The sequence below is a fragment of the Diadema antillarum genome, unplaced genomic scaffold (assembly GCF_040938485.1).
Source record: "Diadema antillarum isolate AM-2024a unplaced genomic scaffold, OU_Dant_1.0 seq00000698_RagTag, whole genome shotgun sequence".
NCBI lineage: Eukaryota > Metazoa > Echinodermata > Echinoidea > Diadematoida > Diadematidae > Diadema > Diadema antillarum.
Window position 1 is genome coordinate 570294 of NW_027271603.1, and position 66621 is coordinate 636914.

Sequence of the window (66621 nt, forward strand, 5' to 3'; positions counted from 1 at the left end):
CTTATCTGCAAACTACAAAGACAAGATTCCTGAATTTCGCTTAAGCACTGCATTTTTCGGCTTCGGTGTGCTCATATCAGGTTGATGTTCGGTTCACAACTTTCACAACAACAACAAATTCCACTGGAACGTTACACTTAGCATTTTCCAGAAATACAACAAGAATGTCAACCTTAAAGGGTAGCCTATGATAATTCCTGTTTGCCCGGTATGTTGTTCAACGTTCTTTATTGTATCAATAAACAATGTAATATGAAAGCCTAGGTTGCCTCCTGGAATAAACAGGAGGCACAAGGCAAGGCAAAGGACACTACAGAAAAACATGTAAATACATCTTACATAATAAAAAAGCACACTCAACAGGTACAGTTACATGGTCACAAACAGATTGACAAAAAAAAATACATCTATACACAAACAAATTAAAATATACAATATTTGATTTCAAAACATACCTTTCTATCATAATAGAACTTTATCTCATTCTATTTTTTATCTCATTCTATTTTTTCCTCTCTTTGCCTTTTACTATAGATCGTTCTCTTTACCTTTCTCTCCCTCCCTCCCCCCCTCCCTACCTTCCCCTCCTATCTTTCTTATAACTTTCTTTTACTCCATTACCCATATATATATACATATACATATACATATATATATATATACATATATATATATATATATATATCTGCAAATTCTGTATTTGTCATGGGATGTCACGTGGTCAAGAGAGCAAATTTATACAGTGTTCACTTACCTATGACATCGAGCTACTCTTTTTGTCAAGCAGATGACGACAACAAACAACAACGACGACAAAGAGAAACCACTGCGGTCAAGTGATGACACACCTCGACATCAGGGCAGCAGCATGGAAGACATCAAACGTGCCGTGGATGTTGAAGTCCCAAACTATCGCGATGAGACGCCGAGTCGGAAGGAGAAATTCTGCAAGCTACGTAAGTTCGCTTATAATCTTATAAGTTACTTGATAATAATAATGGTAATAACAATAATATTATACATTTAGTATAGCGCATTTTCCATAAACGTTCATGTTTAAATGCGATTTACCATTGGATTATTAACACTAAAACACATCTATGTCAGCAAAGTTTAATTCACATAATCTTAGTGCTGTACATTATCCGCATGGTTCCCAGATATCAGATATCCTTTATAAATTCTGATTATGCAATTATTCTTTGATTTCATTATATTGTACGATTTTAAGTTAAGAATTAAATTGTGTTACTTTCTTTCATTATCTGTTTTTTCCTTTGATTATATCATATTGTTATGCGCAGTTGAGGATATATGCTTCATAGAAACTGCGCAATATAAATTCACAATTGATAATATTCTTAATGAAACAAGTTAGTTTTTAGATGTTTTTGAAGATGATGAGAGACTGCTGGTTGCGGAGAGTTTGGGGTAGTTGATTCCACAGTTTGGGAACCGCAGATGAAAATGCTTCATCACCTAGTGTGGTAAGCATCTTGGCAATGGGATGATTTAGTGTGATACGCTGTGAGGAGTGGAGGTTGTACCGGGATGGATGACGGATGGTTATGAGTTGGATGTATAGCATTGTTAATAGTGGCGCCCAACTGGCCTAGGTTTCCCTAGCATATCACAATACCGTGAGGTTTGTTCTGTCTTAGATTGTTTATAAAGATGTAGTTAAAATATCAATGCCAATTTGTCTACTTGTTATCTTCTGGGCATTTTCGAAAGGCCAGCATATCCTTGTATTCAAACTTCAAAAAGACATCTTTCCCTTCGGCAGCAAGCCATTCCATCAATCTGTGTTGATACAAGTATCAACACTTGAGAAAGATTGAGAAAGGGCGGCGAGACGCTCGAAAATTTGTGTGAAGAAATAAACCGTTGGTGAATACAGCATGAACTTTGTTGCAGCTTTGTTACTTATATATAATATATATATATATATATATATATATATATATATATATATATAACATATATATATATATATACATATATGTAATATATGTAAATATATATATATATATATATATATATATATATATATATATATAAATGAATAGCCGTGACGAAGGAAGAAGACTGGTAGCGGACGTTGCAGTAATTCAATTATTGCCTTTTATTGCTGCCAAGCTTTCGACCCTTTAACAGGTTTTTGTGTATAATATTATATATAATGAAGAAACAAAGGTAATGCATTTTTGGCCAATAAAGCATGAGTTTATTCGTGGAGCCAATACGTGAAATCTCAACTTGAAACACATAATAAAGTACAATAGTAATATCAAGGAGGTTCTAGAGAATGGAGTCACAACCGTCTTATTTCCTTTACTAGATGTTCAAAGCCGCCGCTCAAAAATATTTGATGCATGTACCAAACAGGATCTGCCGCGCAGATACGAAGACAATTGACTCCTGTCTCATCACATAGTCACCAGCCACTTCCAAAGGAAGATATGTCTTTGTGATGGTAATTACTTTTCGCTATCCCTTATTGTAAAAGGTAGGTGGTACAGACACGAGGATGCGCGAATAGAAATTGAGCAAAAAATGCTGAAATAAAGATGAAAATTACTCGACTGGGCATACCCGGGCACTAATTTGATATATCTATCAATAAAGAATTATACTTGAAAATTATTCCATATTAGTTTCATTTGTGGAAATTAAACGGGAAAGTGATAAAACCAGCTTTCCAGGATGGTACAGTTTTAAACATTTTCACAGGATACAGCTCTGATTTACACTTTTGCGCAAATTTCTGGACGGAATTGACTTTTGTTTTACATGCTTTATCATCAAGTGAAATTTCATTTCATTTAATAGATAAATAAGCAAAATATGGCCAACATTATGATAACGTTCAAAATTAATCTTCAGATTGCTCAGCAAGACGGTGGCGTCGAACATCGATCATCAAAGGCACAAGTACACCTGTTGAATTCTTTTGTACATCAATAGTATATATATATATAACACAGTGCTTATATAGCGCATATCACTACCGTGGTGTCTCTATGCGCTTTAAGGAGAGGGATGAAGTAGAAAGAAGAAATGCAGTGTACAATATGTGTACAATAAATGCAGAACCAAACTCATTCATAATACTTTTTGAACAGAAATGTCTTGAGAGCAATTTTAAACTTTAACACTGTGGGAGCTTCTTTTATATAACACGGAACAGCGTTCCACAGTGTGGGAGCAGCATGGGCAAAAGATCGCTCACCATAAAACTTTGTTGTGATAATAGGACATTGGAGAGAATTTTTCTGAGTTGATCTTAAATTACGAGAGGGAGCGTACCTGACCAAGAACTTACTGAGATATTCTGGTGAATCTGACAACTGTTTGAATAATTACAGCCAGTTGGAACTCATGTATAAAACCTCCTTGGTAATATAAGTAGATTTTTTACGGGATTTTTGTGTGCTCTTATATTCCTTTACAGCGGCCTTGAAAATGATGTTCTCAACACGTTACATCATTGCCTACCTGGCCTTTTGCATGTTTACCTGCGGCTTCATGTCAAGGGTCACCATAAGCATTGCCATGACTGCAATGGTTAACGACAGTGCTCTTAATGTAGAGTTACACCACAGGGACACCAATGCATCTTCCCAACTCTGTTCGGAGTACAACTCCAGCTCATCTCCTGTGAGACAGGTGAGAATCTCTCCTTGGTCTTTTTAACACAGAGAAAGTTTTTATCACCCCTAAATATTATAACAACGCTAAGTGCAACATCGGCCTTAAGTGTAATAACTGTATATAACTCTAGATGTGCAATATTCTTAAAACAATGGAGCCAACCCCACATAGATTCAACTCTAAATGTAATGTTGCCCGTAATTTCAACGACTTTTATTATAAATATACATGTATAAATATCAATCCTAAATGTCATAACTTTTTAAACCTAAATGTAATAGCTTTTAACCCTTGATGTAATATCAACCCTAAATGTAACTAGACTTAGAAATTTGCCAAGATAACATATAAGGCGATCCCATCAATCCGTGGAATTAGGTCATTAGTTGAGGAAAAAGCCTATATGAAAAGCTGAAAGAAATCGACCTAGGATAAGTGAGCTGTTGCTGTTTATTGAAATAATATCATATAGCATTCGAAAAGTAGACTTAGAATTTGTCAGGACTGAGATCAGGGATGATTTGGCCATTTGAGTTTTGGAGACATTCATCATATTTTACAAAAGTAAAAGCCTAATCAGCGCCAGAAATCAAATCCGGTTTGTTGCGGCGAAGCTACAAGTTCTGCCGAAACACAATCAAAAAGCTCCTTGATACAAATTTCCATTTCAACCAAATAATATGTAAACTTGATTAATCAAATCCAATCAAATTATTCGATGAAAAACCAAAGGGCGCAAAGTCCAAAGTATCACCTACAAAATATGAAATGTTAGGAGAAAATTGTCAAACCAAAAGTGAGGTATTGTTTAATAAACAAAAGTAATCATTTGGGGAAAAAATGACAGCCGTAGGGACAACACGTAAAATCGAAATATTTAACATGGTCAACTTTCATCGATATTTTTATATTGATGACGTCATCAAATTGAAATACCATGTTATTCACTCAAAATGAAGTTTAGTAATTAAGTTACAATGTACTGAAATCAGGGGGAAATTGTTGTAGGATAAAAGAGATACGCTGAAATTGATTTTTAGATTTCATGATGTCATTGTGAAATTGCGTACTTTTATTTATTTTTTTTTATATCAAGGAATTTAATAATTTCAAATTGTTTTTCCAGTCTTGGTAACTCATCAAATCACACATACAGCTCATCAGCACTATTATGTGTAAACAAAACGTGGAGGTTATTGTATATCCTAACTAGCTGCAACAGATTTAATAAAAATAGTGCCATTCTTTCGCTTATTTCTCCGGTAATATCGTCATCGACGCATTTTAATTACAATTTTGGAAAGTTGGATAGAGATGAAATTTGGTGAACATATTGTTTTCAATAAATGTTGTACATCGATTCCATGCAAAATATCAAAATCATTTCTGCTTTACGAATGTGTACAGGGGAAATGACGCTCATGTAATATTTTGAATTGCTCACAGAGTGCAAAACATTATGCAAAATGAAATCTAGCTCATTTGGATTTTTTTTAAATTATTTTGACACGCGCGTACGTGCACGTAAGCGCTTCAGGGCAAGTTTTGGTATTGTAATCATAGGTAATTACATAGAATATTTACATTATAATTTTCACTACAAATGACTTTAGATGGAGAAATACATACACAGTAATGTCATGTCATGAAATAATGATGTCATAATGACGTCTCTGTTAACTGATCACGTTAAAAAATAAGGTTTGCCATCTGTGGAACATGAAACACAGGTGACGTAATTTTGAAGTCATTAGACAATCTGGAAAGAACACAGTGTCCACGTAGTCGACTATATGTGAAAACGTGAAAAATCTAACAGCGTGTAGATGATTTTACATAGTTATATTATGTTTCACATTGTGAATGAGGATTCACAACGTGTTCACAATGTTAAAACGCTTGATTATAACAATGTGAAGAAATTTCACAATTCGTTCACAATTGGTTCACGATGTGTCCACACTGTGTTTCACACTGTGTTTCACGTTGTGTTTCACACTGAGTGACACTGTGTTCTTTCCAGCAGGGAAGATTTGTACAGAAAGTAATAATCCAAAATAATCATACAAAAACATAAGGTGATCTGTGTCAGACATGCATAACTAAGATCGTGTCTGATCAAGACGTTATTATATTATGAAATGATCCCTTTGATACGGTAATGTGTGTATTGTTTCTAAAGATACAGACATACATATTCATTCTTTTTCTTACATTTGACCCGAGTAATTTAGTGTTGTGTTGTGGCTACAGGTACGTAGAATGATCACATGCCACACACAGTGAAAATTTTGAATTGTAGTTTATTAGAGAAGCCTCTTTGGTAAGTCCTCTCATTCCGAGGATCTTCTGATACGAGAGAGAGAGGTTATCAATAGGGTAATACTTAGTCAATGTTAGTTGTTGTTGGAAAAGGCGGGACTAATTTGAGAGGGTTTTAATTGTACTTCACATCAATTTCAAGTAATTAGTGGGGTTATTTTGACAGGGTCAGATAGGATATTTGGAGTTTACTCAACCTGAACCTTGTTGCATAAAAATTGAAATCAAACATAGGTCAGAATATCAAACATAAGTCTCTGAATAATCTATTCTAGCTGGCTGATTATAGTAGAACACATCAGTGAAAGTTTGAGGAAAATCGGACAATCGATGCAAAAGCAATTAATCTTTAAAGTTTCGGTGTTGTAATGACTGGATAAGGAGACTACTAGATTTCATGACGTCACATGTGGACAAAAATATGAAGAAAATATATAGAGAATTCAAAAAAAAAACTTTTTTAATGAAAATTACACATTCCATTAACTTGATACTGCCATTTTATGTTAAGGGTATATCGTAATTATTTCCCTTGCTTTCTGAAAGCTGTTAGTGAAGTGTTCTATATCATTACGCTAGAAAAGTGAAAGCATGTTGAATTTTCTTTACATTTTCTTTAAATCGTTGTCGACACAATGATGTCATAAACTCAAGTAGTCTCCTTCTGCAGTGATTCCAACACCAAAACTTTTAGACTTCATAACTTTTGCATCAATTGTCCAATTTTCCTCAAACTTTCACAGATGGTGTTCCACTGATGTTGCTGCTTTCACTCAATCCACATTGCTCTTTGGGTTTTGGTTCCTTTAAGAAATGATACGGATCAATTACCGTGTGGAGGTGGGGAGGTAGATATGGATAAAGGTTTATGACAGAGGTCAATGGTCATGCGGTAATTATCGTGAAATGGAATGGGTAGTAAATGTTTGGGATATCATTACACAACGACAGGATCTAAATTACACTTAGTGTTAAAAGTGTCTTGTTTGGGGTCAATATTATATTAAGAATGATTACCTTTGATATTGTATCAAGTGTTAAAAGCTATAACACTCAGGGTCAATGTTACATTTGTGGTTAAAGGTTATTATAATCTGTGGTTGTCCCCGGTTATTATAATACTACGGGTTAAAACTAATTACATGTATCGGGTCGATATTAAAGGTTTAAAAGTTATTACATGTAGGGTCGATATTATAGGGTTAAAGTTAGTACAATCAGGGTCGATATTACATTTAGGGTTACATTTAGTTTCGATATTACATTATAGATTAAAAGTTATAGTTATAGGGTTAAGAGTTACAACACTTAAAAGTCGTCATTGTATAAAGGGTTAAATGTTATTTTATCTAAAGTTGATGCTGTATTTAGGGTCAATATTATGTTAAATTGTTTAAAATTTAAATTTATGAGATTTATTGCCGATATTACACTTATGCTCAATCAAAAGGTAATATGAATAGGGTAAATGTTATCACGTTTAGGTTTAAAAGTTGTACATTCTACGTCCATTTACATTAAGGATCGAATCTTATTTCAGTTATAGGTCAAAGAAACTTCGAAATAATGGATCTTATTTCATTTTCGGACTTACGAACCTTCGAAATAATGCCACAAAATTAATATTCAGATTAACAAACCCCTTTTTCTTTTCCAGAGTTACGAACACACTGGAACGAGGAAAAAGTGTGTTATTCATAGGCCCCTGTTACAATCCATTGTAACTTGGAATTTGCGTGTTTCCAAATAATAAGCCTTATTTCATTTCCAATTATGACTGTTCGAAATAACGGACATCATCCAATATTGTACTTAAGGTTGATATTACATCGAGGGATAAAAGTTGATTACATTGAGGATAGATAATATCTATCATTAGATCTAGCATTAACATCAAATACAAGTGTAATACAAAGGTCCAACTGATAGGTCTGTGGCATTCTGTCTTGCTACTTGATTGTAACACGGGCCAATGAATAACACAGTCTTTCCTTGTTCCAGCTTTATCTTTAAAGAGCTCGAGTACATAAGTTCATTGTTTATACCAGTAAAGTTACATAGGTTCTATGTTATTATTTTTCCATTTGTGTGTTTGCTTGTATGTTTGCTTGTTTGTTTGTTTGTCCATTCCCAGCAGGATGGTCCATTCTCTTGGACGATAGAAACACAAGAACTTATCCTGGCGTCCTACTTCTATGGCTTCCTAGTACTTCAGGTCCCTGTCGGCTACTTTGCTAATAGATACAGCAGAGCTAGTGTTTGGTTCTTCGGTCTAAGTCTTGGTGTGACTGGTGTGTGTAACGTGTTGGTACCAGTGGCGGCCCATGCAGGCGTGGCATGGCTATGTATAAACCAGGTGGTTCCTGGTCTGGTAGAGGTATTCTATTTTCCTCATATAGTTTCGAATTCAATTTTTTAGTTTGTATGTACAGTATGTACGTATATACACATGTATGTATGTATGTATGTATGTGTATGTATGTATATAATATGTGTGTAGGTATGTAGGTAAGGTGTATGTATGTACATACATTATGTGTGTATGTATGTGCATACATTATGTGTGTATGTATGTAAAGTACGTATGTGTGCATGTATATTGTGTATACAGGCCTCGACGTAAGCGATGGCCCGGTGTGTCTAGGGGCCACTAAAAAAAATTATGTTTATCTACCAGAACCGCCATTTATTCATCAAACTTCCAAAAAGGTTATCTTTTGTTGGCGCGATCGAGCATTTGAGATTGACAATGAATTGTTAAGTTTCCTTTTATTTCGGACCATAAGAATTTCAAAATGAAAATTTCAGTGGCCGGAACGGACCATTAGAGAAAGAGGTTAGTGTCGAATCTTATATATACATATATATATATATATATATATATATATGTACTTTCTTATAAAGCGCTGTATCTAGTTACAAACTACTCAAAGCGCTTGCTGCTCTCCCTTAAGGAAATAGAAAAGGTACAAAGAAATAATACATTACAATACAGTGCAATACCATACAAGGCAATACTATACAATGACAACGCCTAACAACAACAAAAAAACTAATCATGTGATTGAGCAAAAAGATATGCCTTGACATGTCGCTGAAAAGTATCTAAGCTGTGTATGTTGCGAACATTATCCGGAGGTTTATTCCAAAGTGAAGGAGCCATATGGAGGAAGGCGCGATCCCCGTAGGTTGTCCGAGTTTTGGGAGCATGTAGCACAGTCGAAGGCGAAGAACGTATACCGTACGCTGACTGCTTCACTGTGACCAAGTCCTGAAGATACTTCGGAGCCATGCTATGTAATGCCTTGAAAACAAGGGTAAGAATCTTGTACTTAATCCTCTTCTTGACTGGAAGCCAGTGGTATTGTCTTAGTATTGGGGTGATGTGGACATTCTTCCTCACACGAGCTAGAACATGGGCGGCACTGTTCTGTACCCTTTGGAGGCGAGAGATAGAAGAGTTAGGCAGACCAGCTAATACTGCATTACAATAGTCAATGCACGATGATACTAGGGCTTGAATAACCTTGACTGCATCAGATTCAGACGAGAATCTGCGAATTCTTACAATGTTCCTCAGATGGTAGTTGGCACTCTTACAAGCACTTGTGATGTGGTCATTCATATTCAATCTGTTGTCTAAGATCACTCAAAGGTCACGAACCGATTCCAAGAGCGACAGATTCTGGCCGTTCAGGGAAATATGTTCCATCTCAAACACAGAGTGTTGGTGTCGGGAACCAATCAGGATCACATCAGTTTTGTCATTATTAAGTTTCAGGAAATTGCCACTCATCCAATCCTGCATTGCCGCCAAGCAATCCTGAATTTGCCGACAACAGACCTGATCGGTTATTCCTGGCTTGAAGGCAACATAGAGCTGCGTGTCGTAAGCATAGAGATGATAGCTCAGGCCAACATGTCTTGCTATGTCACCAAGAGGAGAAGTATACATGGTAAAAGAGGATATGTCCCAGCACGGAGCCCTGCGGGACACTACATTCGATGTAGCATTGCTTTGATGAAGAATCCAATAAAGTAACTACCCTGTACTTGGGATCTCAAAGTCAGGTAAGAGCGGAACCATTTGAGCACGTTTCCAGAGATTCCAAAACGACATTCTCATCAGCAGCAACTCGTGGTCCACAGTATCGAACGCCGCGGATAGATCTAAGAGGACAAGAAGTACCATCTGTTTCTTGTCGAGGGCTAAGAGGATATCATTTGTCACTTGACAAGGGTAGTTTTCACACTGTGCCCTGGTTGATATGCGGACTACAGGTTCTCGAACAGATCATTTCCCTTGAGATACTTGCACAGGAAATTTGCAACAACTTTCTCAAGAACTTTGGAGACAAACGGTCTACAGTTGTCGAGAGAGTTAGGATAAAGAGTAGTCTTCTTAAGCAGGGGCGTGACATGAGCACGCTTGAAGATGTCTGGGACAATGCCAGCTTCAAGGGAAGAGTTAATGATCTTGATGATGTCTGCAAATCTATCCGCTTTCACCATCCACGTTGGAACAGGATCAAGGGCACACGACTTGCAGGGTGAGCTTTTGATGATTTTGGAAACCTCGACTGATGATAGGAGTTGGAAGGAGAGCCATGTAGAGGAAGGAGGGTGGGGAGTTTAATGAGCTATTCCACTGGCAGAAAAGTTGGATAGCATATTGCGGATGGTGTATATCTTCTCATGAAAGAAGTCACTAAATATGTTGGCAAGATCTGCTTCACTATCATAGATGGTAGGTAACTTTTTTTATTTTGACCTTCCTAGGAGCTCATTAACCTGACGAAACAAAAGCTTTTGATCACCATCACAGTCCTTTATCTTCTCCTTGATAATATGATCTTTCTTGGCTGCAGATGCCATATAAATGAAGATATTTCGTTGCTTTGCAAACTCTTTGCAATCCACAGTGAGTCCTGATTTACGCCAGCGTCTTTCTGCCCTCCTTACATGCTGTTTCTTTGCCGCAAGCCATCTGTGTACCACGGCACTGGCTCACGTTCAGGTACACGTACAGTTTTCATTAGGGCATGCTTGTCCAAAGTACATTCGATTTTGGCATCATAACAGTCAGCAAAATCATTAGCATCAGCTTTGTCCCAAAAATCCTGCTGATTCAGAGCTGTTTCAATATCGTCGAGGAAGGAAGGAATGTCAACTGAGCGCAGTTTACGAAATTTCTTGTCACATTTTTTGTGAGAAGACTCCCCAAGTCTACAGCAGAAATGAACAGCTGCATGATCAGAGATAAACGATCCGATCGAAACATCCTTTGGATCCAGGAACTCATAACAACACTTGATTATAATGATATCGGGGATATGACCTGCCATGTGAGTTGACTGATTTACAAGCTGAATACAGTTGCAGTCATTCAAAAAGTTGGCGAACTAGGCAGCTTCCGGATTGTCAAGATTATCCATGTAGTCCCCCATAATGATAAAATTATCCTGTCTAGTGACAAGATCTTCCAGAAAAGGGGTGAACTCAGTTAAGAACTGATGCCTGGAGAGTCCATTCTGCGTAGAGGGTGGAGGTCTACAGACTGCGACCAGAAGCGTTGACAAACTAGCAGCCCTAAGATCGAACTCGGCGCATTCAAAGCTTTCACATTTTTGAGGGGTCGCAGCTTGATGCTTATGTGACTTTTAGCTACAATACCAAGACCACCACCACGACCATTTCTGGGCACTGAGATGAAGCTGTAGCCATCAGGGTCTGGGAGCAACTGGCGAGGGGTGACTTCATCTCCATCCGTCAGGCAGGTTTCAGTAATTACTAAGACATCATTGTCATGATCGATGAGAAATGAGAGAATGAGAGCAGCTTTGTTGCAAACTGAACGTGCATTTAGAACAGCACATTTTGCAATGGCAGGAGGCTGAGCATTCACTGATCTACCCCTATTTATATCTTTTGGAGGTATGTTTTCTCCACTTGTTGATGCTGCATGTCCCTGTTTTCGTCTCCCACCCCTTACACCTCGATGTCTCCTAATCCGCTTCCAACCCCCCCCCCTTTTTTTTTTTTTTTTTTTTTTTTGGAGTGAAGACAGGGGAAGTGCCTGAACATCAAACGTGAAATGATCTCCATCCTTATTCAGTAAACGAGATATTCGGCTTGGGTCCGGATCGAGACACAGAAGGAAGTCACGATCATGTACAATATGGCTTCCCATCGATGTGGGGTAACTTGCAGTTATAACAAAGAGATGTAGAGTTATGAATAAGATATCAATGGATGTCGCTGTAATTGCATTAAACCGTTTCGCGCCTTAGTCCTTTGTCAGACGGTGCAAACACAATGTTATGAAAAAGCATGAATTTCATTTCATTTATACATTCATCTGTGATATTAATGTAAGACTAGCCTTCACTGGCTGAAACGTAGTAAATCACAATAGTCTTGCTGTGACTCGATCTATGGCTGCAGAGATACCATGTTTTCCTGGATATCACCATATCATAGTGTATGAATATCATATTCCTCCTTCCAAAGGGCTGCAGGTACCCGGTCTATTACGCCATCATGGCCAGATGGGCTCCTCCTGAAGAAAGAAGTCGCCTGATATCGATCGGACTCTCAGGTTTGTTACTGAAGCATTCTGATTTTGTGTGATCCGTAAAGCAACGAGCTGGGTTCTATATTTTCATTTAAACGAAAATTACGGTCACTTTCATAATCATCATATTTTCAGTAAGTGTTCCTCACCTTTTGGGGGATAATCTGAAACATTGTGTGTTTAAAATTTGACTCTTCATAAATTTCTGAGTTTGTCTTCTTGCGAAAAAATAGTAGACAGTGGTAAATATATCCGAATTTATAATCAGTTGAGTTCGTGAAGTGTTATGTAAATGAATAAATAACCTTCTTTTTTGTTTGTTTGTTTGTTGTTTTTTCAGGAATCCCATTGGGGCAGATAATCGGCCTACCTATCGCTGGGCTGTGGACAAGCTCAGAGGAAGCAGGCGGCTGGCCTTCTGCTTTTTACTTCACAGGTTCAGGGCGAATTCTTCTTTTGTTTGATAAACATCAGGATTACTTACCCAGTGCAGTTACAAAGAAAATTGGCTTCTCTCTCTCCCTCTCTCTCTTTCTCTCTCTCTCTCTCTCTCTCTCTCTCTCATTATTCCCGAAGTCTGTGTTTCTTACTACAATTTACTATACATGTGATGAATTATATTTCAAGAGATAATCACCATACAGGTATACGATGCAAAGGATTTTCGCCACACACTCGAAAGATGATGAACCAACCAAACACGATATACCATCCTACACAATATAAATACTCACACAGACAAACATGCTGTATGCACACAAGACAAAAAACAAAGTGACCTATGTATACAAACATAACATTATTATCCTGCTAACCGTTAGACTGTGTAAAAGATTGACAATCTCACGACACGTCGCGTGGTGTCGTGAGATTGGGGTGCACGTCACGAGACCGACAACCACGAGTTATACACCTCTCGAGTCATACAGCTCAGAAGTCATACAGCCCATGTCGCGAGTTATATTTACAGCTAACGAGTCATGCAGCCCATTAGTTCGACACTATTTAAGCTAACAAGGCCCACGAGACCGACGCAATAAGCCCCTACCACCGTGTTGTATCTATCGAACTCTCGGGCTGTTTTTACCTATCTATAACAGTATCGAACTCATGGGCTTTATTTGCCTAGTGTCAAACTCATGGGCTGTAGGACTCATGGACCTGTTTTCAATGTCGAACTCGTGGGCTGTATGACTCGTGGGTGTCGGTCTAGTGGGATGACCCCATGAGATTGCCATGGGGATGCAAAGAGTACCACCAGTCCATTACAAAATGGTAAATTGAACGGTCGCACTCTGTCTGAAATGTAGCTTAGTTTACAAATGCAACTGATTATTTGCAGTCGTTGATTTGTAACAAATCTGTTTTCTAATCTTCACTATAACAATCCAACACCCTGATTGCTTCCTTTAGCCTGAATCGAGAAAGCATTGCATCATTCTTCTATAATAGAAATACGGCTTGGCTTTAAAAAAAAAGAAGAAAAATTAATAAAGAATACTCACTTAATTTTGTTCGGATTTATCTTTTCTAGATTCACGTGTACGACTTAATCCGAGAAAATGATGTATGTTTGTAATCATGTATGTCGCTTTTTATCATGTCTTTGTGTTATGTGCATCGTTGTCGTGATGCGCCTTTTCTTTATCTGCAATCATTTTGTAATAGAAATTAAATAAATAATGTGATAAGTGGCATAGCACGAATAACTACTGTGGCCATGACAATTAACTTTGGCCCTATATTATTTCACGCAACAACACTTTTGTTCCTTCCGTTTGTAGCGTTATCATAAAATGCTGGTGGCAACTTCGAGATATACCTATGTTTCTCGAAACCGAATCCGTAGGTCCTTGAACGAACATGCACATTTACAACGAGTTAATTGCGATGTTTCATTCTTGCATGCAGGTACACTCTGCATTATGGGGTGTATAGTTTGGCTAAGCCTAGTGTACGACTCGCCCTCCTCGCATCCAAGAATATCGGACACCGAACGTGATTATATCACCAAATCTGTTGGACTTGAGCAAACAGTAAGGCGTATTCGAACCCCCTTAAAGGGGAAATCCAGTCCAAATATAAGTTAATCAGATTAGAAGAGTGAAATATTACGAGTTCAACGGTACAAATTTGATCGAAATCGAACGAAAAATAAGGAAGTTATGACATTTTGAAGTTTCGCTATAGGGGGAAACAGTTTTTGAACAGTCAATATGAATATGTAAATGGCAAAGTGAGCATGTCATTCCCTCACAACTTACCATATAGTTTATACATAAAATTTTGAAATTTCCCGTTTTTCATTCAAACGCAATTCTGCCCTGAGGCTCAAATCCTCCTATATCTAACTGATCACTATTCTGAAGTTATTCAACCAGGAATAACGTCATTTTTCAGACTTCAAGGACAGAAACATTGAATTTTCGTCATTTTTTGTACACGATCAATGGAAAATTGTGAGGGTATGACATGGTTAGCTCACTCATTTGCATATTCATACCCACCGTACTTGAACTGTTTTGGAGAAATTAAAACTTCAAAATTTCATAACTTCCTTATTTTTCATCCGATTTCAGTCAAAATTTTACCATTGAACTCGTAAAATTCTACTCTTTTTTATCAGACTAACTTATATTTGGACTGGATTACCTCTTTAAGAGCCTTCCCCTTCGTAAATCCTCCCCGACCCTTTAATTCCCATACCGCCTGCTCCTCCATCCCCTTCTTTGCCTCGTTCCATGCAATCAGCTCGAAATATCACGGACACAGCATACTCTCCACCCATCCGATTATCATGTCTACAGCTCCCTTTTATTCTTTGCTGTATCAATTGTTTTCTGGCTTTCGCAACACTTCTTTAGATTTCTCTAGCTTACTACATAATCATTATTACTCGCAACTTAACCATTATTTTCATCCTTTGTCTTTTTTTTTCTGTCTGAAATTTTGGTGTCATTGCATTTGTTTGATCTGCACTTTTGGAATAGCTTTGTTTCTTTTTCTTAATTATCAGCACTTATGTAGATGTGCTCTTCAATGATTTTGCCTTGACCACATAAGATACTCCCTAAATATATATTCAAAAGAGCGCTACAAGTGAATTCCCGTACTCTTTTTCTCTGTTGCATAGCAACCCAGTGTGACGCCATGGCGGTCTATCATGACGTCAGTCCCGCTGCTCGCGGTGTGCATAGGAGACTTCGCAGTGTTGTGGATTCTTTACCTGTTTTCTACAAACCTTCCTATTTACTTGAATGACGTGCTCCACTTTGACATATATCAGGTAGGTTAAGGGGACATATTAAACCAAGGGGATGATGTGGTGAGATTCTTAGGCATTTCAAACCGTTGCAAATTAACTATGGAAATGTTCTACAAATTTTACGGGGCGAATTTCAATATTCTCATGACTCTGTCATACTTCCCCGTTTTGTCAATTGTGTCTGGGCAATTCATTTGCATTTATATCTGTCAAATCAGTTGTCATGTTAAAGAGGGAAATCAGAGTGGAATAGACTTCGAGCAGACTAGAGAGAATAATTTGTCATGATGCATTTGTTTGCAATGTGTTATACCTTTGAAATACGCTGCATACGTTAATCACTCGATTCATTTTGTATTTTCTCCTCAGCGATTAGGAAAAAAATTGTCTGCCACCATGGAAGCGGTCAATGACGGCATCTTGTCATGATAATCATGTGCAATAAATTACTGCAAACCAACGTAACGTGATAAAGATACAACATAACCGATCATATAGATCATGTTTATTGTGAATTAATGGACTATTATATGTCTTGAAAAAAAAAATAGATCAAGTGTTGTTTCAGAGATATCTGGGCGTGTGTAGCAGTGGTCAAGAGAAAGGTATAGACTATCTTTTTATAGCTTTGAAACTCCCTTGATATATGATATTCTTGAAAGAGATATCTAATACGGAAATCGTGCTTCCGTTTGTTCTCACATGGGGATGATACCAAGAAACATTTATTTAGATCAAATTTACACTGACAAAAAAAAAATAAGACCAAAACATTTGCTGCGATTATATTATCAATTAAAACTTTGACATCAATGTAATTGTATTCCTCATTAGCTAGTATGATACCGTGGTTGCTTAATAGAAATATCTCTTTGCAACTGATTGACAAAGTGCCTATATCGACGTAAACGGGAGAAATATTTCTACATAAGAATCATGCCAAGTGACGTTTTACGGCCGAAGTAGTGAACACTCGCTGCTGAGTTTGGAGTGATAGTGAGAATAATGGACCATTTTGGTGATGTATTTAACTTCTATGCATGTTTGTTCACAACTAGGTTGCCCTTAACAACAGCATTTCTTGCCTTAGAAACTTGATTGGAGGGAGCAGGTGAATTTAATGGTACGTATAAAGAAACAGCCTTAACTTGCAATTCATGACAGAAACGGTGTATTGGCGAAGCACCAGACTACTGTGCTGAGGAAAGAGGGATGCGATGTATACTCAAGACCAGTGCACGTCACGAGACCGACACCCATGAGCCATACAGCCCAGGAGTCATATACCGTCCATGAGTCATACAGCCCATGAATTCGACACTCAGTAAACAAGGCCCACAAGATTAAGACCGACACACTACGCCCCGTGTTGTAATGTTGAACTCGTGGGCTGTTTTTACCTATACCGAACTCATGAGCCTTTGCCTAATGAGCCATATGACTCGTGGGCTGTATGACTCGTGGACCTTTTATTTTTCAACGTCGAACTCGTGTATGGGCTGTATGACTTGTGGGTATCAGTCGCGTGGGATGACCCCTTCAAGACGACCACTATGGACGAAATATTCAAGAAGAACGTCTTCTTTATCTTCTCTTGATTGCAGACTGGGTTCATCTCAGCCCTGCCTTTTCTCCTCTACTGGTTGATAATGATCGTCGGAGGATATATGGCTGACTTTATCATCAGCCGTTCAATCTTAAACAGAACCGGAGCGAGAAAACTTCTCACTGTCTTGGGTAAGATATACATACATTACTGTAGTGATGACGAACAAAAATGATGGCATCAATTTTAGGATACTAAAATGCTTCACCCAAATGTTTCTGCAAAGGAAGCTTTCATAGTGATTATCATCTGACGAGGTGGTGGGAGGTTTTAAATAGTGAGAATGTACTGGCGAAGCGCAAGATAGCACGCTACATGTCGCCTATCCGTAAAATGCTGCCAACCATTTTCTTCTTACACATTGTCTTCCGCCAAGGTTTCGTCCCATCCACTATCTGCCTGGTGTCCGTTGGCTACGTCGGCTGTGACGTCACATTGGGTGTGGCGCTGCTTACTCTTGGTCTTGGAACCAGTGCTTTCTGTCTGTGCGGTACGTCTATCTGTGGCTTTGACATTGCTCCTAAATACGCGGGCTTCCTCAGCGCCATTATCAACTGTTTCGCTGGCACGACAGGCTTTCTTGTTCCGCTCCTCATAGGCGCATTGACAACCAAGGAGGTTGGTAACCTTGGCGTGGGGATGTATCAGTTATATTGTATTATAATGCTTCAGTAATGTTGAACCTACCAACGGCAGTAATGTCAAAATGCTTTTTGTTACAAATTCGGAAGTCTGCAATGCCTCCGCCATTGGGTCGGCGGAGGTTATGTTTATGGTTCTTTATGTCTGTCTGTCGTTTTGTCTGTTTGTCGGTTTGTGTATAAGATATCTTGAGAAAAAAAGAATCAGTCAAATGTACTCACCTCCGTGATTTATTTTGTGAAAGTCATTATTACGGCAACTCCAGCAGCTTTGCACACACAGATTAATTCATTCTTTTTTCCGTTGCCAGGGAAACGTGCACGGATGGCGGTTAGTCTTCTGGACCACAGCAGGTGTGTCAATGTTTGGTCTCATCGTGTTCAGCATCTTTGGGACAGCCGAAGTCCAGCCATGGGCCCAAGAGCCTGAAGGTTCAGAACAAAACGGAAATAACCGCAACAGTGACGAGACCAAACAGGCTTAACGTCAACTCGAACAGAATATAAATGAACTCGAAAGTGCATGTGCATTCGTCCAAAATGTCTGTTTAGGGTCACTGTGCACGTATTAAAGGACTCTATTAATGAATCACCCAACATCTGTTTTTCTTCAGAACTGCAGAAAGAAATACAATATTCCTCATATTTTGATTAGCATTCAAATGAATGCACTGGCAAAAAAAAAACAAAAAACAAAAAAAAAACGAAACGAAACTCATTTCTAGACTTGCATCGAAAATATCACAAATTTCTAGGCGTTGCATTGATTTTGGTCACCACTGTATGATCATAATATTATGATCATACAATCAATTTTACTCTCAATAAACTGCTCTTTCAACCGAGTTTTGAGCCTGTTTTGTTTTTGCCCTTATCCCAAGCTTCCCCGTGTATCTAGCACAAAGGATATTACGTAAAGTTGAATCGTATTTCTTCATACATTGGTGTTCATTTGTTGATTGTTGGAAATTGTACTTGTATTTTGATAGTAACACAGTGTGTTAATATACACCCGATGTTAGCGATTGAACAGGCAACACCTTTCATACATGAGATTATGTTCCATTGCTTGTTCATTCAAATGTTTTAACATTTGTTTCAATTTTGACGGAAGTGAATTTCAAGGAGTGGTTATGTTGATATCAAATAATGTACTGTGTTGTTGTTTTGTTACGGAGATAATAGTTCATATTAACTCATTGACACCTCAATAATATATTGAATTAATGAACATAGTTATTGCCTTGAAAAATAGTACTCGTTCCGAGAGCGCATTCATAAAGTTTTGACACTAATATGAATGATATAAAAGCAGCCTCTAAACGGCCAAAATGTCATCAAAACATTGTTTCAACGTGTAATAATAATAACAATAATAATAATAATACAGTCTTATTTGCCAAGGGTAGCCTCTTCAGTGTTGCAACTGCTCGACCAGACGGCCCTGCCATTATTTATATATTTGCATGCATATGTTGTTGTTTTGTTTTGTTTTTTTTTACAAACGTCTTATTTTGTGTGCGTGTCAACGGTATGTAAGTTCCGCCGTGTGAACGTCATAGTAAAAACTTATGGATCATTTTCAACTTCATACATTGTGTCAAGTTTTCTTGGCATTGCTCTTGCCAAAAGAAAAGATACATATGCCTATCAATAAAGTCTTCTGAAGTCAGAAGATAATGACAGAGGCAAAAAAACAACAAACAAACAAACCTTTCAAATTTGTTCTCAGTGGAATGACAGTTCAAAGAGAATTTGTTTTTCCCTACATATTACAGCTTAATAATTATTCACAGAGTTCATTTCATTTGCGACAAGTTAAAAAATTGCAATGAAAGTTTCCGCTGCCTTGGGGTGTATGTTTGGGGTCGTCACATGGGCGTGGACACACAAAGACAAAGACGCACAAACACAAGCATACAAACCAAGGAGGTATGAGACAAACATATACTGTACACAAATATACAGCTGCACGTCACGAGGTCAACACCCGTGAATCATACAGCCCACGAGTCAAACAGACCACGAGTTTGACATTGGAAAAAAAAAGTCGGCGAGTCACACAGCCCATGAGTCTGACAGTATGCAAACAAGGCCCATGAATTTGATAATACGCACTAAGCAAATAAGGCCCAAGAGTTCGACACTAACCAAAAAAGATCCACGAGTTCGACCCTAGGTAAAAATGACCCTAAGTTCAGCATTACATCACGGGGCTTAACGTGTCGGTCTCGTGGACCTTGTCTGCTTAGTGTCAGACTCATGGGCATTATTTGCTTAGTGTCGAAGTCATGGACTGTATGACTCGTGGGTGTCGAACTCGTGACGTGCACCTGTATGTCTGTTTATGTGCTCGTTTCATATCTCCTTGGTTTGTGTGTGTCTATGTCTGTGTATCCACGCCCGTGTCTCTCTGTGTTTGACGGAGAAAGAGTTATACGTAGTTATTCGAACGCACATGCGTGTCACTAAAATACTCAAATGAAATGTACATACAACTTGTAGTCGAAAAATTCTGTAAACGAGATCACATAATTTTTGGTTTTCTCTTCACAGAAATCATAGCCATGCAGCAGATGTTGAATGATCATGAACACGTGACTTAAAAAATAAAAGCAAATAAAGCCAACAGTCTTTCTTCACCCGGCACGGGCAGTCAAAATGTTTAAGGTGAATAAGTTGTAGTACGATGACCTGTGAACCTCAGTCGATTGGCTGTCGCAAAGGTGCCAATGTACCACAGTATATGTAGTCTTCTTTTGTTTTGTTTTTGTAATGTGCAATGTCTTATTTGGAAATCAAAACTACGTGTACATAAGTGTAAGGACAACCACGGTTGTTGTTATTGTTTTGTTGTTGTTGTTGCTGTTGTGGTTATCTCAATACATGTACAGTATTGTGAAACAATTTTGCCTCCCTGAACACAACAAACAAGCAGGCCATGATATCGCAAGGCAGAACAGAAAATGGAAATTTATTTGTTAATCTCATAATTCATCGTAAAATACCCTAAACATTCCTCACATTCTCAAATCACTGGTGTGCTCGATTGAATTTGAATCTATTATAACTTGTTTATGAATTTACATTGCAAAACCATATTTTTTATATAGTTTTCCGATATTCCCTAATGTGCTTCTTAAAGTTGGTTGGAAAGACCCAAAGGCCATAGTTATTATGATTGATTGTTTTTTTCCGGGAAAACCATTTTTTAAATACCTTGTATTACTTTGTGTGTGTGTGTGTGTGTGTGTGTGCAGTGTGATTGTTGTACTTTCTTAACGCCGCGTGATAATGACATTTATATCGATAATTGCGTGTAATTAAACACAATGTTTAAATCAGTTTTGACAAATGGATAATTTGGTAGAAGTTCCATCAATTAGATTACCAGTACGAGAGTGCATCATTTTAAATGTTTCACATGCTGTCACTACATAGTGATTAAGTAGCTTTAGATCTGGAGGAAAAGAAAAGTCATATTCTGCGCATGGGCAAGACCACTAATCAAAATCGATCTCGCGGCGTCTGAGTTTTTTATGACGGTTCTGGGCCATTTTAGCATCCGATCAAATCCACGACTCACGGAGCTACTTGATGCCATTATGACATAAAGACTGCTTTACTTTGTATAGGCTGCGTCTTCGCGAAATCTAATGCTACTTTGCAACACGACGCAGGGAAAGAGGAGAACTGTCAACGCAACGTCCACGTCGCAAATCTAAAGCTCTCTATTGTTGGTTGCAACCACGCGTATGCAAATTAAGTGAGGTAATGATGTATCAATTCACAACGTCAGTTTGCGAACAAAAATATAAAATTTATGTTGTTGCTCAATAACTTTGTAACTGCAACCCTTTAATTAATAACAAGTTATAGTGGTGACATCATGTAAGTACTGGCTGCTGGTTAGGATACAAGATTTTTTTTTTCTAAGTACATGTATTTCATTCTTTTTATTTTTTTTTTCTTTTCATTTCAGGTCAAAAGGAAATTCAGTAAATATGCCTGTACCTCAGTGGGTGTTTTGTCATCATTACCTCATGTAATGTGCATGTCAGGTAGTTACGAATTTCACTGTTCTGTGAAAATATATGAAACTTTTTAATTCCTTAATTTCCAAACCTGATGGACATACTGTAAGCTTCACAAAATCATTGCTTACCTCTCCCTTGCTCATGGTCAAACTTTCAGTGTTTTAGTGGTTTTTACATCATTGACATTTTTATTCCCATTGACATCATAATCATCACTTGTTTTAACAAGTGATAATTATGATGTCAATGGGAATAACACCTGTGGTTAGATTTGTTGTGACCAAAACAAAGAAGACATGAAAACATGGAATATATTTATTTTCAATCTCTGACTCACACAGTATTTTAATATTACATATCAACATATTTACAATGCATCTTCTCTTATAATATCATTACTCTATCCAACTGGAGATTGATACTAGAGAACAAAATGAATACTTCCATAAATTGACATAATTTCATTTGCTTTAAGACAGAAATACTCTAGAACTGGCTTTTCATATCATATTAAGCTAAACAAATGTTTTTTCTATACAAATCACACCCTAAGAGGTTCACATTCCATCAAGGCTACTTTTCAAAGAATGAAAAACTTAAATACTTTATACCAACACTGTTGCCTACCAAGCATGATCTGATGTGTTGGTGCTTTTGCCATCTTATTTTCAGAAGTTCATAATGATGTTGGTTCATACAAAAACATGAAAGCCTCTTGAAATTCTTGACTACACGAAAATCACTGGGATGGAAAGAAGGGGAAAAGATAATATTTAATAGCTCATTGAGGACACATCTATATGGACACAAGATATTTCTTGACCTAGAATTCATATTTTAACCCCATTTCATCTTAAGACATCTCATGAAAAGAACTATCAATGTCCCTCTTTCTTTGCATCCTTTCCTTTCAAAACTTCAAAAACAATATCATATGCACTATCTTATATTTACACATCTAGTTAATGACAATACATATAAACAATAAATAATTACCAGGTCAACAATATACATAGAAGTAAACTATACAGTGTGGTGTGTCATGGAAATACCTGTATACATGACAAGCATTTTCAAGAATCTTGAATAGAAAGGTGCAAATTTGTGGAGGTTTTTCCCCATCCCATACAGAAGAGATGTCATTTGCTTATTCTCAATTTCTCCTTCTCCTTTTAAGCCCAATTTACAGACATCTTTTGTCTCACATGCAGTACTGTTTCCTATCAGCATGATTACTCTCTGTTCAGCTTTAAAAAGAACAAAAAAATAAAAATAAAAATATGGCACAGTAGAAGATTGTGGCAAAATTCCAATGTTGGCTGTTTGAATACTAACATACAAGAGGATTAAAAAAGAATTTGTTAAAGACAAAAACAAAAAACTGAATATGTGACAAGCACTGGTATGCCCAAGACTGCCAAAGACCTTCTGCAGAGGTTCACAAAATGTTAGTCCTGATATTTTGTACTGTAAAGATCCAGTAAATGTCTTCAACTTGTAAGTTACTAAGTCTATTCTGTCGATGAAATGACTCTTTCAATGAGGATTTTTTGAACATGAGAATTATCACAGCAGTATTATTGTGAGCACAGTGGCAACATCCAGAAATCTCCCATGGTAGGCATCCTAATATCATGTCGACATTTTGATAGTATTGTATGGGAGCAAACTAAGGTTTTCACTCCACTCACAGCCTAAAAGATCTACACATTTCAAGACATATACCAAAGTATCATGGGTACTGTTAAAGGGTTTCTTTTTTTTACCCAGTTCATAAATTCTTTCTACGACCTCCTATCCATCCACCAACTAACCCTAACATAATCCTTGTCAATGCTAGAAAGGTGGCCAAAGTTGAATTCATACATGGACACACTTCGAGCTGTCTAACCAATTTCTGACTGAGTTTTAAGTACAATACAATAAAGATGAAGACTATACAGGGAAGTTGACAATTTATTCATTTTTCCTGATTGAAAGTTGAAATTCTACAGTCAGATGAATATCTTAGTATACATGTACATGTATATCTAAACATCTGCTGGGTATGGTGCATATTGTTTGCAGTAAAACTAGTAATGGCAACCATCTAATAGCATTCCATGGATTATTTAAAAATCAGAGGCTTCCAGGGTAAAAGCATGCTGCCATCTTGAGTTTTTCCAATTATCTAATTGACATAATTCACAAAAGCAGCAGTCAAACCTTGTCACAGAGTGCTAGCAGACATGCCAGAAAACCATTTAATCCATTCACCTCTATTCACATACATTTCTTGCCTGTTTATTGTTTGGTGAGTGCAGTCATTGTCAGGTGAGTACTGTCTAATGTGACAGAAAGATATGTGCATGCACAAAGCTTGGAATGGACTCCACCACACGTGTCCTTTGGTTGCAAGGGTGTCTTACACTGGTCAGGTGTTTTGTTTGGAACTTCTGTGTTCCTCGTCCTGTACTTGTCAGTTTGTGTCTGTTGATGTCCTGAAGACAAGGGAATTTGGGAAAGATTTCTACGAGACTTGATTTTTGGTTACCAGCACTCACTTCTTACACTGTTCATGAGAGCATTACCCAGGAATAGAGATGACTTTTACCACAAGATAATTTTCTTTCACAAACTGTCTATCGATCGGACATCACTGAACACTATCCCAGCAAGGTGTGATTGCTGCCTTACAATGAGAAATCCTATCACAGTAGTAAAGTCTCATGTATAATGATGATAACCACTGGCTGACTGCACTAAGCCACATTTACATTTCAGACTTTCCATGAACAGCCTGATGTGGGAGTTGTTAGACTACAAAAATATATATATATTCTATGACCTAGCAACAGCATGAAATATGTTACATATCATTTACCACATTTGAGACACAGTAAACTCATCACTTATAACCCGAATCAGCTACTGGTGAATGTTTCTGGGGCAGTCAAAGACAGCTAGGTGCATCCCACCTCATCTACCATCATTCCAAGACTTTGAACAGCGAACCTACAAAAAGGTGATGCTTTGGAGAGACAATGTCAAACTTGAAAGCAAGAGATTATTACGCAGAGGGGTGAAGGTTGAGGTGTGAGGGTTTTTTTTTTTTTTGGTTTTTTTTTTGTCGCCCTCTAGTAATGACATTCTTAAAATCGCAACTGCTGATCTTTAATAATTTTAACAAACATGCTGGTTCCTTTTTCCGACATGTTTGTTACAAAATTATGGATCAACAGTTGCAATCTTACAAAATTTCATTTGTAGAGTTGTAGAGAGAAACAAAATTGAAGAAAACTCCCACCTCAAAGTAAAAGTTGATTGATAAACTGCAAAACATGAGAACTGGACCCAGAGACATGCACAAACAGCATAATGAAAAGTTTATGATTACCTGAACCCAATGAGGTGAATACATTATCCAAAGAGGCTTTATAATGTCTCAGCATTTTGTGTCAATATTTATCACATTCAGTACTGATCAATGTCACTTTCACCAAAAGGAGATAATTTGCATGCAACAAATCTACAGCAAATCTGCCATTTTGTGAGATTTGGTTGTATGATAGTTGGTAATTGTTTAGCAAACAAAGATTTTTCAACAACAAATAATGTTAAATGAACAATGAAATTTCTAACTTTTAAATCAAGAATTATGAATTATCAAGAAATTATTTGCTCTCAATATTGCAATGTATGAACTCACTGAATTGCAAAAAAAAAAGAAAAGAAAAAAAAATGTTCTCAAACAATTGCATGGAAAATATATGCCAATAAATGACAGATATTCTGAAATGTAGTCAACACTTTTAGTCTTAAAGACAATATTGCTAAACAATTTGCCAAATCTGCCTAAATGGCCTTGTAAAAATCTGTTTAAGACACACTGTGATAAATTAACAGCTCCAAGAGTCAATTCTTCAGTATGACTTCACAGCAAGTTAAAGGGAACAAAAAAGAAGGAAACAAATAAGATATCAATCTACTGCCGATGCAGGTACAGTGTAAATTCAATTCCTGCCCAAGCCAAATATAACTCAAACAAAGCGAACAGTCAAAGTTTCATTGATCTTAGCCAAAGCAAAAGAGAATTGTGATTTGATTTTTCTTAGAGGTACTGTATATAAAATCTGTGACACAGTAAAATAGACCACAATCACACATCCTAATTAGGCAATGTAATGATGACATCACCAAACAGTTCACCCTTTGGTGTGCATGCAAAATCTACAATTATTTTTCTTGTCAATAATTTAGCATCTGTAGGCCAGTCCCTTTGACAAATTATAGATAGATCTTTACAGGTCTTCAAAGTCTTTACTCTCCTCATTATCTTTAAAACCAACTTGAACATGAAGAAGACTTGCTTTCTAACCCTTTCTGTGACATCACAACATAACATGTTGTGATGTTATGTTGTTACGATTCATGTTTGCAAAAACTTATCATTGTCCTAGTATACACTACACTGACGAAGGCCAGAGGTGGGTTGAAAATTTTGTGAATAAAAACCTTCGTGTTGGATCTACAAATGGCATATTTGAGACTCATTCTTCTTATAATTATATATACAATATGAGATATGATTCCTTTCTTTCTGGACAAAAAGCAGAAGCTTTGATATTCAAAGGTACTGTATAGGATTTGTGAGGCCAGGACAGGTCTCATTCACACTCGTGCTTGTAACCAATTCACTAACATCCATATGATAAATATACACACTTTTACAATCCATAATTTGTTTCTTTTTGTCTCATTACTATCAAACTTTCACTGTTCCATTTGTTAGATTTTACTCTCGTTTTAAAACCAACTTGAACATGAAGGAGACTTGCTTTTTAACCCTTTCTGTGCCAGGGACTGTGCACAGTGTGTACAAGGCTATGGGGGTTTCTGTGCTTATCAGTGCTCACAGCTTTCAAAGGGTTAATGATTGAAAGAGGGCAGTCAGGTTTTAAAGACTTGGGATGAGAGATTCACATCATGACAGGATACAGAAACTTTGTTTCAGGTTTCTGGGTGTCTGTCACTCCTTGGACAGTCCACTCTACACCAGTGGGTGGAGCTACCCATGTTCACACTACCCCTCAGTCTTGGTTTCTTCTGACATGCATAGCTAGTTGGGTCACTACAGACACACATACATCTTGATCAGATATCTAAAAAGTCTACACTTACTTGCAGGTCGCTAAAATAGCAAAGGCCTACACAGTCGGACATCGACATACAGGTAAATATCGCTACTATGAAAATCTACCTGTGAAAAGCATGCAGGTAAATTGAGAGAAACATAAATTAGAAACAAAAATCCTTTTACAATGCTCACCATATTTTACACTAGGTTATTACTGTTCACAATTCTTTTGCACTCCATGTAGATGATGAAACCACATGCAGCATAGTTCTGACATCATTAATCCCTGAAATCAAATAAGGACTGTACAAAAACAAGAGAGCAAAAAAATATATATCCTTTCTCAGAACAACTTCAAATGTATCTGGAAATTTTCCCTTTGAGTACATCTGTGAAAGTATGGGACTTCCACTTCATTTTATTCCTGGAGTAGCAAACTGGATGAAAACCATACTTTCTCCACATATACCTGAAGGAGTAAAGCAAATGATTAAACTCATAGATGCCAGGATGTGATCATAGATAACTCTGGTGAAAGCTGGCAATAGAGACTGTACAAGAGAAAAGCTTGTGGCTAATAATGACAGTCTACTCATCAACAGAAACCCACAGTCAAGACGAGTGACTCGGTGAAAAGACAGAAAGAAAAAGAAATCATGAGACATGTTACTTCAATATTTCGAAGCTGGCTGCAGCATACAAGTAGCTTTTGACTCATGTTGCCTCACAACTGGTGGTACCTTGTCTTCCACAGTATATACACATCTATTCATTCTTATCACACAGGAAAACTCTGGAAGCATGATTCGCAGTCCAAGGTGATGCTTACCTTTTACCCTGTACATCATAAACTTACATTTTCACATTCAGTTCAACAGATCTGGATAGGGAATAGTATTTCACATGTCATGTCTGGTCAATTGGTATCACAATGAAGTTGACAATGTAAGGGCATAGCTCACTGTAGGAGAAATTGCTGCGGATGCCATAACTGATAATTTGCTGCAACTTGTGCAACTCGGAAGACAAAAAAAAAAAAGGGCTTATGCTCTCGCCAAGAAGGGGACTCCATGGCAACATCACAGACGTCTGCAAATTGGATGACAATCTATTTGTCCAGAAGTGGTGGAGATGTCGCCATGATGTCTTGGAGACATTGTCTCAGTCACAGAGAGGTCTGCAAGACCCCACAAATAAATTTAGTTCCTGCAACTTGGCTGCAACTAGGAGACATACAGTAGCAAAGACGTTGCGGAGACATCTCCACAACCAAGCTGGAGACTGGAAAGAGCCTACAAAAAACTGAACATGTTCAATTCTCTTGCGACTCCCCAGAGACTTGGCTGCATTTCAGGGGATGTCGCGGAGACGTCATGGAGACGTCTCCATAACCACTCCATGACCATTGACCAGGGAGACTCGATTTGCTACTAAGTTGTCAACTAATCTGCAGCCCAATGAGATACACCCACTTTACATGGCACTTGGGAGGTTGAGTGGGGTACATATCATGTATAGCAGGTGTCAAAAGACATCAAACTCATTCATCTTTCATTGTAGAACAGCTGCACCTGCATGTGCAGGTCGTTTCACATGATTATCTTTGGCAAGTGCTATTTAACTTTAGTCATGCATCTTATATTAGCATACCTTCCAAATTATTGACACGGAGAGCAGTGCATTAATCAATTCATGACTTCTTCTGAATGGCTCTTCTCACCATAAACATTCTTACTCATGATTTGAATCATGCTAATCAGGAATAATGAATGCCTAATATATTCCTAACCTAGTTTTGGTTAGATGAATTACTATATATCAGCTGAATTGCATGAATATGTTTGCATATATCAGAGCATGTGTGACTGCACTGCAATACTGAAAGAATGACAAACAAGGTATTTCATCAGCATTTACTCTGTTCATATATAATAACTGAAATAAAGACTGTTGCTAGATCACACCTTCACAGCCATGAACACTAGTAATCAGACTGCCAAGTAGGTTTTGTATAACATCAACACATTAAAAACAAATTAAAGAAATAACGATTTTTTAACTGAGTGACTTCATATTTAGGGACCAGATTAGCAGGGTACAAGAGAAGATTTCATTTCAAACTTGTCAACCAAGATCCTACCATGGTCTGTTAAATGCTGCCCAGAAATTTTAGTTTCAGAAAACATATTGCGTTCTCCATGAAAGCTTTGATCAGATCAGATTTACACTTCTCTACACAAGCACCTGACTAGTGGTGCCAAGCAGTGGTGTAAATTCAGTATTGCTTGTCAGTTGCAGATGTAGATATCTGTGCTAACATGGAAGCCTCCCTCCCACACTAGCTCATCACATCTGCAAAAATATCATATATTGGGTTCATCATTCTTGATAACTGTATTCCTCTAATCGGTCTGATAAAGTTGATTGTTGCACACACTATCTGATGGCCATTTGATCTTCATTGCTAAGCAAAGTAAGAAGTTAGTTAGAAGTTAGTCACCACATCTGCAAATATATCATATATTGGGTTCATTTACTGTAATTCATTCTTGATAATTGCATCCCTCAGTGAGTCTGATAAGGTTGATTGTTGCACACAGTATTTGATGGCCATGTGATCTTCAATGCCAAGATAGATACGTACAGTTGTAGTAAGAAGTTAGGGTCACTGCTTGTACAATGTCTCCATTCATCTGCCATGCTATATTTCTGAACTCTTGATGTATCTATCATTCTTTCTTACTTCTCCTCTCTCCACCTTAATAGCAAACCCTCAAGATGTCCCTCCTGTAATGAAGCCCTACAATTTGTAAGTACTGCCACTACTCTGTTCTGATATCCTCTAAATGACAGTGACTTGCCCAACAACACTTTACACAAATTGCTTCAGTCTTCGCTGCATTCACAGTCAAGTGCAATCTGAGGCAATTCAGCACATTCTTCCTGATGTCCTCAATTTGCAAAGACTTAGATCTCTGCAACACAAGTCCTGGACTCCTGAACACAAGTTGACTGCTGCTCATCTAGTATCATATCAACAAGAGAGAAGCTCTGTCTAACTCTGTGCCAAATTGTTGCCTGCACTTTTTTGACACAATGTGATATGTGACATGGTGAAAACCTTTGTGACACCCAGACTGATATGCAGGAATCTCAGATTCTCTCTCACATTCTGATGTCCATCTGAAAGCCACCACAATTGGGTTTACCATCACATCTCTGTCATCATGGTCCTTGCCATCACACAGCCATGCCATCATAAAGCAATGATCTTGTTGGCTTCCCTAATCCCACTGAGGTAGGCCCCTGTGACAGTCTGGGGGAAGTTCCTGTTGGTGGCCTGGTGGGTGACATGAGAATAATCACAGCTCAGAATAACAGAAAGATTGGAAGAGCATTGGAAGTGGTGCTACACAAGCAAACAGATAATACTGAGTTTTGGGGCTTTTTTCTGCAACACATTAAAAGCTCACTTTCACCATGGCAACAAGTCATAATAATTATCCATTTACTTCCACATTGAGTGCTTGATATGATTTAACTTTTATAGATACCTCACTGCTGTCATGAAATAATGAAATAGTTAAAGCAAGAGGAAATAATGTACTGTACATTAAGTGTAATTTTGATCAAACATCTGTAATCAAAATACCCGGTAATAATACGCATTATGCAGTCATTGTAGAAATAGGGTCACATGCAACCACTATACATTTGAATCGCAAAATTTTGTCTTAGAGTAAAGCTTCCAATTTGCCTCTAAGAAGATTTTAAAACCAATGAATTGACTCTGACATACTAAAAAAAAAGTCACCCCTTGCAAGAATTTATTTCTTGACCAATTGCATGATACGAAAACCAAAACATAACGAAGGAAAATTTAACCCATAGAATGACGGTTAGTTTGTAGGAGTGAAAGAAAGTAGAGCTACAGTCCAGCGACAATACATTGTATTGAACAGCAATGACAATTATAAGCAGCAGAAGAAGCACAAAGAGAACAACAGTGAATTTCACATTTGAATGGAATAATTCTTACCTCTCCAGCAAAGTAGAGTTTCTCATTGACCGAATCAGCGATGATGTCATAGGTGTCCCCGCTGGCTCCCGCTGCAATGAAGCTGTAGGACATTCGGGCAAACTCGTCCTTGTGCCACTGAGTCACAAAGTATCGGGTGGGTTCCGGGACGGTCTGGCCAGGAAACACCACAAGCAAACAAGAATATTAGAAAGAAACATCAAATAAGACTCAACCCCCTGGAGATGGAGAAATACAAAACTTCCAGCCAGCTGACGTTCATACATACAAAAATCATGAAAACAAATTTATGGAACTTTCCAAATTTTTCACAAATTTGTGATATTAGTGGCAACAAAATATGCAAATTAGATCCAGTAATTGTTGTGTTGTAATAACCACCAATGATGACTGTTATGGAGTTGCCATCGCTTAGCAAGTCTTACAAGACATGAGAGAAACTACAACATTTCAAAACTGCATTTCATGTCTCACAATATTGTACTGCTCTGTTTTGTTTTGGTTTGTCATGCTTTGTTTTGTTTTACTTTCATTTATTACCAAAGCATTATTAGTACACTGCCAGTGACTGACAGTTCTACATTTGGAGTGTTTTCAATTTGCTCTCTATCTGTGTCACCTCGGACACAGAGCATAATTACACCTTAAGGACATGATCTAATCTAGGAGTGTTTGGCTGAAGTCCATGACAATCATGGCAGCAATCCAAGACAGGTGGAATCTGTGTGTGCACCCAAAGTCACCTGTTCTGGTTTAACCTAAAACAATTTGAGTCCTTGTGCACTGGTCACATTTCATTCATGCATTTCACACTGCTGGGTCATTACACTGATGGGCTAACAGGATATCTTACTCTGACCCATCTCAGCAGTCAGTAGATCCTCTTGAGCTTTTCCTACCACAGCAATCAACCATTCCAAAGTCATCGTTCTAACAGTCAGGTGCATGTAACCATACATTACAAAACCAACAAAAAGTTTATTTTACATGAGGACTCAAAATAGGTGAAATGGTTCAACCTACGTAATCTTTAGATTTTTATATTTGCCGAAAGAGCAATTCCTCTTTTACATAATTCTTACAATTGGGATTACGAAATAATGCGAAAGAGTGATTATTGCAGTTTATCTACAACATAGTCTTGTAGAGAAGTGTGATGAGAATGTTTTAATGGCCCCTTTCAGTTTCTCAAAAATGCTGTACACACACTTCACTTTTCACTTTGATAACTTTTGACAGGATGATGCCACTGCTTTGAAAGTTAATTGCAGTAATGAATGGATGTGTTTAATGAGTGTAAAAGATTTCAGCTTAACTTAATAATCTCTTCATTATGGCAAGCAGTGGTTACTATGGAGTTTACATCCTGGTTTTTTTTTTTTCGTTTTTTTTTCCTATTCACTACTTGAGCGCAGCATGGTGAGGAGACCCTACACTTCAAAGTCTCTTTTCTTGAGTAGTAGTAAACACCTTTCTGGGGTGCATACATTCTATCCATTATTTTGATAGGTTAGGAAACTCTATTTGTAATAGAGTTATACATAATTTCAAAGCTTAGAGTCTGCTCTTTCAGAATCTGCCCTGAACTAAAAATCCATGTCGGGCGACTTTTTGGTGATTATGTGATGCAGGGCCACATATAATAATTGATGTGAGGGGAGAAAATACAGTCAACTTCACCTATCAATTGAATCTGAGGGAACAGGAGAAAATTCTCCATTTAATGTAAATTTTGCCCAACACAACAAAGTTACTACATGTCTACATCCACCCAGGGAATAATTTGTCTTTGCCATAGCCAATCATCAAATTTGTGCAAGGTCAACTTGGACAAGGTTAGACTACTGCAGCTTGGAATTGTTTGCACCTTTAATATCACTGTTTACCATTGGGGGCAGTGACTAAAAAAAATGTTTGAATTATCACATTTGATGCATATGTATAGGTCTGTTGTATCACAAAACACCCTATAACACACACAAAAATTGCAATAAAGCCACATATATAAGGAGATATCACTAATCTTCTCAATGAACCGTCACAGTGATGGTTTATTCTAGAAACAGTTTTTAATCAAACTATTGTCTACATTTTGTATATTCAACAATACTTAACATTGATTATACTGACTAACATTTTCATATAGGGTATCTCTATCCCTAACTTATATTTCAGAACTATTTCGAAGCATTAAGGCTGGATTTTTTTTATCTGTAAATATTAGCAAGGGGCTTTAACCCACTTGACTCACCTCCTTTGGGAAGAGTTTCCTCAGACATTCCACACACTTGTCAACCACCTCCTTCTCTGACATCTCTTTGAATTTTTCCACAGCAGTGCCACTCACTATTGTTGTCAGGATGTGTGAGTCGGACTTCTTGTTCTGAAATATCACCACAGTGTGAAATAAGCAATTGTAATTATTTCTTCTTCTTTTTTCTTGCTCTGCATAGACATGCTTATGCATATCACTCCATCTGGAAACCTCAAGAGAACACATTCCATTTCAATGGCAAGATATTAAGCATGATATTATAAGATTCTATGCAGCCTATTTACTTTTTTCAGATAAAAATAGATGGACCTGGTTTGTAACCAATAGCAAAACTAGAGAAGCACTCTGAGAGCGCAGACCTCCGCCAAGCATGCAGCTCATTTCCACCACTGATCTTGTTTTTCCATAGTATCAGTGATTTCCACCCATACGTACTTAGGCACCATGCTGAAAGTGTTTATAGTGTGCTGAAAGTCGCCCAATTTCCCAATATAGAAGCCTTTGTTACGTCATAAACCCTCAGCTGCACGACGCGCCTCGCCCTAGCAGAAACTAGAGCACGCACTTTAGTGCGCGCATGCAAACCTCAAATGCGCCCAGCCTGAACTCCCAAGTTCATTGACCCTACCTGCCAAAATATCAAAAATCCTTCATAAATTCCCCCAAAATTCTCGGATCACTACCAGAAGTTAATCGTTTGTTACTTGTGTCATTTTCAACCTTTCCTGCAAGTTTCATCCCAATCCGTTAACTACTTTTTGAGTTATTTTGCACACGGACAAACTAACTAAATAACGAACTTAACTAATGAACAAACCAACGGTAACGAAAACATAACCTCCTCCCTTGGCGGAGGTAATAACACAGCATGACATAAGAAGTGGGGGAAAATGCCTACAAATGTTACGCGATATTACTTCAATCTGCCTTTACAAAGAATAAAGACACAGACAGATGGATGGACAAACAAACAAAAACAAAAACAATCAGGGAAAAAGATGAAAACTCTACTCACTCCACTTGACATGTCATAGAAGACTGAGAAGAATCCTCTCTCCTCTGGGTCAAGGGGAATGTGGCCAAAGTAATCGTTATCCTGCACCATCCTATCCCAAAACCTCTCAGGGAACTGTAGGGCAACCTGTGAATCACAGCAAACATTCAAAAAACGTCACTGGACCATGTGGGCTTGTTACAATGCTCACGGATATGGTACTTGTTCATACATTTGCAAGATTTTGCTCAAATTTTCACAGTTACTTGTATCACCTCATTCACTGAGAATAAATTACTGTGTACGCCATAGACACATTTATTTAGTGAGTCTAATTTTTATTGCAAATTGGGGCTTCCAGAAAATTTTGCAAGTGGTAAATTCACGATCATGGAGAACAGTACAAACAGAAAAATATATGTGTACATGTCACACAGAGTTAACATTTTTGTATGTTTTTAAATTTGCACATAGTAAAATTCCCCAAAATAAGAACCATGCAATATATATGACATACACAGTAATTGATGGTTCTATTACTCCATCATCTATGCATTATTTCCAACAATGAGTATATCTGTTTTCCATGTTCGATGTGATCCAATATGTAAAAGCCCTTCTTCTACGTTGTATTTTTTTTTTATGAAAGTCCTCCATAAGGATAGATGCTATCTTCAAAATGGTTGAACACTAAGTTTGGGGAAGAACGATGGTTGTCACCACCAATCAACTGCTGACATTCTGACAAGTCTATCTAACTCACATTTAAATTTTACTCTGACATCAGTGTCAGTACACTCAAATATCACTAGCTGTGAGATTTAATAATAACAGAAAATTGCCAGAAACCTTAGTACGGTACCTTTTCTGTGATGCCAGCACCAAGGCTGTTTATTGCGTCCCTTTTCTCCTCAGGGAGGGGAGGGGTGAAGTGGATGGTATCTGCCTGGAGGAGTGCTAGGGGTACAGTGACCAAGACCTGCAGTCAAACATGTGTGAGATAGAAACTGCTGCAAGTTATAGTCTGAGTACCTAAAGTGGACTTGGGTAACATTTGGGAAACATTTGTGGATATGTACAGTTACTCCAGGTACAGAGAATGGAACTGTAAAACAACGCTGCAGATCTAAATGCTCATTTACTCTTTACTGAATTCCTATCTGAAGATATCATTTTCTTTTGTGACTATCAAACTGTGTTGGCTTGCACTAAGTGTCACACCAGATGCAAATTTGAAGCAGCTTCTTTCTCAGCCACAGAACAGAGAGGGCTTGGTATGGGTGGAAAGAGTGTGAAGTATGTGAATATGAACAAAGGGCTTTGGCTTACCCTGCAAAAAAACTTTGATTCATGTGATGAAGGTCCATGTGTATTTTTATTTGCCATACAGGATTTGTGGTGACAATGTAAGGTAATTAAAGACACTCGGTCGTGGCGAGTGGTTTGTGCGGCACGGAGGCGAACGCAACACGCTGCCTCCCCCATTCTGTATCAAATGTAGTGACCCCCGAATGAGAATAGCGCTGGCTCAATGGGTCAGCGAAAATACGGTAGGCTACAAGAGAGCTCCCTGTGCTTATCTCCTAACCCAAAATGGCTGTCCCAGCGAGCCACGAGAGCTTCCGAATGGACGCACACTTTCAGTGCGCATGCGCATGAAGAGAGGCCAAAAGAGACACGCGTCTTCTTGCCTCTCTCCTCCAATCACCGCAGCTCGCGGTGACAATATTTGTGTATGATGCGTACACACACACGCACACACACACACACACACACACACACACACACACACACACACACACACACACACGCCGCAGCGTCTTCTGGCCTCTCTCCTCCAATCACCGCAGCTCGCGGTGACAATGTTTGTGTATGATGCGTACACACACACACACACACACACACTTGTCTCAGTGGTAGCATTGTCCCACACGTTTATGGAGATAGCATTGCGCAATTGCATGCACAAACTTCGGTCGTTCGGAGTTTACGTACCATTAGGGATGGCGATCGGCTGCCTTTAAAGGCATAATTTATCATTTGCAGATGAAACAAAAACCCAGCATTCGTGCTTTGAAATAGTTCTAAAATGTGAGTTAGGGATAGAAACAACCACTGTAAAATCCATAAAATCGATGTTAAGTATTGTTAGTGAATAGTTATAATGAAAATGTTTCCAGACTAAACCATCTACAGTTACAGTTTACTGAGAAAAATACAGATGTCTCCTTTCTATATTTTAGGCATTATCATGAAAATTTTATATGATAGGATATTTTGTGGTACAACAAACCTACACATATGCATTAAATGTCCTACCTTGAAATTTTTTTAAAATCATTGTTCCCAAAGGTAAACAGGGACTTTAATTATTCCACTGTCAATAAAAGGACCCACATAGGATCATTTCAGTTGTATGTGTGGTTGCCGCTCTTCTGCATCACTGGAATATAACTGAAAACAGTATTACAAAGCACATCACGATAAAATGCCAATTGCTCACTAATTTGTCCATTGTCAGTTACCCTACACAATCACTGTGTGGGTGCATTGTGATAGAGTGAATAAGGTTTGCTGGCTTGTGAGCAGGAAATCATGGATTCAAATCCTGCTTAGTGCTGACATCCTGTGACAAGATACTTTACCCATCTTGCCTGTCTCACCCTGGGTGTATAAAAAAAAAGGTATGTGATGATGCAGATATGGCAATGGCAGGCCCCTCTGGAAGAACAGAGCTCTTTCTGACTAAGCTACAGCCAGTGGGGGAAGACTATGATTTTCAAATTAAGAATTCATGAACTGAAACTTGAAAGTATTCTAAAACAGTGAGCTTAAATATTTGATTGTAAATTCTGCTGTTACCTCCCTGGACCTCATATTGTAAAACATGATATTTTTGCAGCATGAAATTTCAGCGAATTGGAGCCAACGGCCTTTTTTGCGGCATGAAATTTTCGCAAGTTGCCTCTAACATTTAACGCGTATAGTGTAGACAAGAACTTTCACATGCATTTTAATTTTGCAAATCTTGGCTCTCGCGAATTTAGCGAAATTAAAATGCATGCAAACATTCCTCGTTTTACAGCATCTCAGTGAGAAAAGCTCATACCACTGACCTTTTCTGCCTTGAAGTCTTTGCCGCTTTTCGTCTTCACAACGACCTTCTGTCCTGAGTAATCGACTGAGGTCACCACCTCCTTTAGTCTCACATCCAGGCCCTTGGACAATTCTGACAAGATGGTTCCATAGCCCTCCTTGAGGAATGAGTGGTCCCCAGCAAACTGAGCGAATGCCTCATTTTGGTCCCAGTGTAGGGATGACACCTTGGTGATGGAGATAAGCATGTTAACAGGCAACAACAAGGGTTCATTAGATCTTGCTGGAGTTACACCAAGGTTTACCAATCAGAGAGTGGTCTATGTTAGGCAATTAAGGGGTTTACTCTTCAGTAAACACTTGCATTAATTAATGTGAGAATTCTCAAAGGAGATCAAAAGTGAAAAACTGACTTCTTAAAACAAAAACTGGCACCCAATTTCCACAAGCTATTAATTTCTTTCACAGCTGCAGGATTTCAAATACATGTACACTATACACTTCAATATGTCTTTTTGCCAAAGATACAACTAAACTTGACAAATATGTTTGAGTCAGTCCTGATTTGTGATTAAGTGTCATGCAAATAATGTGATACTTGATAATGGTTTTTATGTTCTGTACAGGGATATAGCAGGGATGAGTAACTAAGAAAGAAAGCTCATATCACGGCTGATATCAGACCTACTTACATTGGAGAGACTGCTGCCACAAGCGTACTCAAGATTGCAGACATGAAATTGAAGTAGTTTGTCTTCCTCCTCCGTGAACGTTAGGTTCGTCTCATCCATGAACGTTTGATGCATGTCCATGATTTTCTCTGAAAACAATGTCACATGGGAGTCATAAATAACACAGCATGGCTCTCCTAAAGATTCCAACATCCAGAGTATATATCATCATGGCTTAAAAGACATCAATGGGATGCATAATTTTACATACATTGTGAAACAAAGTTATTCTAAAAGACAATCAAACAAAATTGTTCAAGTTAATGGTCCCTGTGCCTAAATTGTTGTGACACTAGTTCTGAAGTTGCAGCATAATTTGCATAATATTATGGAGAGAGGTGTAAGATAGAAAACTATGTTCAAATGAGAAGTTTTGAACTACATGCACATATAATGCAACACATGAGGCTTTCACTTTCTTAAATCAAATTCCAGCATTGACAAAAACAACAACAAGAAATCCAGACTTTTAGATAGGTAAGTACCATGCACTGGACTTTCTGGACTTTCTATAAATATTTAGTTTTGTTCTTGACTGTAGATATAAGAAGTTGTTTAGCCTAAGCTTTGATACATCATATTCTGTTCTTGATACAACTTAGAATGGAGACAGACTCATTTTGTTACACTTCACTTCATTTGACATGGAAGGGAATTTTTTAACTATTGTATTAGTCAATCTTACAGTTACATGTCAGAGAACGACTGCGCCATCAGCATTATGTAAGAAACATTTGCTGAACAATAATCTTGTAAAACTAAACATGAACCTTCACAGAAAGGTGCTTTACACTTGTAAATACATACTGTCAAAACACATACATGCTTCTAGACAAATGTTGTGCTTTATAACAGATGTTTACATTCTGAGGATCAATGGTAAGGAAAACTAGAAAATGATGAACTCTTCACATTACAAGTTAACCCATTGAGGACAGGCGGATTTTGCTACAAGACACATTTCCCATAGACACCTGCCTGAGTATACTTTGGAATTTTCCTCAATGGGTTAATACTGTTCCACACTATCCCACACTTACTGCCTAGAGGTACATCTGTTTCTGAGTGTTTGTCTTTCCGCCATTCTGCGATGGCATCCAGCATTGCATTGAAGTGGAACTCTACCCGTTTGTCTGTGTGTGTGTCTGTCACAGCGCCCCCTACTGTCAAGAGGTCACATCGCTCATGCATCTTCCTCATTTTGAAGCCACCCTGGTGGTGATTATGGAAAGAGATACAATGCATATAATAAGTCATTTCTTTTAGAACACGAGTTTACAAGAAAATTCTGAATGGTTGTATAGACAACACTCACTCCTACAATTGCCAGCAGTATATCTAATGTGATATCATTGTTCGACATAAACACATATTACTTCAAGGACACATTCTTTGATATCAAGTCCCAAGTTCCATTGATGACTGCAATGATAAGAATACACTGGGCTGAAACATGTAAATCATTCAACTGGTTTCTACAACTACATACATGCAAAATATCAAATTCACATCAATACAATACAATAAATCTTGTACAAGCAGAGTTTTCTTCTGACACATAATAACACACATGGTCATAAAATGCATACTTTATACGATAAAAATACCCATAATTCGAATGTTTCCTACACTCCGGGTTCAATACATCAAATGCACATGATTTTCTCTTCCATTCTGTCCACTAAATTGATTCTTGATTTAAACAAAGTCTGACCTTGAGCAAATATCAAGTAAAAGAGCAAATACAAAACTATCAAAGGCGTGAATAAAACATCCCATCTGCCATAGATTCAGTATTCGTGCACTACAACTAAATCAGAGGTGGTTGAACTACCATCTACATCCTGACCAAGTTTGCAGGGTAGGGAGCAAGGCCCACACACAGCTAGGGCTCACCTGTTCACACATCAGGGCAATAGGGTTGTTAATGCACCCATTCACAATCTGGGCACCTTTACCCACACAGGTGCCCAGTGAGTCGTCATCCCAGACGCGGCCCCCAATCCTGTCCCGGGCCTCCAAGACGGTGACATCACAACCCAGGTTGGTCAGGTGTCTGGCTGCAGCCAATCCTGCGGCTCCGGCACCTATCACTACCAGCTTTCCCTGTGGGGTGTCAGACATATATAAATCAAATTGGACCAAATTACTCAGACATACACTGCAATGCTTCTCAAGCTCAAGGATTAACACACATGTTTTTCGGCAAAGTGAAACAAAAAAGAAAGCTTATGTATGTTAATGTTGACCAGGTGAAGCTTTAATGATAACTATACCTCTTGTAATGCCTAGCAATTGGAGCTCAAATGACCATAAGCTCCTTGTGTCAGGCATACCATATTTTTTTTTTTCAAATTGAAAACCATATAATTGCTTGTGATCAAGCTATGAGCAGACTGTGAAATCTGAGTAAGAGATAATCAACAAGTAGAAGTTATGCACTCAATCATTCATCCAGTGGTTAACTTCTTTCCCACCGAGCAATATACAATTAACTAGATATATCGCTACGGCGACTGATATGCCTCCGCCATAATGCATGGTTCTCCTAATAGGTCTATAGTACAATGTCTTGACAATGTGTGATGACAGTTTCACACAATTGGCAAAATATTAAAATGACAGGTTTGACACAAATGTGCTGAATGTTCACTTTCCTAGAACTAGGTTCAATTGGATGAATGATTAAAATGTCAGAGTGCAGGTATTTGGGGAACTGATGATTTTTACTTGACTTTTGACCCTTTTATAAGTTTATGCATTGAGTAATTTTCAAGGTATAGAGAAAAAGTATAATTTCAGTATCAAATGGGAAAATAGCATTATCTAAACCTGGCCTTTGACCTTTGACCTCACAGTTCCAAAGAGAATCACTGTTAGGTTGAACATGCATAAATATGTAAGTTTCATGATGATACCTTGAGTTACTTTTGAGATATGGAGGAAAAAGTGCAATTCAGCACTTTCACTTGACCTTTGACCTTTTACCTTTTGGCAAGAAACTTCCCACAGAATATATATTAGGTAATACATGTATACATCAAGTAAAAAAACAAAACAAAACCTTCAGGCATTGCATAAATATAAGGAAAGTAGTGATATTTTGAGGAGTTGACCTTGACCTTTGACCCCCTGACCTTTGAACCATGACCCCTAACTTCCCTAGACAATCACTGCCCATTGGAACAAGCATATATACTAAGTTCCATGAAGATACCTTGAACCATTTGCGAGATATGGAGAAAAACATGAATTTTCAACCTTTTTTTTTCACAAAATAACCTGTGACCTTTGACCTTTGACCCCGTGACCCTAAAATCCAAACAAAGTATTATCCCCCCAGGATATACCCTCATACCAAGTTTGATGTAAAACCACCACACGGTTCTTGAGATATCGACAAAAACAAAACGGGACGGACGTACGGACGGACGGACGGACGACCCGAAAACATAATGCCTCCGGCCGCTTCGTTGGCGGAGGCATAAAAAAGACAGAAACAGGAGCCACTGTGAATGCACTGATGTATTTCCAGCTCGGAGGAAATAAGACCATAAACTTGCCTTGATGACATCACGGCAGATTTGGAGTTCCTTTGGTGGGTCCTTGAGGAGCCCTGTGTTGATGAGTCCCTTCCGTGTCAGGAAGGCTACGATTGGTTCCAGGATCTCGGCACATTTGATGCGGACCAGGCCTCGAACAATGAGCCTCTCTGTACATTTCTGTGCTGTGAGGAATTGCTGATGTCGGCAACAGACACATGCACACAGACAAAAGATGCACACAAAAGATTATTCAACATACATGTACATCAGTGAAAGTACACTCTTGTTGTAACAAAGAGATTTTTCTAGACCAAGTTAATGGTGCCATGGTAGGTTCCATGGTAAGCTAAGAAGTGCAAACAAATTGAGTTCATTTTTTTTCCCAATTCAACTGGCATAATAAACGATTTGAGGTCACATTGTCTCAGATCACATCTTTTTTTCTTTTTTTTTCAGGTAATTTGCAAACTTGTTACACTCTGTGGGTGGATTTGTGTTGACTTGACTTGACAACTTGACTTGACTCGACTTGAATTGACCCTGTTTTTTATGTTTTGTTGCAGAAGTCCCAGGTTCTGGGGTAGGCAGCAGGTGGCTTAATGTCTAACATCTGCCTTCCATGTGACCCTGTCCCACAGGTTAATAAGGGTCAGGGCACACATCTTACTGTCAGCCCTGACACATTCAGACCAGGGTCCTGTTTCATAAAGCTGTTCGTTCAGTTACACATGACTTTATGAATGACTGGAATATGAAATACCAATATGTGTTGTCCATTTTTTTCTTACATTTTTACAAAGTATGACTGTACGTCAATATTTCATCTACACTGTGGCAAAAATACACTTTCAACGAAAAACATGAGTTAACATGTAAGAATAATCATTATTATCTGCAAATTTCAATTTTAGCTATTGAAATCAAATAAGATTAGGAAACCCACTTGGCTTGCCATATTCAAGTCATTCGTAAAGTCGTGCATAACTTTACCAACAACTTTATGAAACTGGGCCAAGGTCTTCGTCAGTCTCCCATGTCGTCTAGAGCTGGGAATCAGCATTCTGTTCATGATTTGGACTCACCTTGCAGTTTTGTGCCCAGAGGGCCAGGACTAGATTCCTGAGGGCGAGGTACATCTGCTGCTCCTTCTCAAACTCAGGGAACTCTTCTACCTCCTCATGCTCCATCACATCAGGACAGATGCAGAGCGCCTTCCCCTGCTCGTCTGGCTGGTAGAACGGCTGGAAATAGGGGCTCACTCCAGCAGCTTTTGGACAAAAGGTAAAAACACATTTCAGTTTACAATACAACTTAACAATGACATCATTTCTATTCACTCCATCAATCTTCAGTTTCTCATACTCCTACACTGTACTTCTTCATCTCCACCGAGACAGCCCTATACATCACAGCATTAAACATTATAATGTACATAAATCCAACAAGAAAATTTCTTTTGTCCATCTCATTTCTCATGCACAATACTGAATACCATGAAGTTTGTGCAAATTGTATTTCAGCAGTTCCTCGCATCACCTTCAAGAGAGAAAGAGAGAGAGAGAACAAGAGCATCAAAGAGAGGGAGAGAGTATGTGAGAGAATGAAAGAGAAAGAGAGGGAGAAGAGCATTGAAATTCTGTCAGTTCTTTTCTCAAATAACATGTGTGGGTAGATTAAGATTCATTTTGTACAAAAATTCATAAGAATGTGAAGCAGAACTTTTCAAACATACCTACAGAGCTCTCTCCGTCACTCATCCATGTACCTGATAGTCAAGGGAACAATCATTAACAAGAATATTAAACACTAAAGTCTCATGAATTTCTTGTTCCTTTCAACTTATTTCAATTTTATCAGGAAAATAGCATTTATGATAAGAAAATATCAACATACAGATACAAAAACAACTGAGTACAAATTAGGTGAAACTTTGAAATGAATGTACAAAACTATCCAGATATGAAAATAAACTTTATTATCAATTTACAGTGGCTACAATCTTGCAAAGAAGGAGAAATATGCTCGGGCCGACATACCAGGAATCTTGGTAAGTCAATGACCCTACTACAAAATTGGATGCAAGGAAATACGGAGAACAGATTTCTATTTAGACTAAACAATTGACTGGAAAAAAAAAAAAACAAGATAAAAATATTTATGGTACTACATGAAGAAGACTTAGAGAAGCCACATGATGCAACAGTAAGTCATACATTAATGACATGTGAAAACATAAATGGAACCATAAATGAAGGTAATGATAATTCAAGTGGCAACAGACACAATTTTCTCTGACATGTTAGGGTGTAATTATTGCATAACTTTTGATAGAACACAGGATATTAGGAAATTTGTTGGACTTATAAACGTGACACACAAGATGAATTTGCAACTGTAGCAAAGGAGCGGCAGTCCAATAGGGTTCCCAAACTAGCTCGCTAGATGGACCAGGTGCTAATAAAAACACCAGTATATAAGTGCCTTATAAATGCAATTATTATTATTATTATTACCATTAATATGAGGTGTACTTAACAAAATGAACCACGAGTAGCAATGTCAACCGAAATTGAACGTTTCCAATTTTGTGAGAACCACCTTTCTGAGAGTATCATGAATTCCACAGAACCAAGAATTACTTTAAATATCATCTATCAACATATCATGTAACTGACTTCAATGAGTACAGAAATCAATATATGAATTCCTGAAAATAAACTAATTACTATGCATCGGAACTGAAAACCAATCACAACAAGATAATGGCAAAATAATTAGCACACACAAACAACAAAGATACAATGACAATTTGCATAAGGAAGTTTGGACAAAGACATTAACAGTTTAAATGTGAGGTCACAAACTGCTCTTTGGGTTACCAAACTCTCTCAGCCCCACACTCACCATCTTTCCTGGAAGCTACAGGGCAGGAGGCACTCAGACCTACACCATCAGGGAAGTACGATGTGAGGAAGGGTGCAGCTGGAGAAAACTTGAGGAGTGGGGGCATGACGAGGAGAGAGAGCCACTCAAGGTCAAAGGTCTGTATCACCCGATGGTCCTGAGTCACACTGCAGTGGTTATCCGCTGCTCCCTTAAAGACCAATCAGTCAGAAACACAGATAAACAATAACAACATTGGCATCACCATGGTAACAAGTTATCACACATTCACTCCCTGATTATTGTGACCAAGCATCTAAGAGCACAAGTAGACGATAGCAACATTGGCATCATCTTTGATTAGGATTTTATATATTGTACATTCTGGAATCTTGTACTGGTAAATCATCACCCACTTATTGCAAAGGCTACATTTGGGGGACGAAGAGTGTAAGAATCACAGACTAAAGTGAATTCAAAATTTGCCAGATCATATATCTCACATGGTACATGTTAATCATGACATAATAAATATCACGTGGTATTTGTCATTAGCGTTACTGCAATCCAACATCTCACTATGGATTGCACTCAGTGTTTTCAAGAGCAATCACAATATCAATGCTATGCATCACTTCACATCGCTGTAGGTAATTATTATTGTTCTACTGCTTAAATTCTAGACAATGGAAAGTTGTTACATATTTTCTTTCCAGGAGAGCTAAAAGGGTTGAACATAAATGGATATATTGGAAAACTATCATCATTTCATGTGATGATAGTGATGCATGTGAAGACAGTGATATCATGAGATGCACTACAATCTTTTTTGTTTTCATCATCATCACATAGCATGACCTATAGCCCCTACTATCATCTTTATTGAGATATCATAATAACTACCAACCTTTTTGTTGTCACCAGGCTGGTATCCACAGACAAAGTTTTTGCAGACTTCAAAAGTCAGTTCCTGGCCCACTGGCAGTTCTCTCCACTTGTCACAGCCTGGCTGTGTGCACTGCACCCAGTAGGGCAGCACACGGTCCGCCATGTAGGACTTTAGACTGGGCTCCGTCTTGCCGTTACTCCCCCACACTCGCTTCCAGTTAGCAACCAGTTGGTAGCCCTGCCGATGGCTGTAAGTTGCAAAAATACAATCATGAATTCTTTGATTAACCTTCCCTTACTAGTTGACAGCCACATGCAGTATTAAAACTATCAATAAAATATCAATGATTGTAAGGATCATAGATCAAGAATACAGCCACTGTTTTACTTGGGAGAGCAAAAGTAGCACCAATCCAATTTGAAGTTAGTTACTTTTCAATCTAACTTGCAGCATACATACACTGTAGTAAGATTATCAAACAAACCAAATTTTAAAACAAGGCAATCGCCAAATTGTGTCTCGCCCATTCGCGTACAAGGAATTAATATTTTTTGTAACTCCCACAAGTTAATTGATCTGCTTATGACCTTTGACCTTGTGGTGACCTTCAACACCCTAAGGGACATTTACCATCCAAGTTGGGTCACAAACGGACAAAGGGATCAAAAGTAATGAGCCATAATCGAAACGCGCCATAAAAACTTAACATTGGGCCCTAAAAATTTGTTGACCCCTTTCTGTGACCTTTGACCTTGTGATGACCTTTAAAGCCCAAACAAAGTTCTGGTACGCCTGCAAAAGTTGTCAAATTTCGCTCCCAAATGTGAACGTATGCTTAGGAAATGTGCAGGATAACGATGTTATTGCAAGATATTCGATGGGTAACGACGAAAATGCGAAATATTAGCCAAAAAGGTTCAGTCTCAGTACTTACCCGAACGGGGTCAGGCTAAACTCGGACTCGGGGATAACTCGGCTTCGCTTTTGACGGCGGGATGAGTTTTAATGGTTGTCCCTCTGATTGTACAGTGTTGTCCTATGGGAGCGGACTGTATAAACTGTGTTCTGGCTACTCACAGTAATGGTCCGAGTTGTTACAACGCGCGCATCAAAAACCTCTTTTGCGCGCATGCAAAATTAGTGTGCGCCTATCAAGCACCTCTAAAACAATCAAAGGCGCTTGATAAACAACAACAAAAACTCCAAAGACCGCGCGTCTCAGCAACTGAGGACCGCGCGCTGTCATTTTTGTTTTGTTTTGTACAGGATTACGTTAGCACCTGTGGTTAGCACGCACTTTCCTGTCCATTCAGTTAGGCCGCATTTGGTATTATGCAGTGGCCGGTAGAATGTGGCGATCACTAACTGCGTGTGAATTGTCTGAAGTAGGGTCGAATTTTTCCCGAGACCGAGTTAGTCTGGAGCCTTCTGGAATAAAAGTCGGTTTTCCTACTATTATTATTTTTCTCAAAATACTCCAAACCGACTCATCATTCCGGCAAACCGCGTCAGCCAGGTAAGTTTCTTAGTGGACTCTTTCGATATATTGCAAGCAAAAATGAAATGGTGCTAGACGGGTTCTCAAGCACTTACCGAAACTTAGTTTTCACTTTAACTCCCTAAGGGACATCTACTGCCAAGTTTGGTCACAAACGGACATAGGGATCAAAAGTTATGAGCCACAATCAAAACGCGCCCTAAAAACATAACATTGGGCCCTTAAAGTTTGTTGACCCCTGTCTGTGACCTTTGACCTTGTGACGACCTTCACCTCCCCAAGGGACATCTTCCATCCAAGTTTGGTCACAAACGGACAAAGGGATCAAAAGTTATGAGCCATAAACGAAATACGCCCTAAAAACTTAACATTGGGCCCTAACAGTTCGTTGGCCCCTGTCTGTAACCTTTGACCTTGTGGTTACCTTCAACTTCCCAAGAGACATCTACCATCACCCAAGTTTGATTGCCATTGTAGCAACATGTGCTGAGTTACGTGTGATAAGAGAGTCTTGCAAGTAAACTTTAACGTATGACCGCAAATGACCTTTGACCTTATCATGTGACCTCTTACGGCACCATAACATGAGGGTACCCCCAGTGCATCCATCACCCAAGTTTGATTGCCATTGTAGCAACATGTGTCGAGTTACATGTGATAAGAGAGTCTTGCAAGTAAACTTTAACGTATGACCTCAAATGACCTTTGACCTTATCCTGTGACCTCCAACGGCACCATAACATGAAGGTATCCCCAGTGCATCTATGACCCAAGTTAGGTTGTAATCCAAGCAACTTTAAATATGTGAAGTTATTTGTCAAAAGAGTGTCTTGCAGGTAAACTTTAACATAGAATGACCTTTGACCTTATCCTGTGACCTCCAACGGCACCATAACATGAAGGTATCCCCAGTGCATCTATGACCCAAGTTAGGTTGTAATCCAAGCAACTTTAAATATGTGAAGTTATTTGTCAAAAGAGTGTCTTGCAGGTAAACTTTAACATAGAAAAGAGAGTCTTGCACATACTCTTTAATATATGACCTCAAATGACCTTTGACATCATCACATGACTTCTGACAACACCATAACATGAAGATACCCCTAGTGCTTCTATCACCCAAGTGTGGCTGCCATTGCTGTAACAGTTGCCAAGTTATGTATCATAAGAGAGTCTTGCAGGTAAACTTTAACATTTGTGACGGACGACGGACGACGGACGGACGCCATTTGGATCCCTTAGTCTCGCCTTCACCTCCGGTGGGCGAGACAAAAATGGTTACACTAAATACATTTCCATTGATATGAAATTTCACAGAGAACCATCCCAAACTATTGCCTTAAAGCTTCTGTTTACCTTTGGGAGCAGTGATTTTAAAAATGTTCAAGATATCACATTTGATGCATATAGTTTTCGCAATAAAGTCTAAAATACAAGGAGATATCAGTATTTTTCTCAATAAACCGTAACTGTAGACAGTCTATTCTGGAAACATTTTTGTTATAACTATTGTTCACATTTGTATTCAACAATACTTAACATCAATTTTACTGATTCATATTTTTACAGTAGTTGTTTCTATCCCTAACTCATATTTTAGAACTAGTTCTAATGCACTAATGCTGGGTTTTTGTTTCATCTGCCAATAGTAAATTATGCCTTTAAAATATTTGTATGTAGCATAATCCCAATCTAAATCCTTTACCGTGAGCATTGAGTCCTAACTCTCAAGACTAATCCTTGACAGCAATACTGCATCCCTAATACCTCACAGTGTTACTGGAGATGGGGTGCACATCACAGAGGATCAAACCTAACAGCAGGTTACAAGTCAAATGGAGCTTACCTCCTGTAGAAGTAGTCAAAGCACTCATTGCAGTGGTGCTCACCGGCTGATAAATGGTACCAACGAGAAGTGTGTCCGTCTCCAGCGCATCTTGAGTGGGAGACAGGGTATTGAATAGAGAGAGTAAGAGAAGATGGGATGGGAACATATTGGGGAGGTAAGAGAGATTTGGGGAGGGAGAGACATCCAGACAGATAAATGGACAGACAGACAGACAGATATAAAATAAAAGAAAGAAATACAAAGAAAATAGATTATTACTTACACTTTGCACTTTAGTAACACAATGCATTAAGATTACAATTTGCATTTTATATCTGAAAATATCAATATCTGATATTACAGAGTATAATACTCTAAGATTTGCCAGGAAGGGCTACTTGGCAACAGTATCTCATAGTTACAATGTTTTAATGTTTGTAGTGCTTACTGCTCGATAGAATTACAGATTCAAACAGATCTTGGCGATTTAGCCCTGTTTAGATCCAGGGTCAATACCGACTGACCACATTGTTACACCACTAAGGTGGCATAATACATGGTGCTAAAATGCCCTTGCGCTACTTTATTCCACTCCACAGACATCAAAGGCACATGTGTTTGTTCTACTAGGATTCAGCTAAATTGCAGCAGAAAATGTTGGCTTTCCAAAGCACTTTCCCTAGTACCAGATAACTTCTGGAGCTTTCCGCAATAGCATCATGGGGATGACAGTCATGAGGTCACATATAGCACAGCTCTTCAAACATTGTGGCTCCAATATGACATTGTAGACACCTGTCACCTGACTCTGTTATGGTTGGCATGTGGTGACAAATACAGCCTTACTTGGCAGCTACTCAAGTTTGAGCAAGGTTTTGATCTGTGTATATGGGACTATCCAGCGGCCACACAAAACCACTTTGGTCTCTACAAGGTCTGTGGTTTACACACACATTTTTTTGTGTGTGGACATATATGTATTTTACACAAATACATGTACATGGTGTTCACAGCCTGTGTACTGTTCTTTGTGTTGTGTTTAAGTGGCTCAATGTGGTCCTTAAAATCAAATTTTTCCTAGTAGTTGATAACATGGCCCTAACATTGTAACGAAAATGTAGTGAGATATATTGCACAGCGCATTTCAACAAAACTGCTGCGACTTCATTTGAAAGAAGCAAATAATGTAGTGAGTCACCTCATGACAATTTGAAATTGAGGTACACTAGTACGTCACACCACAACTGTATGAACAACAAAAGTCTGTATATGAATCATGAATCAAACAGTAATACACGCATTGCCAGAAGTATTCTTCATAGAATGTGGCACTGAGCCTATAATCATGCAGGTCCTTTCCAATCTTCAAATGAGGGCTGCTAGTTTTGCAACTGACACATTTATTAAGACTCTTCTCCATGACAATACAGTTGGCACACAAAGCCTCCAGTTACAGCTTTTCTTTGAAGTGTTCAGACAAAAATGACAAATGTGTATACTCAGAAATAAACTATAAATGTAGAGTGCTTTCCTGAGGACTCTAAACAGGGGTCTCTCTTATCCTCGCTGAATTAATTTCTTTTAATATGCTTGTTTTCATCTGACATGTCTTCTGGAGGTCCTCTTGAGGTTCTCCTACATGTAGACAGGGGGACTCTAAATGGTGTACAAGTCTTGTTTTGCGACATGAATGAATTCAAAGTGATGCTTGTTACTTGTGACAGATTAAAGATTATGAATAGTTTGAGGGGAAAACCATCCTTCCACTCTAGAAAAAGACTACAAAAAGAGCAATAAAAACCCTCTGACTTCCATGCAAGCAAAATATTCATATTGAATGAGCAAATCACTGTTATCTTTTGTGTCTCATTGTTGCAACAAAATGCTTACTGAAGATAATAATAATTATCATAATCAATAATGATGAATGCTTATAACTGAAATGATATAATAGGGAAAGATAGAAATGAACTTGTACTAAATGCAATATTTTATGTCTGCCTTCTTTCACAAGCTAAAAAAAAAACAGACTTGGAGTATATACACAAAGTGCATAGCACAATTACAACAAGGAAAAGTAGAAATTACGCGGTACGTAATATATGTCCCCGCCGGAAGTAGCATTTAGTAGCAAAATGTACAATATAGGTAAAAAGATGAAGGTCAAAGGTCAAAGAAGTCAAAGGTCAAAATTCTAAGTTTTGAAGCCCTCACCTAGTGCCATCACATAAAGCAAACGGAATCGAAATCGGGTTAGAAATGGCGAAGGAGTAGCATTTTGTAGCCAATGTACAATATAGGTAAAAAAATCAAGGTCAAAGGTCAAAGAAGTCAAAGGTCAAAATTCTGTGTAGAAGTTTTGAAGCCCTCACCTAGTGCCATCACTTAAAGCAAACGGAATTGAAATCGGGTTACAAATGGCAAAGGAGTAGCATTTTGTAGCAAAATGTACAATATAGGTCAAAAATCAAGGTCAAAGGTCAAAGAAGTCAAAGGTCAAAATTCTGTGTACAAGTTTTGAAGCCCTCACCTAGTGCCATCACATAAAGCAAACGGAATCAAAATCGGGTTAGAAATGGCAAAGGAGTAGCATTTTGTAGGCAATGTACAATATAGGTCAAAAATCAAGGTCAAAGGTCAAAGAAGTCAAAGGTCAAAATTCTGTGTAGAAGTTTTGAAGCCCTCACCTAGTGCCATCACTTAAAGCAAACGGAATTGAAATCGGGTTACAAATGGCGAAGGAGTAGCATTTTGTAGCAAAATGTACAATATAGGTCAAAAATCAAGGTCAAAGGTCAAAGAAGTCAAAGGTCAAAATTCTGTGTAGAAGTTTTGAAGCCCTCACCTAGTGCCATCATATAAAGCAAACGGAATCAAAATCAGGTTAGAAATGGCGAAGGAGTAGCATTTTGAAGCAAAATGTACAATATAGGTCAAAGGTCAAGGTCAAAGGTCACAATTGAAATTCTGTATAGAAGTTTCAAAGCTCCCATGTAGTGCTATCATATAAAGCAAACAGAATCAAAATCGGGTTAGAAATGGCGAAGGAGTAGCATTTTGAACATTTTGATCACACACGGACGCACACACGGACGCACACACGGACGGACACACACACGTATGGAGCCCGTTTCATAGTCCCCTGCTCGAACTCGTTCGGCGGGGACAATTAACAGAATAGAATATTGTACACATACCAAAAACACACTATAACTCACATACACTTGTACCTGTATTAGTTTGGACAATAAACTTAAACTGTTGATTTGGTAACTGGAGTGACATACTTGGGGGTTGCCTTGGCAAAGCACTGAGGGATCTTTGCTGGACATCGAGCCTTCTCACAGCTCCTGACTGGCTTCTTGGCCTCCTTCTCCCCTTTCTTCCCCTCCCCACTGGTCTCTGGGGAGCGTTTTTGGCTCGGACGTTGGGTGGACCTCGGAGCATTTGGGGTGGACTTTGGCGTACTCTGGGGGGTCACGGCTGGCGTCTTTGGCTGCTTTGGCGGCTTAGGCGGGGGGTCATCTTCATCGGCATACTTCGCCGGTTTGCGCTTGATCCTCGTTGACATCACTGGCCGGCTCATCTAACAGACAATTGGAGAGTATTACTGTCGTAACATTTAATCAATGCGATACAGCCATGTTCATTTTTATAATAGCTGACTTTTTCCTTGAGTAACATACAATGTATATCATTTAGCAAGCTACTGTATATAAATGCTCACAAAGATTCACACTGAAATGCAAATTTTACACTAAAATTGATCTTTCCAGCCAGATGGACACCAGTACTAATAGGGAACTTACCATTTTCAAAAATGTACTGTTTCGGTGTGTTGGTGGGAGACAAACTTAGAAAGATGATATAACTGAGAAGTGAACACATTGATACAATGTAGCTGAGAGGATAAGTGTCTTCATTCATGAAATGCTACGATATACTGTACATACAAGCAGTTACACAGAGGTTCAATTGTTTCAGGAAGAGTAGGCATGGTGTTATGTTAAAGGGTGTGTACAGTTCTGGTCGAGGTGAGGATTTAGCTTTTAACATTTTGTGAGATATTCAGAAACCATTCTATGAGATGCCAAAGAGCATGCAATTCTAAAGGGTATCAAAAGTTTATTTGATGAAAATCGGTCTTGAAATGGCTGATATATCCAAAAACAAGGTGAAACAAAGAGATCCTAATAAAGTTATGGCATGTCGCCTTTTATTATTATCACTTTTTTGGATATTTCAGCCATTTCAAAACCAATTTTCATCAAATAAACGTTAAATCCTTCTTAAAATTACATGCTCTTTCATATTTCATAAGAGGTTTCTCATTATCTCTCTTAGAAATGTTCAAAACATGAATCCCTTACCTCAACCAGTACTGTACAGTCCCTTTAAATTCTACTTGGAAGGTGGTCTCGTGATGTTTATGGAAGTTTGTTGGGCAAGAGGTGGTGGTTAGACTATGGAATGCATGCAGGCGTGGGAATTATGAAGAGATACATGTAAAGGGAAGGCCAGACAGGCAGGGTGATGATGATCAAGAATTATTCCATTCAGTGGTTTGTGGATACTACTGTACACTGTATAACCACACACACAAAAAAAAAAAGCTCATTCCAAGGGCATAGTTCTGAGTACTGAATTATTACACCATACAACGTACCTCCTACAATGTCTATTTAGAGCATGGCAACATAGCAGGCAGAATCTTGTCAATGTTGAGAGTCAATAACGTTGCCCAAATGCATGTCGGAGATGCAATATAACATCCTAAAAAGTCTCATTTTAACATGACACTTAAGAGCATTATCTCAATACAGTGGTCATATTTCCTTTCAGATGAGAAAAGTAAAGACTACACACAATACCATACTGATCAATACTAACTGTGTGAAATCACTTGTTTTTGTAGGTTTCAAATTGGGCAAGGTTTACCATACTCTAAATGGAGAGGGGTGAATTTGACTCAACACTAAACCTAAACTTAAACTTAAACCTAAAAGCCAAAACAACTACTGACATGAAATACAGATGAGGATGCACCATGAAATTTTCACTGCGCTTTTAAATACCAAATACATTGAATAGCATTTGTCAAAAACTCATATTTACTCAAGGCCTGTTAGTGCCTTCTGTACATACTCACTCAAAATGGAAATGGCTGCAGTGAAGTCTAAACTGAAAGTAACCACAACATCCCTGAGAGGAACTTAACACCATGCCAGACTGGTCTTAAATGTACCTTAAAACATCAACATTAAGAAGCACACTGCCCATATGATTACCCAGAAAAGGAAACTACATATCCACACGTACCATCACACGAGTGAATGTACAATTGTACATTATGTGTAGTATCAACAAAATGTGACATGACATGAAAATGGTTGTGATTGTCAGCATGTAGGGCACAATGCCAGTCTTCTTCTTCTTCTTCTTCTTCTTCTTCTTCTTCTTCTTCTTCTTCTTCTCCTCCTCCTTCTTCTTCTTCTTCATCATCATCAGGGCAATTCTGCAGTTAGGTGGACATGACATGGATAAAAGAAATGTGTCTCTTTATCTTACTCTTTAATCTAGGTATCAACTAATGCCATGGATGTTCACCAATCATTAAGGTCTTCAAATTCAGTAGATTTTATCTTTCGTATTGATTGATTTCGCGAGATCTAAAACCATCATTTAAAATGTACATGTGGGACTGGGGATGCTGAAATTCACTTCAATGCACATTACAGTGGGTTCCTTTGAAAATTTTTCCTCAAAGTTTTGCTAAAGGGTAAAAGATAAATACATTTAAATACTCCAGAAGTCATGTGACATTTTGTCAATTACAAAAGGGTGAAATGACCTGCGGAATTACTCCGGACAAATGTAACGTTACTAACCGTAATATCATGCACGCGACTAAACCCGAGCGAGCGAACGAGCGAGGGGGGAGGGGAGGGTTGATGGGGAGGGGAGGGTGTGGATGTAACGTTACTAACGTTACTAACCGTAACGTTACTAACCATGCTTTTGGGGGTCTAGCTAAAAAATTATTGGTCGAACTGCTAAAAAACATTGTGTGAACATTTGTCATGATGCAATAATTGAAATTAATGCAACACTTTGTTTGAAGTAACTTGAATTTTTGCACACTTTTTGTTACAAGACATTGATTTTTTTGTCATGTCCTTTTTTCGTAACGTTACTAACCAGCCCTTTAAGTTGCCATAGCAATGCTATCATTTCTTGGATTGTATTCATTCTTTTCTGTATCATAAACCTGGGAATGATGAACATGTTTTTGACATAATTTTGGCTTGAAATGAATAAATGGTAATTTAGTAGTAAAAACAAATATCTAAATTTGTTCAAATGTAACGTTACTAACCGCGGAATTGCCCATCAGAATCTTGCTCTAGATGGAAAACCCAGAGTAAACAACACTCTATGGAGACCGAAGATACATATACAAGGATCTCAATCCAGAAACCTTCACACGACCATCTGTGTTACAAAAGGTCACTGAAAAGATTCAGAAAGCTGTATGCTTCATCCATGAGGACTACAAATGGAGCACATTGTCATGACAACTTGTCCCATAACTGGGGTTGGGTCCACTCCAGACTCGTCTCTAGTCTATGCAATCCACAGCTACCTCCTGCATCTTCCAAGACAAACAGGTGTAGGACCACACACACACACAGTGTACACAGAGTATATTCAAGCACCAAGCAATGCCATGTAAACCAAAGACTATAACATGTACCATCGCTCACTTCATCCAAGGACTACACTTGAATGCAGGAATGGAATCACCTCAGCACTGATATTAGAGTTGCTCCCAACATTACTGCATAATGTACATTTGAAACTTAACCAGATGAAGTTTATCGTTAAAGAATTTGTCACAAACGCATGCTTCAAAATTTAAGTGTATTCAATAGCACTCATCCTTCCCATGTACACAACAAGCAGTACAGGTGATTGTTTCTTCAAGACCTGTAGATACAGGTACAGAAAATCACACGGCTGTAAGTACTCTTTCCATCAATGCAGAGTGAGAATCTGGAAGAAACTCCTCATCACAACAGTTGATCTACAGCTTTGATTGAAACCTTCCACATGGCTGATATATCTCTGCTATCAGATGCATGCAGCTTCCTGTTGAAATTGCACTCCTGCAAACCTGAGGTAGTGGCTCAGCCATTTAAAATACTTTCACTCTTCACAGCACATACTCTACAAAGGTATATTTCCATCGTTGGCTTCAAGATTACATGCATCCAATCCCAGTGTGTAGCTTTCAAAGAAAAAACAAAGCACAAAATGGCATGTACTACGTGACAGAGAAAGCCTGAAAGGAAGCAAAAAAAAAAAGTCATGAAATACAATTTTAACAGCTACATGTACTGTTTACATGTATAGTACATGAACAAATGTACAGTACATGTGTATGTACACATACACTGTATGGATGTCATGTCCTACGACAAATTCGTATTTTCATTTCGAATGCCTTCTATACATGTACAACTATAAATTCTTTAAACTACAATGTACAACTACAAATGTATCTCTTTCTCTTTTACTCAATCTTCATATGTAATGGTGGAATGCTTAAAAATAATTCTGAAATGAGCATATTGTATTTGTAACAATGATTAAAAGTGTTCTGTCTTCCTAATACTTGAAAAACATTTGGAAGCAATATAAAGAAAGTTGACTGCTTGAGAAACAAACCCAGGTGTACCTATGTAACTGTCAATGATGAGGATGATGATGATGCAGCATTGTTAAGTCAATATACAATTGTAGATACAGCTGTATGAATCTGATCTAGGACTTACAATTGTAACCACAGCTGTCAAGCTGAATGTCAACAATATGCAGGATATAATAGAATCTATTGTACACTGTAGTACTGGTAGAGTCAGAGTGACAAATACTAATACTATGCTAAATGTAAAGTACGCTGATCTCAAGTCACTCAAACCTTCGTTTATTTGTCACTGACAAACTGGCTGGGCCATTCGATTTCACTTCAAACCTTGCAATTGTTGCATCCTACACTAAATACAGTTTTTTACTTTTGTACTTGTAACATGTAAGTAAGTAATTTATAGAAGTGTCTACTGCAAGAATTGTAAAATAATTAAATTACGTACTAACATCACCATCGCCTCATAATATAGGGCCGTAAAGTGCACAATCGCCAAAAATTTATTAAATTCTACTGTTGTCATAACATAAAAAGTAACATCTGGGACTGTACAAAAGACACCGCGATGAAACAAAGACATTGGCAAACGCTTATATGCACCACTAACGACACCACGACCAGGGTTAAGAGCTTGACACATTCATCATGATAAAAATCTAAGGTATTCGATTCTGATTTTATCCCCACACTTTCAAGGATAATATGTTCATCTTTTGATAGCAGTTCCTCTTACCTTGACTGATCCTCCACGGAACGCTACCGCTGGCTTCTCGCGTGATGAACATCCGCGCACGTACGTACGTACAAACGTACCATGCCGTACACACAAGAGCGTCTGTTGTAAAAGTGGCTGTTCTTTCGTGGATGGGATGGCTATGTGTAATGTGTGTTCTTGCACTGGTTATGCACTGTGTTTTTATGTGTGAAAGGACCATAATTATTTTGCGTGCTGCGGCTTTGAGAGCGTCCGTCGATTACGGAGCGATGACTACCACCCCTGATCAACGTCGGGAACAAGGGAAAGAGCATGCAGCGATGGAGAGGTGGACCACGTGTTGCCTCTGCTACGTGCGCAGCTGTTTGAGGCAATTCAATATGTCTGACGAGTAACTTTGAAATAGTTCCTATAAATCGAATATCACATTTTCCCATGATGATTTTTAAGCTGGGAGACGTAGTAGTTGGATGATGCAATATTAACATAAATACATGTACATGTATTGAAAAAAAAAAATATCTGACATTAATACTCAGTATTATGAAATTGAAACACGTTAGTGAAACTTGAACAAGTGGGTAGCATTCTGCTTCTTTCAATGTACTCTCTACGTTTATGTCAATTTAGATTTGCAACAATAAAACGTTTCGTTGCAAATTTAAATTGACATAAATTTCCCCTTAAAATCTTCCCTTAATTTTGCAACAATAAAACGTTTCGTAGTCAGCTTGGAGCAATTTACGATGACAATGCCTACAGGCCTGAATTAATCGAAACGAAACGAAGCACCAAACAAAACAAAAACATGCCGCCAGAGGTAAGACTTACCGATGTGGGCGATAACATATCGATATATATCCGAATTCTTGGAGAATGTCATATTTGGCAACGGTCACAAAGTTGTAAAAACACAGATTGAAAACGATCGATCGTTCAGTATATAGATATTTTAGTGACTCATCATGCGATTGTATTTCTCACATATGACGACTCATTCACGATCACCTGATTTTGTTCAAAATTGATTTACTGTGAGTGTACCGCCCATGAATGTAAGTTCAATAGCTGGCCAAGAAAAATAAATAAATAAATACATAAATAAATAAATAAATAAATAAATAAATAAATAAATAAATAAATAAATAAATAAATAAATAAATAAATAAATAAAATAAATAAATAAAAATAGAAGAATTCTTATCAAATGTAGCACATAGACAGCTTTTAAAGGGAGATAATCTTGGGTGTTTCGTCTAGAAATCACTTTCTGAGGGTGATTCTTGATACTTGCTAATTCATCATTGTCATCATTATCAATATCATAATAAGCGTTATTCTTGTTTTCATCATCACTGTCATCATCATCATCAGTTCTTTTACTTTCATTAGCACAAACTGTTTTGAAAAAATGCAAAAAATCTGCTTTTGAGCAAAACATCAATACATTCCAGGAGAGTGGGTGGAGTGAAGCGGAAAAATAAAAGTATGAGAGAGTAGTTGCAATCTTTTCTCTGCATTTTGATTTTTTTTTAAACCCTCCCGGCTTTTTCAGATGTTTTGCAGGTATTTGTTACATATACCAAGGGGACTTTTTTTATGATGTACAATATGAATACCAATTTGATTTTTGTTTCATATTCTTTGAATGGAAGTGAATATGGTATTGGGGGAAATGCTTGATAGGTGAGGTTTATCATGATTCTATTTGAAGAGAAAGCAGTCAGGCTCTTCTAAGAGTTATGATAAAACCTTATTGGGTGTTGATGCATGTCTTGCTCTTACAGAGCGTCATTAAATCATGTATCGAAACTTGTTAACACAAAGAAAGTACAAAAAATAGAAGACACAAGACAAAGGAGCTATGTTGATCGTCATTGGTTGATTGTTGCCAGAAATGTACACGAAACCAGGAAGCTACAGTACCAAACACAGACGAAAATGATACAAGCGAGGGTGAGAGAGGGAGAGAGAGTCAGGGCAGGCAGATTATGAGAGGCAAGTATCGATGTGCTGCCATCTGCGTCGAAATTCAACCAACGCTACCTCAGCAGTTCTCAGTTTCCCCCACTGATCTCTAGTTAGAGAGATCAGTGGTTTCATCAAGGAGCTTCAAACACCAAACAATGTGTTTAGGCCTACTAAAGTACATGTAATGCCAGATTGGTGTCTTCTTGATAACAACGTAGACATCGAAACCCTCGCTTCGCTACATCGAAAGCGAAACGCAATATCGAGCCATTTAATCATTCCTCGTCTTTTGTTCACGCATGATGAGTTCAGCGTGAGGCATTTCGTCGCTGTTGAGAATTCTCTGTTTTGTACTTATGTAGTGCATGGGCGTCACCAGGGGGGGTGCGTTGGGTGCGAACGCACCCCCCTTCAGATCCTGAAAAAAAAAAAAAAAAATCAGTCTGCGAGCGACCTCAACGCCGGACGCTAAATAATTACTCTTTTCTATTGTTTTTTTCATATTTTGCACCAGGGACACACACACACACACACACACACACACACACACACACACAAAATCAATTCGCACCCCTAGTTCTGGCAGCACTGATTTTATACATATCTATTAGTATTCTACAGTGTTTACTATTTATCGACCGTACTGTACATCCCTACGATACCGAGCACTTATACACGTTTGCATGTACGTGTGCTACTTACAAGTACATAGTAGGGTCTATGTACATTACTTCTGGTCTATGTACATTACTTCTGACCAATCCATATTGCCAGCCCAAGAGCAAGCCTTAGCCTCATTAAAAAAAGATGAAAAAAAAATGGAGGGGCAAGCATATTATTTTGCCCAACCCCCCCCCCCTCCATAATTCCAGAGACGAGAAGATTCTCTTATCTTTCTTTTTTTTTGGACCGAAAAACAAAAAGTTACCCGCATAAAATATTGGAGGGGCAAGCATATTTTAATTTTGCCCCCCCCCATAATTAATAATTCCCGAAATGAGAAATTTTCTTGCTTTTGAAATAAAACAAAAATGTTGCCCCCATAAAAATATTGGAAGGCAAGCGCACCATTTGCCCCACCCCACATGATCATAATTCCCGCGGTGAAAAGATTGTCTTGCTTTTTTGTTAGAATTCAAGAAATCTGTCCAATCATTTCACCCAAAAGCAGTGGCGTAACTACGGGGGGGGGGGGGGTGCGCCCCCTCATAATCAGCTGGTAAAAAAAAAAGACTTACCGAAATAGTAATTCAAGTGTTAGTAAACTGCTTTTGAATGAAAGGGTGATCAAGAAATAAGACATTTTTCTATGATTTCTTTTAACCATAATTAGATAGGTATATAGTGTGAAACATTGTTCAAAAAGCCCGGACCCGACAAAAGATTGTGATTCAGCGTGATTCCTGGTTGGCATTCTGCATATAAGCAGGATGTGCGCAGTGTACTCAGTACATCCGAATGAAGAGTCGCTACAATGTTGCGCAATGTGATGTAGAATGTACAGCACCTTTGTACCTTACGCTTCGTTATATCAAAGCTAGATCATTGCTTTTGCAGTGTTGCTTTACATACTAGTCTATGTAAAAATGTCTTGCATTGCCAATAAAAAGACTTGACCTGGGCTAATTCCTAACTTTTCCATCTACATATAATACACACACACAAACAAACACGCACAATTAGTTTAGGGGATGCTCTAAAGTGCAGATTTTGGACATCCTTTCCCCACTTGGTCACTTCGACGCCACCTCGCTGGTCATACTTCCCCCAGTCATGAACATAAACCCACACCCTTGACTACCAGTGGCGGATCCAGGGGGAGTGCGCACCGGGCGCACCGGGCGTCCGCCCCCCCCCCCCCCCTTTAATTTCCAAAGCGAAAAAAAAATAATAATATAGCTTCAAACGGCAGTTTTTGGACAGTAAAATGTCAACATTTTCAAGCTCGCTCGCATTTAGTCGTAATGTCATTCTCCTGAAGTTGCTGCCAGTAATTGCCGGCAGTTGCGCCTGGTGCGCCCCCCCCCCCCCCTTAATTTCCAAAGCGAAAAACTATAGCTACAAACGGCAATTTGGGGACTGAATGTCAAAATTTTCAAGCTCGCTCGCTCCGTTCGCTCGCATTTAATCTTTATGCCATTCTTCTGATGTTGCTAGATACCAGTAATTGCCTGCCGTTGCGCCCGGTGCGCCCTCCTTAATTTCCAAAGCGAAAAAATATGGCTAAGAACGGCAGTTTTTGGACTGTAAAATGTAAAATTTTCAAGCTCGCTCTCTTCGCTCGCTCGCATTTAATCGTTATGCAATTCACCTGATGTTGCTGCCAGTAATTGCCAGCAGTTCCGCCCGGTGCCCTTCCCCCTTAATTTCCAAAGCGAAAAAATATGGCTAAGAAAAGAACGGCAGTTTTTGGACTGTAAAATGTAAAATTTTCAAGCTCGTTCGTTCTGCTCGCTCGAATGTAATCATTATGCTCTCCTGATATTGCTGCCAGTATTTGCCAGCAGTTGCGCCCGATGGGCCCCCTTAAATTCTAAAGCGAAGAAATATACCTACAAACGGCAGTTTGTTTTTTACTGTAAAATGTCAAATTTTCAAGCTCGCTCGCTCGCATTTAATTGTTACCCAATTCTCCTGATGTTGCTGCCAGTAATTGCCGGCAGTTGCGCCCGGTGAACCCCCCCCCCCCCCACCTCCTTTATTTCCAAAGCGAAAAAATATGCCTCCAAATGGCAGTTTTGGGACTGTAAAATGTCAAAATTTTCAAGCTCGCTCTCTTCGCTCGCTCGAATTTAATTGTTATGCCATTCACCAGATGTTGCTGCCAGTAATTGCCAGCAGTTGCGCCTGGTGCGCCCCTTAATTTCCAAAGCAAAAAAAAATACGGCTACAAACGGCAGTTTTGGGACTGTAAAATGTCAACATTTTTAAGCTCGCTCGCTCGCATTTAATTGTTATGCCATTCACCAGATGTTGCTGCCAGTAATTGCCAGCAGTTGCGCCTGGTGCGCCCCTTAATTTCCAAAGCAAAAAACTACGGCTACAAACGGCAGTTTTGGGACTGTAAAATGTCAAAATTTTTAAGCTCGCTCGCTCGCATTTAGTTGTTATGCAATTCTCCTGATGTTGCTGCCAGTAATTACCGGCAGTTGCCCCCGTTGCGCCCCCACCCCTCCTTTATTTCCAAAGCGAAAAAATATGGCTCCAAATGGCAGTTTTGGGACTATAAAATGTCAAAATTTCCAAGCTCACTCTCTTTGCTCGCTCGCACTTAATCATTATGCCATTCACCTGATATTGCTGCCAGTAATTGCCAGCAGTTGCGCTCGGTGCGACCCCCCTTAATTTACAAAGCAAAAAATTATGGCTACAAACGGCAGTTTTTGGACTGTAAAATGTCAAAATTTTCAAGCTCGCTCGCTCGCTCGCTCGTATGTAGTCGTTATGCAATTCTCCTGATGTTGCTGCCAGTAATTACCGGCAGTTGCGCCCGTTGCGCCCCACCCCTCTTTTATTTCCAAAGCGAAAAAATATGGCTCCAAATGGCAGTTTTGGGACTGTAAAATGTCAAAATTTCCAAGCTCGCTCTCTTTGCTCGCTCGCATTTAATTATCATGCCATTCACCTGATATTGCTGCCAGTAATTGCCAGCAGTTGCGCTCGGTGCGCCCCCCCCCCTTAGTTTACAAAGCAAAAAAAAATATGGCTACAAACGGCAGTTTTTTGGACTGTAAAATGTCAAAATTTCCAAGCTCGCTCGCTCCGCTCGCTCGTATGTAGTCGTTATGCCATTCCCCTGCCAGTAACTTGTCGTTTCACACCGTCATTCCATAATCCTTTATAAGGGATGCAACCCTCTCCGGCACTTCCACACCCTCCCCCCCCCCCCCCCCCCCCCCGATGAAATCCTAGCTACCGGCGCGCCGTTGCCCTATCCCCGCTTGGTTTCCCTCAAAAACAGTAAAAGTCTAGGGATTGAGAGCTTCCTATATTCCAAATGTCTGTCCAAAAAAATCTCGTAAACATTTAGTGTCAAAACGCACCCCCCTTGAAAAAAAGCTGGTGACGCCCCTGTAGTGCCGCGCGCTTTAATCATTTTTTTTTTTCAGGTAGAGCCTATCGGTTATCGTGCATATTCTTTTAAGCTATAGCAATTTCAAATTTCTTCAGAAATTGATCACGATAATCACATTTATCATGTTTGTTTATACATACCTCCAGTGCCTTTGTAAGAAATGTTATTCACGTTTATCTATGCAATTCTGTTTTCCAGAAGTTAATTCTGTACTTATGCCAACGATGTCACTTTTTGTTTTGTTTTTCTAACTTGTTAGAGACGTTTTTAAAAAACGAATATTGCGATGAAGGCCTTACTTATTTGCTAAATGAAATAAAACTTTATTCCACGTGATGTGCGGCATACCTCATGTCGCAACCTTCCTGGAAAAAATAAACAAACTGGGGTTGGTTGTTTGTTTCTTTGTTTGTTTGTTTTTTTTTTTTTGGTTGTTGTTGTTGTTGTTGTTGTTGTTGTTGTTGTTGTTGTTGTTGTTGTTGTTTTACATTTAGGTCTAGTTGTTAAATGAATAAACTTAACTCAGTTCATGACAAGAACAAGAGTACTCCGAGAGAGCAGACCTCCGCCAAACAGCCGTGATTGAAATATCGCCATTTTGTAAGCAGTATCTTGAAGGTACATGTACATCTACACAATACATTTAGTGAAAGTGTAAATCTGATCATGCATTGTTGAGTTACCGAAGATTAAGGTTATCTTATGTCCTTTATGATCCCATGATCTTTGACCTTTGACCTCATGACCCCTAATTTAACCATGTCTTCTTTTTTTACTGTATGATAAACACAGTCTGCAAATTTGGTGAAAATCCGATCCTCCATTCATAAGTTCAGATTAAGCTGTTTTATGTTCTTTATGACCCCATGACTTTTGACCTTTGACCTCATGATCCAAAACTTTTATCGTTTCTTTCTTACCTCATTATGAATACAATTTGGATGTTAAGTGAAAATTTGTTCATCCGTTTCCAAGTTATCTCGTATACAAACAGACAGACATTATACGGAAACGAAAACATAACCTCCGTCGGCTGGAGGTTTCATGCACCTATCGCTGGCGGATGTAAATGTTAATATCGTCTTATTCCGTAGTCATTCTGTTTATAGAAGTGGAAGTTTTCATGCGAGTATCTTTTCGTGCTCGGCCAGGCAAGATGATTTTCCCAGGTTTTTAATCCTGTGGGATCAGAATATGAAAAGGAATTACATGATATCATGACAAGCAAAATATTCGCGTGCTTTAAGTTTCGCGCTAGTTTCATGTCGCGCTAAATACGTACAAAATTCCACTTTTATTGTCCCATTGTATCACATGTATTTTTCTTTTCTTTTCTTTTCTTTCTTCTTCTTTTGTTACTGTTGATGTTAATTTTGTTAATGTTATTGTGTTTTCTAGTCTATTTGTATGAGCAGCAAAGTGCGCTTAGAAACGTCAGTATGAAGCGCCATATAAATGCAATTATTATTATTATTATTATTATTATTTTACTGAGTACTCAGTCATACACGTTTTAGCCTCCGTAGTGTTTCCACTGGTCTACCAGAGAGCCCTGCCATTATCATTATCGTAGCATTGCCATCGACACACGTACACATCTCCGTCAGGTGGGACACAGACAATGATGATAAAATAGTGATTATAGTCGGCCCATTTCAACGGGACATCTATTAACAATAATGCCGATAATGACATCAATAATTTGACAATAGCAATTGACAATGATGAATCTCAGAGTACTTGTTCTTAATAGGTTACACACAGAATGAAATCGAGAGTTCTTTATTTAAGTATTCAATCGCTGTCACAACGTAAACCTATAGTCAGCACTACGTATATACCTGGTACATGTAATTTGATAGTTTTCAGTTTCGCCACTGGCTCATTTAATCATTTGCCAATACAGCAGATCACACAGAAACGGCGGTACAAATACAAGGAGAAGTATAATTATAGTAAAGACAGAACAGATGAAAAGGAGCGAAAAGTGAGTGAGACGGGTAAGGAAGGAAGGAGGTCAGAAGGGAAAAAAGAGAGGAAGAGAACAGGAAGGAAATAGGCAGAGACAAGATAAAGAACAAAAGGAAAGGAGGAAGAAAGAGGAGAAGAAGAAAATGGTGGAAGAGAAGCTGAAAGCAAGATAAAAGGACGATATACAAATAGTGCGACAATTTACAGTCAAATTGATTCAACGCGCAAGGCTATTGTCAGTGCTGTCTATACAGACCACCTTTGTTCACCCATCGGCAAAACCCTTCCATCGTGCTTCTATTTCCACTTCATTCTTGTCTCACTCTTGGTATATATATTTTTCTCTTTCCTATATGAACAACCACATCATGATTTCTACAGCTCTGGGATCATACCTTCATTTTATAAATTGGAGTGAATGATGATCATATCAACTTTCATCATTACTTTTGATGAATTGCGTCGAAAGCCTTCTATATACGGTAACTACAAATCTTTTTTCTACAGTAGAATGTATATCTACTTACCCTGTTTTTAGTTTTGATGTCATTGAAAATCAAAAAGAAACAGTAATCGTGTAAGCATAGTTTAGTCTCCGACGTGTCAGTCCCATTTGTCTATAAAAAATTCAACGTTTTGTTTTTTGTTTTTAAATTTAATGAAAAATACACATTCCCTCGACAGAATTGTTACTGACACACAGACTTATGTCAATGGAAACATTCTTCCCTCTGACATGCAGATGTATTAAAGTCGAGTGCTCTTTCATTATGCTACAAAAGTGAGAATATGACTGTGTTGAATTGTCTTTACATTTCCTTTATCGTTCTCTATATGTAAGCTATATGTGATGTGTTAATCGATGCTTTATAGTCATGTGATTTTCATGTTTTTGTGATAGTGGCCCCAAGAAAAACAGCGTACAACTATTGACGAGGTAACCCTGTTTGAATGAGACGAATAAATAGTTAATAGATGAATGCATGAGAAAGAAAGAAAGAATATGTAACATTTCAAACTATAGTAGTCTTCTCATCCATTGATGGCTGCACAAAAACTTTATAATTCATAACTTTCGAACAATTGTCCGATTTTCTTCAAGCTTTCATTGTCTTCTACGAATTTCGCTGCATTTACTCAATCTACAAGTATCAAATTCAGGTTTTATTTCCCTTCAATCAAAATGGC

At 38.3% G+C, this 66621-nt stretch overlaps 2 protein-coding genes across 2 annotated transcripts; one reads left to right on the forward strand and one right to left on the reverse strand.

Annotated features, from left to right (window-relative positions):
• The first annotated feature begins 787 nt into the window (after positions 1-787).
• On the forward strand, positions 788-18547 carry LOC139737665 (sialin-like). The gene is made up of 10 exons (XM_071648342.1): positions 788-956; positions 3455-3669; positions 8114-8353; positions 12487-12574; positions 12891-12986; positions 14462-14586; positions 15684-15836; positions 17420-17552; positions 17798-18039; positions 18374-18547. Exons 1-10 carry the CDS (start codon positions 788-790, stop codon positions 18545-18547), a joined length of 1635 nt encoding a protein of 544 aa, XP_071504443.1.
• An 11809-nt stretch (positions 18548-30356) lies between these two features.
• LOC139737681 (lysine-specific histone demethylase 2-like) lies at positions 30357-57465 on the reverse strand. The gene is made up of 17 exons (XM_071648360.1): positions 57435-57465; positions 52281-52579; positions 49012-49101; positions 45686-45914; positions 44800-44989; positions 43628-43660; positions 42978-43162; positions 41914-42090; positions 40247-40456; positions 39391-39562; positions 38312-38439; positions 37640-37846; positions 35386-35502; positions 34545-34670; positions 33506-33637; positions 31255-31407; positions 30357-30555 (listed from the first exon to the last, which is right to left on the reverse strand). Exons 2-17 carry the CDS (start codon positions 52577-52579, stop codon positions 30472-30474), a joined length of 2532 nt encoding a protein of 843 aa, XP_071504461.1. The 5' UTR covers positions 57435-57465; the 3' UTR covers positions 30357-30471.
• Positions 57466-66621: the final 9156 nt, after the last annotated feature.

Coding starts and splice junctions, on each gene's coding strand:
- LOC139737665 (XM_071648342.1), top strand. CDS start 788: ATGACGACAACAAACAACAACGACGACAAAGAGAAACCACTGCGGTCA. Junction 3,670..8,113: donor GCTCATCTCCTGTGAGACAG/GTGAGAATCTCT, acceptor CATTCCCAGCAG/GATGGTCCATTCTCTTGGAC. Junction 17,553..17,797: donor AAAACTTCTCACTGTCTTGG/GTAAGATATACA, acceptor TCTTCCGCCAAG/GTTTCGTCCCATCCACTATC.
- LOC139737681 (XM_071648360.1), bottom strand. CDS start 52,579: ATGAGCCGGCCAGTGATGTCAACGAGGATCAAGCGCAAACCGGCGAAG. Junction 43,163..43,627: donor TGACGGAGAGAGCTCTGTAG/GTATGTTTGAAA, acceptor TTTGTCCAAAAG/CTGCTGGAGTGAGCCCCTAT. Junction 38,440..39,390: donor AACAGATGTACCTCTAGGCA/GTAAGTGTGGGA, acceptor CATTGTTTTCAG/AGAAAATCATGGACATGCAT.